The sequence below is a fragment of the Cornus florida genome, unplaced genomic scaffold (genome assembly GCF_030987335.1).
Source record: "Cornus florida cultivar Cherokee Brave unplaced genomic scaffold, ASM3098733v1 CherokeeBrave_3.0.0_Hap2_Chr10, whole genome shotgun sequence".
In the NCBI taxonomy this organism is placed as follows: domain Eukaryota; kingdom Viridiplantae; phylum Streptophyta; class Magnoliopsida; order Cornales; family Cornaceae; genus Cornus; species Cornus florida.
Genome location: NW_026775580.1, coordinates 24,423,093 through 24,495,181, shown reverse-complemented (window position 1 = coordinate 24,495,181; position 72,089 = coordinate 24,423,093). Strand labels below are relative to the sequence as shown.

Below are 72,089 nucleotides of genomic sequence, written 5' to 3'. Positions count from 1 at the left end.
GAGAGGAGAGAGAGAGTGAAATTTGATTTTTCACTTAAAGACCTCATATTTATAGAAAAACTCAAAAAGTGCCCCGAACGGGCCCCGCCGGGTCTGAAAAAGTGAAATTCAAATAGACGTACTCAAACGGCAAAACTCCATGAACAAAAAAGATTTCAAATGAGAAAATATGAACAACGGAAGAAACAGCGTCAAAAACCGAGTCCCGAGCAGAAAGTTATGCCCAAAACAAGTTTAGCGCAAATTGGGGCCAGAAACCCTGAAATTGGAAAACATCGTCCAGGAGGAAATTCTAAGAGTCCACGACTCGACGAAATGTGAAAATGAATCCTGTACGAGGATCCAGGCTCAAAACAAGGCATTGAGTACTAACTTTCATTAATTGCACAATGGCCCCTCCAAAAAGTGAAAACTGCAAAACTGCCCCAGAATGAAAATATCTTCCAAAAGATATTTTCTTAGATACCCCTGAAATAAAATATCTTCAAAAGATATTTATGAAAAACACCCTAAGAAAAGAAAAAGTTTCCAAAGAACTTTGCACTTATGCCCCTATGGACACCGGGAGCAACCAAAGTACATTCTCACGAAGGTAAAGATACGTATCTCATAGAAATCATTGAGAATGAAGATACGTGAAGTCAGAAACCAACTCCGAACTCAAGAAGTGTGGTTACGCAAACAAAGTGCCAAACGGGAAAAAGACAAAATAGAGAAAAGGACAAAAAGTGAATAGTGTCGAAAAACGAAAAATGTGGAAATGACTCGGTTCTCAAAGGAAGTTGTCAATCCACAGAAAAGAGTCTCGGATATCACTCCAGAGCACTCAAGACGACACTAATCGACAAGATACCAAACTCAGAAGGGAAAAGACAACGAAAAAAATTTATCCAAAAAATTCGGGTCATTATAGGTATTTTGTTTGTTTGGGAAAAGCTAGACCTCGATGGTCTATTCATGAAGTTTTTCTATTCCAAGATCGACTACTTACAATGTACAATCTACAGAAGAGGAAAGTGCAACTGGCACCTAGATGTTCTAATTGCCTATAGCAAATTGATACTACAGATCATGTTTTTGTTCAATGCTCTTTTGCTATAAATTTCTGGAGCTGGTTGAAGGATACACTTGGTTGGACTGTGGACTTTGGTTCTATCTTTACAGTTGAAGATTTGTTGTTTTAGTTCTCATCACAGACTAATAAAATGATTAAAACATTATTGGTTGCTGGTTTTTGTAACATTTGGCAAGAGAGAAATCGAAGGCTTCATGGTCATAGTCCTAGTTCCACCTCTGAAGTGGCTTGGATTATTTTGTTTGAGGTTTTTGATGTTTATAATGTCTCACTTAGAGACATTATATAGCCATCATTCTTTGTTTTTCTTTTAATTTACTGGGAATGGTTCTTCTGTAAGATGATGTTCTTTTCAGTAAAATTCTGAGGGTATGCCCTCTGTGCGCCTGTACATATTCCTTTTTCTTTTTTTTTATACAAAAACCAATTATGAAAAAAAAAAAAAAAAGTATTTCAAATAAACACATAATCAATTAATTCATATAAACAATTAAACAAATAGCCAAGAAATCAAATAAAAATTAAAAACACAATTAAAAATAATTAATAAAATACCGAGACTTATCCTTTTAAAATTAGGGGTATTACATTCTTCCCCCCTAACAAAAGGAATTCCATCCTCGGAATTCCTTTTACCTTCATCCATTATGTTTGGAAAGGTTGAGCGAATGACGTCCTCCCATTCCCAAGTAGATTCAGCCTCATTGTGATGACTCCACTGGACAAGTACGAAAGGGATGACCTTATTACGAAGAATCTGATCCCTATGGTCAACAATACGACACGATGGTTCTACATTGGTTGCATCCGGCTGCAACTCAATCTCACCAACATCAATATGCTGATAACGATCTTCATCGCGAAGAAATTTCCTCAACATGGAAATATGGAACACATTGTGGACATGATCTAAATTGTCCTGAAGCGCTAAGCGATATGCCGCCGTTCTAATTTAATCCGTAATCATAAAAGGACCGACAAAAGGTGGTGACAACTTTCCTTTTTTCCCAAAGCGCTTTACTCCTTTCATAGGAGACACTTTGAGCAAAATCTGATCTCCCACCTGAAATTCCAATGCACGAGTACGACGATCTGTAAAACTCTTCTGCATACTCTGGGCAATGCGTATACGATCCTTAATAAGAGCAATCTTTTTAGAGGTATCCTTAATGAACTCAGGACCCAAAAATCTGCTATCACCAACCTCCATCCAACAAACAGAAGACCTACAAGGTCGGCCATATAAAGCCTCAAATAGTGCCATACCAATAGTCTTTTAAAAGCTATTATTATTTTCAAACTCCACAAATGGCAAATAGTCCTCCCAATGACCCTTAAAGTCGAGGACACAAGAATGAAGCATATCATCCATGACCTGATTAACCCTCTCGATCTGTTCATCAATCTGAGGATGGTAAGTAGTGCTAAGATGCAATTCGGTACCCAAAGCCTACTGAAAACTCTTCCAGAATCCCGATACAAAGCTCGAATCCCTATCCGATATAATAGATAATGGTATGCCATGCAACTTCACAATCTCTGTCATCACATCCTTCCTCAACTCATCAGCATAAGGTACTACCAACTGCTCCTTGTACCTCAAGCCTCCATCAGTCCCAACGTAATAGAATGGAACATTCCCATAACCTATCTCTGCAACCTTATCATTGCACTGTTGATCCGTGAGTTGTGCCTTCAATACCTTATGAATAATTGAAGGTGTAACTACCATGCACACTATAAAAGCATCGGATAACTCCTCAATGGCCTTCAAAGCATTCCATTCAGTAACGAATAATGCAGAAAGGCTTGCAAAAGGTTGGCGACCGAGTGCATCTGCCACCACATTCACTTTCCCTCGATGGTGTTGTATAGAGAAATGATAGTCTTTCATAAATTCTAACCATCGGCGTTGTCTCATATTCAGCTCCCATTGAGTGAACAAATACTGTAAAATCTTGTGATCATTAAATAATCGGAAAGATTCTCCCAATAGATAATGCCTCCAAATACGTAAGGCAAAGACAACAGCTGCCAACTCTAAATCGTGTGTTGGATAATTAAGCTCATGAGGCTTAAGCTTACAAGATCTATACGAAATTGGTCCCTCCTCCTGCATTAAAACACACCCAAGACCTTGTAAAGAAGCATCTGCGTAGACAAGATACTCTATCCCGCTCTGTGGAGTAGACAGAACTGGTGCAGAAATTAACTTATTCTTTAGCTCATCAAAAGCTTTCTGACAGTGTTCATCCCATACGAACCGTACACCCTTCTTAGTCAAATGAGTGAGTAGTCCTACTATTTTTGAGAACCCCAAAATGAATCTACGATAGTATCCTGCCAATCCCAGAAAACTCCGAATCTTTGTAGGTGAAGTAGGCTGTCCCCACTCTACCACTGCTGAAACCTTGCCCGGATCCACCGCTATCCCCTTCTCTGACACTATATGACCCAGAAACTTAACTTCTCACTACCAAAATTCACACTTCTCAAATTTGGAATATAACTAGTGTTCACGAAGCATTTGCAACACTGTACGAAGATGTCTAGCATGATCATCCTCTGTCTTAGAGTAGACCAAAATATCATTAATGAACACGATGACAAACTGATCTAAGTAAGCCCTGAAGACTCTGTTCATTAAATCCATGAAGACTGCTGGTGCGTTAATTAATCCGAAAGGCATGACACGAAACTCACAAGAACCATATCTAGTGAGAAACGTTGTCCTAGATACATCCTGCTCCCTAACCTAAAGTTGGTGATACCCAGAACGCAAATTAATCTTAGAGAAATAAGTAGCTCCCTTCAATTGATTAAAAAGATCATCGATCCTGGGTAAAGGATACTTGTTACGAATAGTAACCTTATTCAACTCCCTGTAATCTATACACAGGCGAAGTGAATCATCCTTCTTCTTCACAAACAAAACTGGCGCTTCCCAAGGTGAAGTACTCCTACGAATAAAACCCTGACTGAGCAATTACTGAATCTGCTTTCTCAGCTCACGCATCTCCAATGGTGCCATCCTATATAGTGCCCTAGCAATAGGCGTAGTGCCTGGAGCTAAATCAATAACAAAGTCTATCTCTCGACTAGGTGGTAACCCTGGAATCTCTTGAAAAACATCTGAAAATTCCTGTACAATTGGTATGCTATCCAATGACACAGTAATCTCCTCATCAGTCTCCTCCTTCATATAAAACAAATAAGTGCTAGAAACCCCGTTAGAACGTGACATAGTAACGACAAACATATCCTAACCAGGTATAGTGAAAATAATAGACCTATCATAATAATTAACTTAGGCATGGTAATGAGATAACCAATCCATCCTGAGTATCACATCATAAGTGTGCATGTCTAGGACCAATAGATTAGCTAGAAATCAAAGTCTACCAATATCTAGTGTCACAGGCCCATCACTCTCATGTAAAATAGTTGTATCGCCCATAGGTGTAAAATTACCATGAGGTCTAACACATACTCGCGTCGTCATCCCAGATAATGCAACAAAAGTACTAGATATAAATGAATGTGTAGCACATGTATCAAATAAAACATAACCAGATCTACCATAAATAGGAAACATACCCTCAACAGCCTGAGGCGCCTGAACATCCTGTGGCATGGGGTTATACACCCTGCTGTAATGCAACTGCTACAGTGCCTATCCCTGAGGCTGTGGCAGTGCTGGTAAAGCCTGAAAGATCGGTCCCTGAATCCGTGGAATCTGTAGAGCGGGTAAAGGTAATGGTGCCCTCTGTCCCTGCTGCACATGCTGTCCCTGTCCCTGTCCCTATCCTACCTTAGGACACTACTTGGAAGTATGACCAAACTCTCTACAAGTATAACAACTCCCCTGGAAAGTGCCAAATTTCATCCTCTGTTGGTTAGCCTGTGGCTGACCCTATCCTGCCTGTGGTCCCCTATTCTGTTGCCTCTGAATAGGTGCCACATCTTTGTGAGCATCCGAACCACCCTTGTGCTTCTTCCAAGTCTGTTGTCCCTGAAATTTGCCTTTATCATTGTGTTGGTGTCCATTGCCATTCCCTTTCTCAATTAGCTGATTAACAGAGTCTCTGTCACCCCGCTTCTCACCCCTAGCCTGTCTGAAGTCCACAGTCAACTAATACTGTTGTAGAGCAGTATCTACCACCTGAGCATAAATAGTGTAGGTTGGACTACCTATAATAGATCTCTTAATAGACCACATAAGCCCCTTAACGAAGCTATTACGTTTCTTCTCCTCAGTATCCACCTCCTCTGGAGCAAATAGAGATAAGCGTGTGAACTGCTGCTCATACTCTACCACTGTCATGTTCCCCTGTTCTAGATTAAGGAACTCTGGCTCCATAGCTATCCTGACTACATATAAAAATTACTTCTCATTGAAGCAAGCACTGAACTGATCATAGGTCAATGAAGTCCTCTCCTCTGCGGTGATAACTGACTCCCACCACTAAAGTGCATCTCCGACAAGCTTGAAAGCAGCAAACATCTACTTCTGAACCTCTGTACACTTAACCATGCAAAGATGTCCCTCAATATCCTTTTTCCATTGATGAGCTACTTTCGCATCGATGGAGCCTGAGAACTACGGTGGGCTTCCCTTTGTAAAAGAACTCCTAACCTTCTCCCAAGGATCAGTTTGAACTACTGGTACTGGGATAAGTGCCTGGTGAACTTGTAGCTGATTGCGAAGTACAGCTATTATACCTACTTCTATAGCCTGAGCAATGAGGTCATTTATATGGGGAGGAAACTCTGGATCCCTTTACAACTGACCATCTTCCTCCTAAAATAGAAGCAGTTGTTGCTCTTCCTCTATTTGTTGACTCCATAGGAAATCCTGCTGCCTACATGCCGCTCCTCTTCGCTGCCTATTTCTCTGATTGTCCTGTCTTCTTCTAGCGTTAACCATTCTGTTAACATAGAAAGACCGACATCAGTACGATTTAAGCGGACCGTAAAGGAATACAATGAATCCTAAACTTAGGCGCTAAATAAAAGAATACGTTACGCGGAAGTCTTAAAATGATAGATCCCTAGAGACACTTGAACCTGGAGTGCTCTGATACCAACTGTGATACCCCTCGGTTCTAGAGTCACGAGTGATCAAGTCCGAGCACAGATCCAAGGGATACCAAACAATTAAGTATATAAACAAGCATTTGATTACAAAAGAAATAACTAAGAATAAATAAAATAGCAGAAAAGAAAACTAAATAATAAATCCTCCAAATGAAATATCCAAAACCTTTAATATCATTACAACTCGGAAATCCAACTAGTGGACCCCTAATGATAACCCAACTGAAACAACTAAAAGAAAATATAATCCCAAAACTAAAACATAAAGAGAATCCTACGTAGAATCGGAAGATTGATGGACTGTCTCTGCTCAACATGAACAAGCTCTATATTTGAAACTGACGAACACCTGAAAAATAATAATAATAGATCAGACCCACGAACAAGTTCTTTCTACGATAACCCAAACAGAGACCGGAAAAACTATATATCTATAACTAACCCATGCAATAACTAAATAGTCCTTAATACATATGCACATTAAAGGAACCTCACTAGACTATAGATTGCCTCAACCTGAATATTAGGCAACATGCAAAACGCACATATAGTGGGCATGAGTACCTAGACCTACCAGGGCACACAACCACACCATAACTAGCTACACATCCCTGGCAATATACGCACCATATCCACTGATCCTGAGACTCAAGCTCATATCATGCCATATGTCTATATATATATATATATATATATTGTCCAATCTAAAGTAATCTATTATGTATCATCCAACTTATTCAGTTGACCTGACACAAAAATAAGTAGGACTTAACATTTTAGTTAATCTATTCCTTATAAAATAGGTAGGACTTAACTGATAAGTTAATCCATCCCTAGAGTGCCACTATCCCATACTGGTGCACTACATCCACACAATTCAATAATTGATGTAACAATTGAAGAAGTACATCAAATAATCCAGAAATAAATATAATAGCATAATATCATGCTATTACGGAATAGGAATGACTTATAATTTATATTCCTACACCATATAGCCTACACATACTGAATCTTAAACATAATGATATTTTATTATCTAGTCAAGTAAGCATTCTCCAAATACAATTTATGCTACACATTTAATCTTAATTGTTAAAACAAAATAAAAATTAAATCCATTCATTCCTCAAAGAATCAAATAGCATGTATTGTTATATTTTAAGTTTATTTAGAATTTATTTAAACTCATATTTAGTCCTTATTTGATGTTTAAGACCCCTCAAATTCAATTAAAATTAATTCAATGTTGTTTACGAAACTTCCCCAAGTAAGGCTCGAGCTTTTGTCCTAATTGCTCGAGCTTCCTATTTCAAGCTCGAGCGTCCTGCTTCAGGCTGGAGCTTTTCTTTTCAGGCTCGAACTTTGCCTCCAAGGCTCGAGCACTGTGTCAACATATCAAAACTGTTTAAGCGATTCAACCCAGAATTCTACTGTGAACCCAATCATTATTATTTAAGGATTCTAAGGTATGTTTCTAGGTTTCATCAATACTCAGATATGAAAATACATCATTTAAAACATGTATAAACTCATAAAGAAATCATATCAAATCCATAAATTTATCAATTCATACAATAAGAACAACCATGAAAAATATAATTTATAAAACTTATGTTTTAGATCAATTAAATAATAAATTCCAGTTTTAATTGTTCTTTAAATAATCCTAAGATTATACTAGAGATATAAATTCCACAGATCAAAGGAGAAGTGTAGAACAAGAACTTGCCTTTAGGGATTTGATAAAAACCCTAGCCTCCTTCTTCCTATTGTTCTTCCTTCCTCTTCCTTCTCTCTCTCTCTCTCTCTTTTTAAAATATATTACGTGATATATTTCTAGTCCTCTTTTCAACCCTATAGTTATATATTTATATGCTAAATAATAACCCTACTCCTTTTCCCAATCCACATCAAATTAATAAAAAAATAATAATAAAATTAAAATACTAAAAAGGTAACTAAAAATATATGTTGCGTATAATCTATATATATTCTTTTATATAAATAAAATAAACACATCAGATTATCACTAAAGGACTTTCTTTATATATATATATATATATATATCTATATATATATACATATACACTATCTATGGGTAATTATCCGTACCCATTAAACCCCTTATCCAAGTAGTCCATGAAACCTAATTGGTTGGCCCATGACTATTATCCATAACCATTAGAATAAAATAAAATAAAATCAAACAACCATTTAAAACATTTAATTATTAACCATTAATTACAAGAAAACACCTAACATTTAAGTAAACAAATACACACCATCTAACACATAATTCAACTAAACAAATATTTCAAATAAATACATAATCAATTAATTCATATAATCAATTAAACAAAAAGCCAAGAAATCAAATAAAAATTAAAAACACAATTAAAAATAATTAATAAAATACTGAGACTATCCTTTTAAAATTAGGGGTATTACATTAAGTTAAGCAAACTTATCACACTTTATTTATTTTGAAACCATTTTATATCATCACTTTATCAATTTTCGCATGCCATTGTTTTGGTGCTTGCTTTGATCCATACAAGGGCTTTAAAAGTTTGCACACTTTGCGTTCTTGTCCTGAAACAATAAATCCTTCAGGTTGTTCCATATAAATTTTCTCTTTTAACTCACTATTTAAGTGTACAGTCTTAACATCAATTTGATGTATCACATGATTATATAACGTTGCTACATTAATTAGCATTCTAATGGATGTAATTCTTGTCACTGGTGTATAGGTGTCAAAGTATTATAATGCTTCCTTTTACTTGTAGCCTTTGGAAACAAGTTTGGCTATATACTTTTCTATTGATCCAATAGGCTTCCTCTTCTTCTTGAAAATCCACTTATAACCTAATGGTTTATAACCTAGAGGAAGATCCAATAACTCCCATGTGTAGTTTTGCAATTGGATTCAATCTCATTATTAATGGCATCCTTCTAGAGTGGAGCGTGTGCAGTTGACATAGATTCCTTAAAGCTCTTAGGCTCATCTTCCACTAAGTAAGTTAGAAAATCTGAACCAAAAGTCTTAGACAATTTAATTCTCTATGTCTAAATTCATCCTCAATTTCTTTTTCTATAGAATCTTGTTCTATAATCTTAGAAAATTAGACCACAAACATGTTGTAGAGGTTCATTACTGTAGCAAAATATAAAGAAATGGAGATATCACAACACAATGTGAGGGACCTAGAGATATGATCTGGATAAAGGAGGATAAATAAACTACCTAATGGGAATAATAGTGAAGGCAGTGATGTTTATCTTAGTAACAAATTCTAATTATTATGTGTGTTAAAATCCCTTTCTTTTGCCTTTAATGCTAATATTTATAGTCCTAAGTACCTCCCGGTATTACCCAAGAGTCATGAACTTGCTTGGTCCTTGCACCATACCTAAGGTTATAGGTATGATACTCATAGATGCGGAGTCACATCTCTTTACTGAACCATGCCTCTGTGTGGCGTGGCGTCGTGAAATTTTAACTCGGGCATTAAATGCATCAGAATTTGTGAGAACGGTGGTAGTTGGAGCATTAATGACTTTTATCAAAGCATTAATGGTAATGTTGAGGCTCTCTACTACAACACTTGTTCACCATCCCATTAGTTAGGCCCATTACTTGTGTTACGCATCTTTTATCTTTTCATCCACTAAGCTAAGATCCTTCAAAGTATCCTAGATGCCAATTACAGGGATGCGAGAAGGACCTACCTATATCTCACTTTTCATTTGACAACTTTGGTTGAGGTTTAGGTAGCCTCAAGGTTTGATGACATAGTGTGATATCGAAGTTTCCTTGAGACTCAAGGGTTGTGCTCTCGAGGCTTGATGATATGGTGTGATGACAAGGTTTCATTTGAGGCTCGAAGGTTATGCTCTCGAGGTTTGATGACTTGGTGTGATACCAGGGTTTTTTTTAGACTTAAGGGTTATGCTCCCGAGGTTTGATGAACTAGAGATTTTTTTGAGACTCGAGGGTTATCCTTTCGAGGTTTGATGAACTGTTGTAATGTTAGGGTTTCGTTGACACTTGAGGGTTATACTCTTGAGATTTTTTTATTTTTTATTTTTGATAAATAATTGTACTCTTGAGATTTGATAACCCGATATGTGTTTAGCTATTTTTTTTAAAGGCGTACTAGGGTCTATTTCAACCCAAAGTGTTAAATGGATAACCAAACTATCATTGAATGCGATTGAATCAGCAAATTGGCCTCTAGATGGAATCAGGCGATTGTTGGAAGACAAGGATGACCCCTTCCTTCAGGTTCTTCAGTGCCTCAATTAAGAGGACTTTCAACAAAACAAAATAAAATAAGGGCTAAAATTAAATGAAGGGAGCAACACTAATTGCACAAGTGTTCATCAATCCCAAAGAAACTTATAAAATAACAATAGAGGGAATACTTAAGTACTAGTGTCCATCTTATTTCATAAGTAAAATTCTTACACAAGTGATATAAATACAAGAATTGGATTCTAATAGCACTACTCCTAAGGAAAAAGAAGTACAATGCAAGAAAAAAACTAAATGTAAATGCTACACTGTAAGAAAAATAATGCAGAATTTGTGTTGGTCGGGGACCTTTGCACAGGCCTTCTTCCATGTTATTTATAATTGCATCCTATATCAGTTAATGGTAATTACCTAACTAACCAACTGACACTTTGATTTGAATTCAAACTCTAGTGTTTGAATTTGATTTCAACAAACTTATCCATGCTTATCCTCTTATTATTTCCTTTATCAACATGTATACTATAAGCCATTGCCACATGTCAAAAATTAATGTGTAGTGTGAACACATGTTTGAATTTCACTGCTTTTGTAGTTTTCTTAAGTTACAAATTACCACATTATATTTTAATTGCACCAAACATCTTCCAACAATTATGATTTTGGGGCAAACAATCAGCACATCCCATGTGGCTGATTCTAAATTCTAATTTATGATGCAAACATTTGATGTCAAGGTTTCTCATACACAGTCGATGCATGTTTGACTTTTTAATATGCCACGTAGGTGAATATATTTATATAAACCTACACATGTTAATAATTTACTCATCCTCTTAACTAGAAAATGTGCTTACACAAATTAGACCTCTCAAGTCTTTCTAGCTACTTATAAGTTTAAATAATTGTTCCTAATTCAAAAACAAAAAAACACAACTATCAAAACAAAAAAAGATTTGAATTACTAAATAACAACCCTATTCTGTTTTTCGCTTTCATATTCCTTGGAAATGGTAGATATTCAGCTCAAGTGTTTTAAAGGGACTGACACACATAGATAATGGCCCATAAGATGATAAAAGTAATATTAAAATGGAGGAATGCCAATTACCAAAAGTGCAACAATATGTCGACTTACGTTTAGGTTGTCATTCCCAATTCTTAGAAATCCTATTCATCGCCCCACAACACGGGCGAGTTAAACATGTTATAGGTATAGCTTGACCCAATTCGACATATGAAATATTCAATCAGATTTCAATTTTAACATTACTTTCAATCCCAACTACTTAACCCGAGTATAACCCACCTTTTTATTTTTAAACTCGGGTTTTTAATTCCGGCTTAGATTTCGGATTAAAATCTCAATTTTAACATTACCTTCAATCCCAACTACTCAACCCGAGTATAATCCACCCTTTTACTTTTAAACTCGGATTTTCAATTCCGGCTTAGATTTCAGATTAAAAAGTCGGGTTAATTTGGATTACCCTTATAACCAAAATTAATGTGATCTTGAATTAGTTTCCGATTAAATTACTCTAAAATAAAAATAAAAAAAAAAATTTAAAAACTTACTGCAAATTTTTAATAGATTACAATTAAATTCTTAAAAAATTAATTTTCTTAAATATTAACATATAATAAATTAAAATTTAACAAAGAACGAAAGTCGAAAAGAAAAAAAGTGATCATAATTTGTTGTCATATTCGATTTGACAAACATTTCAATCAACGTATAATATTCTATTTATGTTAAAAAATCACCTTAAAAGTAAGAAATTTTAGTTTGTGGACACATTTAGGAAGATACTGATTTTAGGACACGCGTACTAAATGAAGCACGAAGTGCCACCAAATTTGTTTCCTTGGTATTAACAAATCACGTGAACAGCTCACTTTATCAAACGGTATGTACTGTTTATTACGTCAACCAACGAATTTATTTCTTGCACTTTTTGCCAATTAATAACTTTCAACCAACATTTATTAATACCGGACTCTTAAAATAATTTGTTTTATTTCAACAAGATATTGAAAGTTGGAACTTAGTTCACTCCAAAACAAAGATTCTCTTTTGGACTGGCTAGTAAGTATGCCATCACCATAATTGCTTTTCAACCTGACTCCGTTTCAAATTAATTTAAAATATTTTTGTCATGAAATAATATACACACACACATGTATAAAGCCATGCATGTATTCTCTTAATTACTTTAATTTTTTTCTTTAATCTAAAATTCTAAAAACAATTTTCAAAATATTGTTTTTCAAACTATTAAGGTAATCATATACTTTTTTAAAGTGTTTGATAAAACAAATTATTTTAAGAGTCGGACGTTAAAATCTCAAACACTAAATGTAAATTAAAAAGAAAAAAAAAATTGTATATTAGATTAAATTGTAAGTGGTATTCAATGATAATATTATATCATATCATCGATCATCTATTTTAGAAAGTGAGAAATTATTTTAAGAGTCCGATATTAAAATCTCAAACACTAATTGTAAATTAAAAAGAAAAAATTTGTATATTAGATTAAATTTTTAAGTGTTTCTTTTTCTCTTGGGTTTTTGACTTTGTTAAATCTCTCTGCTCTGTTACTAATTTTTTGTTGATACTGTTAATGTATATTTTAATGATAGGAGTAACAAGTTACTTAAAAATTTCAATTATTTTAACTTTGGACCCGCGATAATTTTAAATTATTTGAATTTCAATTCTATAAGAACAATTTATGCAAACAAGATAACAGAATTTTTTTTGCTGAGGCAACACATGTTGCAGATAGATTAGCTTGAGGTATGGGCATTTAGGGCAGTTGGTCACCCACAAATTGCCCTTCGGAGCTTGAGGACTTTAAGGCGCTGTCATTGGCCACTTCCCTTCCACTTGTTCTATATATATATATATATATATATATATATATCAACTTTCATGGTTTTGCAAATACACTTGGATAATGCTCCTTCGGGCCTTCAACTATTTGGAAGTTGCCACTTACCCACACACTACATATAATTTACCATTTTACCTCTTAAGAAAAAGAAAATAAAAATAATATTAATTGTAAAATGACAATTGAACCCTTAGGACCAGTTTGGTAAAGCTGTGATTTTGCAAATTTTTTTTTATTTTTTATTGTACTTTCAATTTTGTGAAAATTACAAGTTTTGAAAAGTTGTGTTATCAAAATCAAAACATGTTTGGTAACATGTTGAATTTTTCAAAAGAGAAATTACTTTTGGTATTTTTTTAAAAAATAAAAAATTCACTCTTTTATTTACTATTTGAGTATAATTGAAAAATAATAAAATAATATTTTATTTACTATTAGTATAATTGAAAAATAATAAATAATAAAATAAATCTTTTAATTTTATCATTCGAGTATGATAAAATAAATTTTTTTTTTTTTTTAATTTTATTTACTATTCAAGTATAATTAAAAATAATAATAAAATAACATTTCTCTAATTGTAAAAAATAATAAAATAACATTTCTCTATTTCTCATTTTGAAAATTAATAAAATAATAGTATTTGAAAACCAAAAGAAAAAAACCCAAAGCTTCATTTTGAAGTTGTGAGAATTGCGAAGGAAATGACAATTAGTTTTCAAAAGTTTTGAAATAGGAAAAGTCAAAATAGAATTACCAAACCGTTTTTGTTGCCTTTCTAAATAAAATGAAAACCACACACAAAAAAAAAAAAAAAAACAAAAAAAAAATCAAAATGTTAACAAACAGATGTCAAAAAAATTTAAGAAAATACATGCACGTGTGAGATACGAAATATTAATAGCCCAATTACATACGGTTCGATTCATGGATCTGAAAACAATCCAAGGTCATTTTGTCCAATAGAGAAGGTATTATAGAGATTTCAGGTCAAAAACTGTCGACTTCTCGTCACTATAGTGACGATTTGTAAACAACAGGGTGTATCTGCAAATTTTAGGTATAGTATAAGGGGGTTTTGTTAAAAATTAGAAGTTCGGTGGAATTTTCTACGAAATCGTGAAAGTTGAGGGGGTTTCTGTCATTTACCCTAAATAAAATAAGCAACATTGGGAACAGAGAAGCTCACCTAGAAAACTATAAGAAGGAAAAATAAAGCAAAACATTCCTTTGTCTCTAATATATGAACATATATGCATATGTTGATGGGGAACATAAGAAATTCTGCAAACAAGTTTCAGCTAAAAGCATAAATGGAGATCAGAAACCGAAATTCTGCACGAATGCTAAACGCAAAATGAAAAGCCCGATAAAAGCTAATACAAGACTTAAAAAACTTCGGCTACCTTGCTTGCCAGAATACGGTCTCGTCTTTCTACATACACGAACGGGAACCAACCTGATCTCCCCTTGCACTCGCCTTCGGCCCAACCATTGTTTGTCACCTGCCAAAAACACAGAAGAAACGAACCTTTGATAACGAATAATAGCGACGCCAAAAGTAACTGGAAGACAATGCAGCTGATGCAACATAAAGCAGAAACGGTATTGACAAAAGAAAAGGTATTCATATTTAGTTCGGAAATATTAAGATAAAGCACATAGGGTATTCGTATTCAGTTTATCAATATATTAGATACAACAAAAGAATCGTTCTTCAAAGCACGCTAACATGGAATACAGTTTGGAAATATCAACTTGAAGACAGAACAATACAGATATTCACATTACACGTTAAAAAGAAAAGCTATTAGAGAGTATTGCACTGCTAAATGTCACTCAGTAAGCACTTTGAAGCCTGGGTTGCTCGAGAGCATTTTGGTGACCTATGTTTACTTGAGAAGTTCATCAAAGGGTTCATTGTTGCCCGTGTTTTGTTTTATTACATATATGGAAATATCAACTTTAAGACAGAACAATACAGATATTCACATTACAAGATAAAAAGAAAAGCTATTAGAGAATAGTGCACTGCTAAATGTCACTCAGTAAGCACTTCGAAGCCTGGGTCGCTCGAGAGCATTTTGGTGAACTACCTATGTTTACTTGAGAAGTTCATCAAAGGGTTCATTGTTGCCCCTTTTTTGTTTTATTATATATATGGATGTCTCGAGAATTTTCTGCATCAGTGGATGAAGAATCACGAATATAATACACACACAACCATCCCTCCAAAAAGAACAGGGAAAAAAAACGAAATGAAAGAAAAAATTAAAAAAGCACATTTTGGTTTTTCTGTGGTGAAATATTGGCAGGACCTCTCCGGCCATACCATGATTATGTTGCTCAGTAACAAGGTAGTATTCCATGTTTGGAAAGATGTTGAGGGGCGAAACAATGTTAAGCTTATAACTTCTTTTCATTTAAGTTTGATACAATACACAAGTTCTGACACTTCTGCAAAGTAGATGTAGATAAACAACATCATTAGAGTTCCAATGCCAAGCATATGAATAGGGGTGACAAGTCATGTTTTAGTGTCATACTCGTGTTGTGTCATGACATGGGAATCTTACTACATGGATCAAAATGAACTTGACATAAACACAACATAATAAGTAAACAAGTAACACGACTGACGACAACCCACACAACCTGTTTAATAAATGGGTTAAGACCTGAAACAACACAACACGGACAAAGACACATTTAATAAAAATTTCATACTAATAGGGACATTCTAAACACAAACATAACACGTTTACCCGACATGTTTTCTTAAACAAGTTTGATCGGGGGGTTATAAACGAGTTGAGTCAAACACAAACATGACACATTTAATTATCGTGTCAATTTGGGTCAACATAATTACGAACCAAACACGATTAAGCCAAACTAAAACCAACTTATTCTATGTCATGTTTGAGTTGTGTTAGCATGCCGTGTCAAGTATTGTCACCCAACTCATCGCTACATATGAATAAATAGAATATAGAATTAAAAAACTATGCCAGAATAACTTAACGATATTGGAAGTGACTTAATAAAACAAGTGATATCCCATTCTGTAATCTTCATAAGATTGTTGTGGGTATCTGGTATTCACCTATCTCCACAACAGAACAACATAAAAATTTAGTTACTATGTTGAATTATGAACTTCACGTCATCGCTCTTCATACAAACATTTTCAATCTCCATGGCACTCCAGCCTTCTACATGCACTCACTAGTTTGAGCTCTCCCCCAAATAAACCTAAGGAAAAAATAAAAATAAAAAACTGATGGGGTTTTCTCCACGGATAAACCTCAAAGTTTGAGGAGCTCAACTTATCAAAAAAAAAGTTAAGAGGAGCTCTTCTCACAGATAAACTCCAAAAAGAAAACCCTCAAGGAGTTTTTCCCAAAAAATAAACCTCAAGGGAAGATTGAAGATTTGAAGAACTGAGTTGGTAGCAAGATCCAGGAGTTTTTAGATCCTACTTGGTGTGGGCTCAATTCCCCGGTTTGTTGAAGTAAAACTACTCAAGGTACACCTCAACCTGACTTAAAAGAGAGAAACAGAGTACTTTGACCCCAAGTGAGAGACCAAGCTCTTGTTGCATAACTATAATTACATTAATATAAATTAAGTGGCTACTTACCAAGCCCATATGTAGGAGAGGTCCAAGTACCCCTTTATTACTACTCTCTCCTTCTTCTACCTCTCTCTCTCTCTCATGCTCCGTTTGGTTGGAGGGATGGTAAAACGGATGAAAGGGAGAGGGGGATGGATGGATGAGGCATCCCTAGGGAAGGGAAGGTGTCTCCCTCACTTTTTGTTTGGTTGAATGAAATGGATAGTATAAAGGATGAATGGGGTGAAATATATATATTTTTTTGGTTGGTTGGAAGAAAGAGAAAGAGAGTTTGTACGTTACTTTTACCAATATAACCTCATTATATAAAATTATAACACAGTAAGGTTTAACAACAATTTTTTGGAAAGGTTAAAAATAGAAATTACATATTTGTTGGTAGTTAGCCTGTTTTCTCTCTCCACTTCCCCCCAATTTTGGGTGGATAGAAAAAGATAAAGGAACGAGGTATGCTTCATCCCTCCTTTCTTCCTCTCTATCTTCTCTTTCCTCTAACCAAACATGAAAAGCTTTTTTTTTTATCCCCCTTCTCATCCATCCCTCCTCAATTCTTCCCTCCAACCAAACATACCATCAGACTTGTTCCCAAGCCTTTGAACATATGATATTCTCCATGTTCAGATTAGTCTTAGGTGAAATCTTGGCCTCGCGGAGTCAGTGTCACTCACTTCACTTCCACCTTATCTCCTTCTAACAAGTCAGCCCTAGTTTACACCTAAGCTAGTCCACATGAGATCTCTACTGCGTAAAGTAACGCTTCCATCGTATACAACAAGAAGAACCCACAATTGGTAAAGTATAAAACATCTGAAGCTTAAGTAACAAACATCAATTGGCAAAGGACATGTGTAGACTCTGATGGAGAAGAGAGCAGTATGAGATGTTGGGTAAAAGAAGGTCCAGAACATATACATGCACCATAATAACAGATCAGCAGTATGGATACAAAATTTTTTTTTTTCTTTTTTAATCTATATTGAGAAGCGGAAGTGGTAAACACGAGAACACATTGGAGAAAAGTGAGACAACCTTTCGGACAACAACATAGTCACCAACTGACAAAGTCAACTCCGCATCAGAATCAGCCTGATATGAATGAATGACCTACAGTAAGAGGAAAATAAATGATACAGAATTTCAATTTATAACTACAAAAAGTGGAATACTCCATCCATCATAATTAGAAAATGAAATGTATGTTAATGTTACCTCTCCCAAGAAGTAACCCATGCTATCTGTTGATCCATCATATGTTTGAGAAGCAAATGTACAACTGACTTCATCATAGGATGGGGGAGGAGGCATCGTGTTATCCACAGCTGGACTAGGAGAAGTGTCAATCTGTTGACGCTCTGACAACATCTATTGATGACAAGTCAAGTCAATCACAACCATTTAAAGTCACATAGCAGTTCTATAAGGATATAAATCCCACTGAATGAGAAGAAAGACCATGCTCCTTGACTACACTGAATAATTCATACCTCCCCTTCAAGCTGACCAAGTAACTGTACAATTCTCTGATGATAATTGCGTTCTGCCTCGATCTTCAATGAGAGCCAATTATGGAAATGACAATTTTTCAAATCTGATTACTGAATTATTTATTTTGGAACAAGAACAGAGTAAGGCTCACATCAAAAGCAGGCAGAAAAAATTACCATGACTATAAGTTGCTGGAGAGTCAACCTCTGTTGCTGGCCCTCCACAGCAGTCATTGTGGCAGCAGCTTCTTTACCCAATATTGTCATGTTCGACTTTAGCTCCCGAAGCTTTGCTTCAGCAGCTTCCAGCTTCAAAACATTATCGGGATTACCACTAGATTCCCTCACTTTAGCTTGGCGTCTGGAAACTTCAATAGCCTGTCTGGGTCCAAAGTAAATGTGAAGACAAGACTGTCTGGGTCCTCAGTTCGTTTATTTATGCATTGCAAGTTTTCACATTCTTCTTAAAACACTATCCAGAAAATGGGATCGTAGAAGAAATATAAGTTTGCAAGCAAGAGTGTTTTATTATGAATTAACCATAGCGGAAATATTCAAAATTGATCAAACAAGCACACCACAAACAGTGAATATCAGCCAAGTAAAATTCTGGTAAATAAGTGTATCTGTCATATCCAATGTTACCTGGGCATCTCCTTCCTGTCTTACTCTATCATATCGTTGAGCAAGATGTCGAGCATCCTCCAATGGAGCTCCCGTTACCATTGCCCTTAGTGGCTCGGCAACCTGGAAATAAAGAATTAATCAACGTGAATTGTATGACTAAATCTATATAATTGGAATTTAAACATATATGAAGAGGAGAGTCTTGAGTGGTAATCAAACATGTTTTAGAGCAAGTTTACTTCTCAAATTTCATGAATCCAAAACAAAATATAAAAATAAATTAAAGACTTCCAATGTATATCAACTTGATCGATGGCCCAAATTAATCAAACTAATTTAGTGGAAGTCTAAAATTAGATGGTCCCATGGTCATGGAAGGGCCATGTACAAACATTAGCAAGTCTTGAATTAACTCCTTGGACAAAAAGTGTGTCAGTATTTTTCTTGGGTAATGGGTGGGTTGGAGAGAAGGGGAAGGGGAGAGAATAACTGAATACGCCAAGCACAAAATCAGCTAAGAATCATTACATTGGTATTCGAACACCGTTACAAGTAGTTCAATGATTAAGGGCTTAAAACGAGGGTGATTATTAAACCTAGGAAAGTAGAATATGACACAGAGAAATCATCAACTAGTAGCAAGAGCACCTAAGTTCTTGCTTTCTATGTGTAGTAACGAGATAAACAACAAAAAGGTAAAGCAACTTTTGTAGAGCTAACTAATAAAAGTATCAGAACTACAAGTTGCATGAGCAGCCAAAATGAGAACATTCTTTAATCAACTAAAACCAGCAACAGAGTTTTTAGTTCTGTTGCTTTATGGAGCAATAATACACATGGACTGCCTAACTAATTGAAATACTATAACTTTCATTACAAAAGGAGGAAAAAAAAATCAACACAAACAATATGGCATAGAATTTAAAAATTCACTAGTCAATAAAGAGAGACCAAAACAATCAAGAGTTTAAAAGGAGAAACTCAATTTCCACCAAAGCCTTGACTTGAGTGGAATGTCCTCCACCTCCCTGAAAAGGAAGTTGCCCACCCCCGGTTGGGGCATGTGTGTTAGTAAATTTACATATCAAAAAATAAAATTAAATAAATAAATAAATAAAATATTGGAAGAGAGGTTTTAGTCAAAAACTTCAAATTGTGAAATATAATATATATATATATATAAAAAAATTTAATTTAACTTGCTTACTTGCGTCCCTGGCTTTTAATAACATTTACAGGCAAAAACTGCCAATAGACAATTCCTTTAACTTAATTTTCTAGCTAGTGCCTATTGTTGACTTTAAGATATACTCAAATCAAAAGTAAGTGATAAAGAATAAGAAAGAGAGATGAGGAAAGAGAAAGAATGAAAGAATACTTTCATCCTTCCACCACATTCTATTTATAATAATAAGTTTCAGAAATTACACATAAGCCCCAACATTATATAAGTAATAACAAATAAGCCCCTGACAACACCCCTCCTCAAGCTGGTGCAAAGATATCTATCATGCCCAGCTTGACTAACATATTTTGCAAGCAAGTCTTGCTCACACGCTTAGTCAAAACATAGCAACCTGATCATGTGTATTGATGAAGCTTTTCCTTAATGAAGTGTTGATCGACTTCAATGTACTTTGTCCTGTCATGTTGAGCTGGATTGTAGGCAATGTTAATAACAACCTTGTTGTCACAATACAACTTCATTGACTCGCGAACAGGATAACCTAACTCACCCAACATCGTATGTAGCCATAATAACTCACAAACTCCATGTGCCATGGATCTGAACTCAACCTCTGCACTAGATCTAGCTACTACAGACTATTTCTTGCTTCGCCATGAAACAAGATTACCTCCAACAAATGTGCAATATCTTGAAGTATATCGTCGATCTATCACAGACCCTGCCTAATCAGCATCAGTATAGGCTTCAACACGCAAGTGGCCATGACTGCCAAACAATATCCTCTTATCAGGTGAACCCTTGAGGTAACGAAGAACATCATGAGCTGCCTCAAGGTGAGGTGTACGTGGAGCATGCATAAACTGACTAATCACACTAACAGCGTAGGCAATATCCGAGCGCGTGAGAGATAAGTAAATCAGTCTCCCAACCAATCGCTGAAATCTTCCCACATCATCTAATGGGTCTCCATCTACATCATTAAGCCTATGGTTATGCTCAATGGGAATATCAACAGGTCTAGCTCCAAGCCTGCCTGTTTCAGCCAACAAATCTAACACATACTTCCATTGAGAAACGAACACCCATTTCTTCGATCTGCACACCTCAATTGCAAGAAAGTATCTCAATGATCCAAGGTCTTTAACCTCGAACCCTATCCCTAAGAATGACTTCATTCGACGAATCTCTTGTGGATCAGTTCCAGTGATAACAATATCATCAACATATACAATAAGGGCAGTGATGTAGCCCTGGTGCTTCTTGATGAAGAGAGTATGATTTGTCTGACCCTGTGTGTACCCTACTCTTTTCACAACAGTGTTGAACCTCTCAAACCAAGCACGTGGTGACTGCTTTAACCGATACAAGGCTTTATTTCGTTTGCACCCTAAATTCTGAGCATTGGCAAGCTTAAACCCTGGTGGCATAGTCATATACACCTCTTCCTCCAAGTCACCATGAAGGAAAGCATTCTTTACATCCAGCTGATGTAAGGGGAAATCAAATTAGCTGCCAAAGAAAGAAGAACACGTATAGAGTTCATCTTGGCAACTAGAGCAAATGTTTCCAGATAATCAATTCCATAGGTCTGAGTGAAGCCCTTTGCAACTAATCAAGCTTTATATCTCTCAATTGATCCGTTTGCATGATACTTTATTGTGTAGACCCATTTGCAGCCTACTGGTTTCTTACCCCTAGGTAATAGAACAATATCCCAAGTACTATTCTTCTCACGGGCCCTCATTTCTTCAAGCATAGCTTTCTTCCATGGAGTTTGACTAAGAGCATCTGAAACACTAGAAGGAACAGATATAGAGGAGATACACGAAGTGAAAGCACGATATGTTTGAGATAAGGCATCATAGGATACAAACTGAGATATGGAATATTTTGTACAACTACGAACACCCTTACGATAGGCAATAAGGACATCAAGATCAACATGAATGCTATTGGGAAAAGAATCAGGAGTATCAATGTCAACTAAGGAATTACCTAGATTGAGGGAGACTTCTTGGTCCTAGGGTGAGTCAATAACTTGTTTTGCCCTCCTAGTGTAGACAATTGGTTGTTTTCCAGCTGCAAATCATTAGTGTTAGGACAAGACAAAGGCACCTCAGTAAGAAGCTCCTCCTAAATGGGAACAGGCAAAGGAAAAGGGCATTCCCTCTGAATGGACAATGGATTCTCTACCTGTATAGTAGTCTCCCCCAGTAGAGAATCCCGAGCAGTGGAAAAAAAAGGAACAGACTCAAAGAATGTAACATCCATGGAGACAAAGCGACGACAAGTGGTAGGGTTATAACACCGATACCCTTTTTAAGTGGCGGAGTATCCAAGAAAGACACATCGGATTGCCTTAGGGTCCATTTTGTCCTTGCGATGATGAATGTGAACATAACAAACACAACCAAACACTTTAGGAGGGACAGTAAACAAGGCAGTGTCGTGGTGTAAGACAGAGAAGGGGGAGTGATAGCCAAGAACCTTAGAAGGCATGCGATTGATAAGGTAATATAACGGTGTTTTCTTTCAGCTACACCATTCTATTGTGGTATATCGACACAAAAGGTTTGATGGGCAATCCCGTCATCAACAAAAAAGGAGGCAAGACCACCACACATAAACTCTCCTCCATTATCAGATCAAAGGATTTTGAGGGGATAACCAAACTGAGTACATACCATCCTATGAAAGGTTTTAAAAATGGAATGAACTTCATCTTTGGTTTTCATAAGATAAAGCCAAGTATATCGACTAAAGTCGTCAACAAACACAACAAAGTAACGAAAACCAAGTAACGAAGTAGTAAATTCAGGACCCCACACATCATAATGAACAAACTGCAAATGAGCTGTACTGTTATTAATACTAGTAGGATAAGAAACACGACATTGTTTGGCAAGAACGCATGTTTCACAATTTAATTCAAAAGATTCAAAAGAAGCAAACTGGGGAAGCACATGCTTCAAAACAGGAAGAGGTAAATGACCTAGTCTATTATGCCATCGCATTAATAGATCTTTATTGGCATTACTATTCCTAACACTAGATTGATTTGCAACATAATAAGAAGTTGGCCTCGCGTTCAGCAAATGCAACCCATTGTCCTCACGTCCATTTCCAATCGTCTTCCCCGTGTCCAAGTCATGTAACATATAGTGAGATGGAAAAAAGGTTACACTACAATTCAAGTATTTTGTAATGTGACTTACAGAAAGGAGGTTATTGGTAAACTTTAGGACATGAAGAACAGAGGATAAGATAAGATTAGGAGACGCAAAAACAGTGCCCTTCCCCGTAATGAGGTGAAAGTGCCATCAGCCACCCTAACCTTATCTTTACCAGAACATAAACTATACAAAGAAAAATCAGATGTCATACCAGTCATGTGATCAGTGGCTCCTGAATCAATGATCTAGGGTGGCCCACCAGATAATGTGGAAACCTAATGTGCCGAATGAGAGGTACGCGTTTGAGCGAAGTTAGAGGTGGAAATGAAGGAATGTTGTGCTACTAGATGTCGGAGAGCATCAAGTTCAGCCTCGGACAAAGAACTCGGAGGCCCTGAGGAGGCATGACCAGTAGAAGTCTCATGCTCTGCAGTATATGCCGTAGATAACCCCCTAAATGGACCAGGTCTTGGCCTAGCATTCGCATGAGCAAGAGCTAGAGTAGGGCTACCGTGTAGATACCAGCATTTTTCACTAGTGTGGCGTGTACGCCCACAGTGATCACACCTCAACTTGCTCTTGTCATCCTGTTTCCCTCCTTTTGGAGGATTGGGCTTGTTCCATTATTGTGTGGCAAGAGCAGACCTCTCAGACGATGGTACTTCTGGCTCAAGCTTAGTGGACACAGGTGCAGACATAGCCTTCATTCTACTCTCCTCAACCTGGATATACGAAAGCACATGTCTAACAGAAGTAAGGGCTGGATATCTGCCTAACATTTGTACGCTGGCATACTCGTATCTCGGATGCAGACTACCCAAGAACTCATAAATTCAATTCCTTTCTACCATAGCATGAAATGCTTTAACATCAGCTACACACACAGGTATGCAGTCTTAGTAGGATCTAACTCTTCCCATTTACCACATAGAGTGTGGCAATATGTAGCAAGAGTTTGGTCTTCCTGCTTGAATCTTGAAATCTGTTGTTAGAGTTCATACAGTTTTGCAAAATTACCAACCAAGGAATACGTCTCTTCCACAGCCGTCCATAGCTCTTTAGTTGTTTTCACAAACAGAAACCCTTTGCTGATCTATGGCTGCATTGACCGCTACAATCACGTCATAACTAGTGCATTATTTGCACTCCACTCTTTGAATTCAGGATCGCTCTTAGAGGGATACGTGACAATCCCTTTGATTTGGTTAATCATCCTACGACCAGTGATATGCATACGAGCAGATTGAGCCCACTCAATATAGTTTGTCTCATCCAACCTAACAGTCGTAATACAAAGGCCTGGATGGGAGTCAGACTAGGAGAAGACCCAGCTTCTTTTGAAGTCACCTCTGAGCCAGACATTTTATCAAACAGTTTCTGGGTATACAATCCTTAGAAACAAAAATAGCAACAAAATAGGTAGAGAACCACCTCTCTAACACACAAACTTCAACTAGAAAGATTACCGTCTTCTAAGATGCATTAAAAAAGCAACCACACAGTCAGCACACAAACCCTATAAAGCAACAAAGTAGACCATATCAAAATCGCAAACGACGAAGAAAAAGTCATCGTTGCAGAACCCCATGAACACAAAAAAAAAACACCAATCGAAACTGCAATAGATAAAAAAACAGGTCCAAAATTTTTTGGAATGGCTTGCCATATTAACAGAGATTTGATTATGCTATAGAATATGTTGTGATTTGATTTAGATTTGATTTAATTTCCTTTCTTATAATACGAGCATGTGCTCTTTTTATCTATAAATAGTAAATACTATAGCATGTGCTCTTCTTGCCATATTAACACAATTCTCTCATTTCTCCTCTTTAATCTATATTGTATTTCTACTCATTTATATGTCCATAATTTAAAAATAAGTTTTTGGAACTTCCTAGACACTTGGCTGACACTTCCCAAACAACCCTAACACGAGTATTTATATAACTCAAACACATTTAGATTGGCCATGTTCAACAATTTTGGAAAAAGAATGAACGCATTTCAAAGTGTAACTTTTTGCTTTAAAAAAAAAAAATTGGCAATATATTCATGGTCACAAGTGAAGCATACAATAATACTTTTTCATATAGAACAAAAACATAATTATAATGACAGTAGTGAAACAGTAGCATATATAAATATCATTACAATATTCGCATAAATTCATATTCTAAATTGTGTCGAAGCAACACTTGTCCACACCGTATTCGTATTCTACTTTTTTAAGATTTAACGTGTTCATGCCACATCGTGTAAACGTCTATGCAACTTAGAGGTTAACCAAAACCCACTTACTTCGTGTTAGATTCGAGTCATGTTGACAAATTGTGTCAAGCATTGTCACCTTTAATTGTACTGAATGCTACAAACATTCTCGAGTTTTATAAGATGTCCATTCATTATGATTTCAAAATAATAAATCCAAAATGTTATTCTCCACGGTTTACATTTAAGAAACTAACTATAGTACTAAATAGAGTACAATGACAAGACAAATTTCGGCAGTCGCCCTCAAAATATAAGAAAGAAGGATTTTGTTTGGTTAAGTAGAAATATATAAATAAATAAAAAAGGAGAGAATTATGTAAAGGCTGAAATGAGATTATTTTTACTCATTCACATCTCTAGTATTTATAGGTAAAAAGAGCACATGCTCATTTTACAAGAAAGGAAATGAAATCAAATCTAAATCAAATTGCAGAATATTTTATGGCATATTCTATAACATAATCAAATCTCTGCTAATATGGTAAGTCATTCCATAAATCATGGCTATCATATTTCCTAACACTCCCCCTCAAGTTGGTGTGTGGATATCTGAGACGCCCAACTTGGACAATGCATTTTCAAACACGGTCTTGCTAGCACCATTCTTCAAAATCTACAAGTTACAGAGTGCAAATCTGACTAGCGATGATTTTCTCTCAAATTAAGAGTCAATCAAAGAATCAAAAATGTCTCCTCAGACCATAAACAATTAACAATGTCTCCTCAGACCGTAAACAACCAATTATGTCTTCTCAGACCGTAAACAACCAACAATGTCTCCTCAGACCATTTCCCTTCAAATGTTTAAAACATGAAGATGGAAGAATCAACAATGTCTCCTCAGACCATTCCCCTTCATATGTTTAAAACATGTAGATGGAAGAATCAACAATGTCTTCTCAAACCATTCCACTTCATACATATGTTTAAACAATGTAGAAGAAAGGATTAACAATGTCTCCTCAGACCATAAAAAAGACACAACTATGTCTCCTCAAACCATTTCTGAATAAGTGATGCCAAACTCACAACACCCTCATTGAGGTCGGACCACCCTGCCTACCCAACACCTCTCGGATGGGCGATGTCACCTTAAACCATTCCCAAATGGGTGGTGCCAAACTCGCAATGCCCTCATTGCAGTCGGACCACCCTGGCTCTAAGACTAAGTAGAAATATAAAAAGAAGAGAAAGGAAAGAATTATGTAAAGGCTTAAATGAGATTATTTTTACTCATTCACAGCTCTAGTATTTATAGGTAAAAAGAGCACATGCTCATATTACAAGAAAGGAAATTAAATCAAATCACAGAATATTCTATGGCATATTCTACAGCATTATCAAATCTCTGCTAATACGGTAAGTCATTCCATAAATCGTGACTATCATATTTGCTAACACGTTGCTTACATCTCCTCACATGCTTGCATCTGTACACTCCTGGAATGACAACTGCTAAACTAAATGATTGGTTGAACTACAACGACAAGAAAGCCGAAAACTAAAGCTAGTTTAACTAGCTAGCTAATAATGACTTTGCCAAGTTGCTTCTCAAGTGGTATTCTGATTTATTGACTATTACACCAGCTTATTTTAATGATTCAAATATCAGGACATGAGGTCAAACTATCAATGAAAGCGGCTTTGCTTAATATGTCGGTCCTCATAAAGTAGACGCATGCAACTATTCAAGCCAACTCGTGCAGGCTTAATGCCCACTATTTATGGCAGCTACATATCCTTCTCGCCATTCTGCTCTGTTTATGGCTACATTCTAATTTAAATCATATGCCATCATATCCTTAATGGCCATCTGAATTGAAGTAATTTTCCAAGTTACCTATACTTGTCAAAAAAAATATTTCCAGGTTACTTTAATCCCCCTAATACTTCAACTTAGACAATGTCACTCCTTGTGCACTGCTTTCCTTTCATTGGATTTCACCATTAAGTTATCAAGCATCACGAAAACAGCTATCCATCATTAATTGACTTGTGTCGGTTCAAGGGGCTTTGAGTAGTCTTTTAAAGCCTTCGCCTCGAGACTTCTATCTCGTGGCCTCTGCCTCAACAATGGTCATCTCACAATCTCCATCTCAAGAATAAGTATTAATAGTCGCACTCTCCACCTCATGTCATGGCACCACTAAGAGGGCTTGACTATTTCCACCTCGTGAGGAGGCCTCGATACTTTGCAGGTTTAGTAGCTTTTATGATACTTACTATCTATGGCAAGCTTATGGCCTCAAAGACTGCCATAATTTTTCAATATTAGCTACGTGGATCTAGCTGTGGATAGGCCTCGCTACTTTCTATTGAAGATTTGCTGTTATTAGAGGAATCAATGGAAAAAAATCCTCCTTATTTCCTATTTTCTATCTATTTCCATTCTCATAATTTCTCCTCCTATATAAAGGAGCCTTCACCATTGTATTGTGTATGAGTTGAGAGCGCATTATAAAAGTGATGTAGCCCTTTGGGCTCCTTGTATTGTGGATGTAAGCCCAGTGGCTGAACCACATAATATTTTTGTGTTTTTCTTGTTTAATTTTTCTTTACATATATTTCATACTTTACAACATGGTATCAAAGCAGGTTTATCATACTCTCCTCTATACTCTACTCATCTCAGATCTTCGGATTAACTCGTCTTGGATCTCTGGATCAACTTGTCTCGGATCTTTGGATCAACTAGTCTCGTCTTGAATCTTCGAACCAACTCATCTCGTCTTGGATCTTCGGATCAACTCGTCTCAGACTCTCACAAGTTCATATTTAGTTTCAAGTTGGATAATTGACTTAAAATCTGGGTGTACCAACTTGAGAGGGGGTGTTGGAAAATATTATTATAGGAACCCTTAAGTTACTCCTCGATAGAATATTTGATATGAGAATATCATAGGAGATATTTTAGCCTATCATAGAATATTGATTGGAGTGATTTATAAGATTTATTTTAGGAATATTCCATCAATGTATTTTGTATATTTATCACTTGTATTCTTTCACCTATAAATAGAGGTGATCATTGTATACAAAGATTAACAGAGAATGTAATGAAAGAGATGTAGCCCTCTGGGCCTTGTGTGCCGTAGTGATTAAACCACATATTCTTGTGTTCTTCATGTTTTAGTTTTTCTCTTCAACTTTAATATCTTTCAACATGGTATCAGAGCCTAATTTCTCTTCCTAGGTTCAGACCCTGTTTTGGGGTATTCCCTTAGCATCTGAAATGTTGCTAAGGGTTTCTGGGTGCTATTTGTGACTTGCTTGGACTGCCGGTGTGTTCGATAGCACTGTTCTTCACCTTTGTCGTGTCTCCGGCAGTTTGTATTGACTTGTTTGGGCTTCCGGTTTGTTCGATAGCATTGTCTTCGCCTTTGCCATGTCTCCGGCTTTACTTGTTTGAGTTGCTGGTGTGTTCGGTAGCATTGTTCTTCGCCTTCTCTCAACTCTCTTCATCATTCGCACTTGCTACTACTCGTCACCTCAATGGCAAGTTGGGCATTCATGATCCAACTCGAAGGGGAGTATTAAAGATTTAATGGGGGAATTAGTGGAGGAAAATCCTCGAGTAATTGATGTAGTTTTCTATTATTGAAGATTTGTTGTTATTAGAGGAATCAGTGGAGAAAAATCCTCCTTGTTTCCTATTTTCTATCTCTTTCCATTCTCATAATGCCTTCTCCTATATAGAGGAGCCTCCACTATTGTATTGTGTATGAGTTGAGAGCGTATTATAAAAATGATGTAGTCCTTTGGGCTCTTTGTGCCGCGGATGTAAGCCCTAGTGGCTGAACCACATAATATCTTCGTGTTTTTCACGTTTAATTTTTCTTTACATATATTTCCTACTTTACAACACCTTTTATATATGCATATATAATTTTTTATTTCCCAAGTTTGTTTTTAACTTTTTATTATATATAGGCATGAAATATATTATCTCGAATAGTCATTAACCTTCTCTATAGGCATTTATATAATAAAAGAAAGAACCAGTTCCGTACATACAAGCCTTGTAGTCTTATCAACAGGCACCTCTAAAGAGCATTGCAAAGATTTCTTCTCTATAGAAGTCTTGTTGACTCTTCTACAGGTATCTCTTAAGAATATTACAAGTCTCTCTCCTTTAAATATAAGACTTGCATGAAGATACAAAGAAACCTAATGAATTCTCAAGCACATTGTTGACCTTAAGGATTCCATCCAAGGACAATCTAGAGGTTTTGATGATAACAAACCATTAATGGTGTTTAAGAACTAATGTTTACATTGAGTGTGATATAGATTATTCACATTCCAAGTATTCCATTATTCAAGATCACATCAAGGAAAGAAATGGATACAAAGAACACTTGAAGTTGCAAGGAAAGATAGCTTGGACTACAACGAGGAAGAAAGTAACTCAAAAGAAGGAAGAAAGCAAAAATACCTCAAAGCCTAAAGATCATGGACAAAGCTTGAAGAAAGGGGTAGACAGGATGGACCGGATGGTAAGTGTTTATGATTCAATGTCAAAGTATTTATGAATCCATTTGAAGCTCGTCTCTATAGGACCATGCATATCATATCATCACCCATATGTTCCTATATCCATTAGGAATAAACTATGCACTTCATCACATATATATTTGCACATGAAGTCATTACAAGAGAATGAGTTAGTTCAAGCTTGTTTAAGCTTTGAAAGAACTCATCACTTGTGCTAGAAATCACTTGTGCTAGAAATGCTAAGACCATGCACATCAATCACATGATTCATATTAGTCAACAATTAAGGCATATGAAGCCTCATTACCATGAGTTGGTAACGGACATTAAAACGTCTGAATGCACCCCAAGAAAAACTGTGTTTTTGGCCAAGTGTGAAAAATGGATTTTTAAAGAAAACATTTTTTCAAGATAATTTTTCCCGATAATTACTCCTTACACTTCAAATAGCCTAAACTGATTTTATGAGAATTTAGAACCAAGTTTACATTGGTCTACATACGGATTCATTTTTACCAAAATTGTCAGAAATCCAAATTTGTACTAAAATTAAATTTCTACATTTTGATTTAGTTGGATTTCAATTTTTTTATATTTTTTATTGAATCTAAATGAGGGGTACTTCCTTATTTACATTCGAAACATTTAAGTAAATGTCTTTACAGTAAATGGATATATAAATACTGTAAAGACGTTTACTCAAATATTTAGAATAGAAATAAGGCATGTGCAGATGTCCTGTAGAAAAACTGTGTAATCTGTTAACTTAGATCATTTTTCTGAAGTAACAGTTTCATTTCGGTAGACCGAAATGTATAGGCAAAATGCACCGGACAACTGGTTACTAATTAAATTTGGGCAGTAACCATGCTTGTTCGAAAGTCAAAACCAGCAGACCGGTTTGTCATTTCGGACGACCGAAATGGGGAATTCGACAGACCTTATTTCATTTCAGTCAACCGATGTAAGTCCAATTCAAATGCAAACGGCTATTTTGCATCGAGCCCCGTGCACAATAGCTATATTTTTTAATTAGCTGCATCAGAACTCTATAAATAGAGCAGGGGACTTCGGAATTTAGTGTTGCTACTATAGAGAAACATCATCAAACATCCAAAGAGCTTTTGTTCTTATATTCATACATCCCATATCATTCATAGAGTATTGAGCTTCAATTAATTCATTTATACTCTAGTTGTCAGCTAATTTTTGCATATCAATCTTTAAGAGATATATTTGTATGCAACAAATCTGATCTTCATTTGTAAGGGTTGGTGTGGCCCAAGGAAGAAGAAGCAAGCTAGCTTAAATTTGTAAAGCTTGGTGTGACCCAAAGGAAGACTAAGGAAAGGTTATTCTCTTAGCAAGGTGAAACAAGGAGTTACTTCATGTAAAAGTTTGCTCTCCACCCGTAAGGAGGTGCACTAGTAGATTGGGAAGTCTCAAGAGGAATCTTGAGCAGAGTAGGAGGAGTTTCCGAACCTCGCTAAAATCTCTGTGTGAATGTTTGCAATCTCTCTTCCCTTATCTCCTTTACATTTATGTTATTAATTGCTTATGTCTATATATTGATTATTGCATAATTGTTAGAAGGTCTTTAGTAAAATTTGCAAAACTAAAAATTGGCCATTGTTTGCCATTGACTCTATTAAACCCCCCACCCCTCCCTAGAGTCAATTCTTAGGCAACAATTGGTATCAGAGCCAACAATGGCATAGTCACACACTTAGAAGGACAATGTATTGATAGACCTCCATTTTTTTGATGGAACCAATTATAGCTATTGGAAATATATAATGATGAACTTTCTCCAATCCATAGACTATCAAATTTGGCTTGTTATAGTTAATGGACCATTCAAAGAAGCAGAAAAGACAATGGTTCCTAAAGAAAAGAAAGAATAGCATGCAAATGACCATAAATTAGTTCAATGCATTGCTAAAGCCATAAATAATCTTTATTATGCATTGAACAAAAATGCGTTCAATAGAATTGCTAATTGTAAAACGGCAAAAGAAATTTGGGACGCACTTAAGATATTCCATATTAGTACTAGTAATGTTGAGGAATCAAATTTATGCATGTCTATCAATGAATATGAATCTTATAGCATGAATGACAGTGGTTCAAATAGTGAAATATATTCTTGTTCTACTAACATTACTAATCATTTGAATGCTCATGATGAATCCTCCTATAGTGAGGAAAAAGAAGAAATTCAAAAGAAGAATAAAGCTCTCCAAGCTTCTAACAAAGAAGCAAGTGACGTCAAAGTAATTGTTGAATATCATGAAGATGTTGCTCTTTGTCTCATGGCCGACAAAGATGAGGTAAACTCTAACCATGATTCATTTGATTTAGATATTTCATATGATGAATTAGTTGATGCACATAATGAATTACATGATGCTTTTAAAGATCTATATAAGGTGCTAGAGAAAGAAATTTGAAGAATGTCATTCTTAAAGAGTCAAAAATGAAAATGAGTCTTTCAAAAAGGAAAATAAGCGTGTATTATCTAAAGAGTCACCATCAATTGATCTTGTCCCTAAAAATGAATCGTTAAATAAAATCATTAATGATCAAAATGACACTTTAGCTAAATTCACAAAAGGAAAGGAAAACCTAGGTACTATGCTTGGTAAGCAAAAAGTTGTCTCTTTCAAAAATGAGATAGGATATGCTCCTAATATTAAAGATGCATGTTTAATGAAAAAGAGAAAGTGCTCAAATGACTCCTTTGTCAAAAGTTCTTTTCATTACTCTAAATGCAATTATTGTAGAAAGTTAGGACACAAAATTTACAATGGTCCATTTAGAAAGAAGAAAAGGATCAAGAAGATTTGGGTTCCAAAAAAGAATTTTTGTGCCATTGCCTAACACTTACGGACCCAAGAAAATTTGAGTACCAAACGAAGATTTCCCAAGTTTACCTTGTAGGGTTGCTTGAAGGAATCTTTTTCATCCAAGGAAAAATGGCTTCTTGATAATGGTTGTTCAACATGGGATGTAAAAAATGTTCCAAATTCTTCACTCTCAAAGCAAAGAAGCATTACAATTGGGAACAACTACAAAAGCATGGTAATTGGTATACTTCATACAAACTTTTTATTGCTGGACTCTTTTGGCATGTTAGAATCATTTATGATCAATAAATTGTTGCTAAATGAAAATAAATCCTTAAGCTTTTGGTCATCATATATGAGGAGTTCTTGAATGAATTATGTTAGAAATGAAGACTATAATAATATGTTATTTATTATGGAATTCTTATCTTCATGCTCCAAGTACTCATTGTTTTATGCAAACTGTTTTTAATACATAGTTTATTGATTGAAAATAATTTTATTTGTGCATTACATATTTGAAATTGCATTTGAATTGCTACACTTAGAATAATACATAGTTTATTGATTGAAAATAATTTTATTTATGCATTACATATTTGAAATTGCATTTGAATTGCTACACTTAGAATTTGATAAAATTGCTTTATAAAGTGTAGGTCTCATGAAGCATTACTTTCCAATAAGTTATCATTCTTTGAAATGTAAATTTGATTAGGGAAAGAAATGTATCTTCCTTATAATTGTTGAATCTTTTAAGGATTTCAAATTTGGGTACTTTATTTGACTTTGCCCATTTAGGAAGTATCTCATATATTTTGTCAATTCTAGATTCTATCATGGATAATGCACATGGTACCTTTTACCATAATCCATATATGAAAGTGTACAACTTCACTCAACTCTTATTCATTTCATATTAAGTCATTGAGTTGAACGTAATCACAAGCATGTCTATTCCTTGAATTGACAAATGCACTAGCATGCTAGATCCACTAAAATTGCAAATTTGTTCAAGCATGTTAACTAAAGGAAGTATCACATTTGTGCTTTATTGAATTAAGTTCCAAAATGAACCATATAAATGTGTACTAACTAATGAGGACCCTAAAAGAATTGGGTACCAAAGAATACCACTTGAGTATATTTTGTAGGTTGGATATCTTTCACTCAAGAACTTGTGAATTCTCAAAAATGGATGACTAAAGCACAAAAAGAGAAATCAAGCCATGATTTCCTCTCACAAAAAGATGAGGGATGCACTACAATGAGAACCTTCGCCAAAGCTAATGATATAGATTGCTTTGGTAAATATCCCCTCCTCATCACAAATGTGCCTTTTATTTGATGGGCTAAAATGTGACTTAATTGTGTTATGTGATAAGAATTATATTATTATCCCTATATCTAGTCATGGTATAATTAATGTGGTTAGTGATCTTAACATGAATGCTACTTGTTGCAAAAATGTCGATGTTAAAGTAGTTTATCTTGGATTATGTGACTTAAACATGCTAGCATGCATTTATTATTAATCAAGACTAAATTTGTGAAAGATATTTGGAATTGCATGCCATTAAAGAAAGTCACCCAAAGATGTTAAAAGCTACTTCATTTAGATTTATTCTAAGTAGCTATATCTAGAAAGTCATTCATGTGCCTTTGTGATTTTAAATGTTTCATTTACATTCTTGGCATCACTAGCACATAAAATGAAATCATTTGAACTAAAAGATGATTGGTTCAAATCTGGAAATTCAAGTTTTATTACAATGAGCAAATTTACTAGTTTTCATTCCTGCACAAACCGTCGACCGAAGCTAAAACTGGACGACCGAAATGGTCATTTCGGCAGTCCTAAAATGTACATCAGACAACCAATATAAGCAAACCTAAAATGCTTTAGGGGTGTAAACCGGCCAACCGATGGAGTCATTCCGGTTGACCAATGTGTGCGCAGCACCAGCACTTAAGGGGCTTTAAATGACATCATGATAGGCATTGTGGGTCGTTATTGGTAACTAAGTTAGAGTTTATTCCCAATGGGTTAACCAAGTAAAATGTCTTGAATATATGTCTTTGTACATATGACCTTGAATTAAAGGAATAAGAATGCTACATGCTTTTGCATGAAATGATTTTTATCAAATGCATGACTTATTGACTTCATATCTAAAAAGTCTTTTAAGGAAAAATCACCCGGACTTGAAATGCAAAAATTTTGAACAACATGTTTAAAATTATCAATTGCCTTATGTACTTATAAATAAGCTCTTAGAGCTCATTTTGAAAGGCTTAAGTGATTTTCTCATGAGTGATGGGTTTCGACATAATTGGTATTTATGCATCTCATCATTTTCAAAACCATTGAGGACATAATGTTGATTAGACTTGTATGAATTGTATTATCTTTGAATCAACATTCATGCTTTGTGCCAAGAAGTTTACCTCTAGCATGCAAAATGAATTGAAATTAGCATGATGAGTAAACTTGACTTCTTCTAAGGATTAAAATTCCTTAAGTGTCATGAAAATTAAATTTCATACATTTATTTGACACTTTAGCCTTGGGATTATAAGATTAAAAAAACATTTTTTTTTGTTCTAGCTTATATGACAAATGTGATCTCACGAGTGCTTTACTATTTAATGCAACCATTTTCAGCACTTTAGAACTTCATATGATGTTTCTACATCATTTCTTAAAAAATGTGTATAAAAAAGACATTAAGCTCATCCACATGAAGAATCGGGTAGCCAATCTCTCACCACATCTCTTAAAGAAGATATGCTTTTGCATAATCAGGAGTTCATATGACTAGGAGTAGTGCCACTACTTACATATGATACATGTTTTTCATGTCATATATGTTTTTCAAAGCATTTTGAGCACTCAATCATAAACAAATCAGCATATTTTTATAAAAGGAAGATCTTTTGATATAAAGGCCTTATTTTTAATTATTTTGGCCATACTTGCTTCTATGTGTTATAATTTCATCTCACTCTCTCTAATTTCTCATGGTCCAATCCCTATTTAATTATCTTTCTCACATTTGTTTTCATGAATTGTTACATCTTGTTATTTGTGTTGGAAAGTAAAAGATTTATTCCCTCCATAGGTGGATTCGTTAGGAATGTATTTTATGTGTATCATTGACTTTCCTAGAATCATAGGATAATAAGTTAGAGAATCCCACTAATTTAGACTTTCCTAGAATCATGGGATAATAAGTTAGAGAATCCCACTAATTTAGAAATTCATTCTAATTCATTTTTAGGAAAGTTAGGAAGGTTAGTTTCCTATTTTATCTCCCTGTGATTAGCTTTGTACAGGCTGTAATTTGTGTATATAAGCCGTGTATTGGCTTTCTCAATTAATATACAATTTTAATCTTTTCTCCTAAATTTGTCATGGTATCAGAGCACTAGGCTCTTTTCTGGGAATCACAGTCTCTTCAGCCTTTATTGCCAAAGAGAGATTACTTTTATTTTTTCCTTATCTTTTTCTGGAAACACCTTGGCCTTCATTGCCATTTTTCTCTGAGTTTATTCTTTTCTTAAACCCAATCCAATATGTCTGAGACCAAATCATCTTCTGAGGAAGTCATCTTGCATCAAGCATCCAGTGATCTGCAGAACATTCAGGTGGCATACAAACTGAATGGGAAGAATTTTTTGAAGTGGTCCCAACTTGTTCAAACCTATTTGAAGGGAAAAGGGAAGCTCAGCCATCTCCTAGGGACAAGTCCAAAGAAAGGAGATCCAAAGTTCAATGCGTGGGATGAAGCAGATTCCATGATCATGTCATGGTTGTGGAATTCAATGAATCCAAAAATCAGCGACACCTGCATGTTCTTGTCCACTGCCAAAGAGGTTTGGGATGTTATTCGACAGACTTATTCGAAGACTCGTGATGCAGCACAAGTGTACGAGATTAAGGTCAAGACTGGTGCGATGAAACAAGGTGGAAAGTCAGTCACGGAGTATGCGAATTCACTACAGAATCTGTGGCAGGAACTTGATCATTACCGGTGCATTAAGACTAAATGTCCAGAAGATGCTGCAATCTTGAAGGGCTTTATCGAAAAAGATCGAGTCTATGATTTTCTCGCAGGACTCAATGCTGAGTTTGATCAAGTCAGGGTTCAGATTCTTGGCAAGGAGGAGGTACCATCTTTAAATGAGACCATCTCTCTAATCCGGGCGGAGGAGGGTCGCAGGGGGGTTATGCTTGAACCCCAAGCCCTAGAAGGATCAGCTATGGTGACGAAGACAGAACGGCCATCAATTCAAGAAAGTGGTAAGGCAGATTTGTCACGGTTTCAAGGAAAGGGCAGCAAGAATACTCTTTGGTGTACCTATTGCAAGAAACCAAGACACGCTAGAGAGAAATGTTGGAAGTTGAATGGTAAACCACCAAGCAGAGAGTGGGAATACTGAGGAGGACAACAGAGAAGCCAAGCCAACTTTGTCACAAATCAGTTGAGCCACGAAAAGTCTCAAGAACAGAGCGTGTTCAATGATGAGGAGATCGAGAAGATAAGGGGGCTTCTAGGATCATTGGAGAAACCAAGTGGTGCATGTTCTCTCGCACTCTCAGGTAAGTTTTCTGTTTCTCACGGATTACATGTCTCAGATGAACCTATTAGGAATCTATGGGTTATTGACTCAGGAGCTACAGATCACATGACTCACTCTTCACTAAATTTTAGCACTTATAACCCCTGTCCAAGCAATCGAAAAATAGCTGTTGCAGATGGTTCTCCCACTACCGTAGCAGGTCTAGGGGATATCCATATCAGTCCATCTCTCACACTAAAAAATGTCCTTCATGTCCCTAAATTGTCCACCAACCTGATATCCATACAAAAACTCACTCATGACATGAACTGTAATGTTTTGTTTTATCCTTCTTGCTGTACATTTCAGGACCAGGATTCGGGGAGGAAGATTGGACTTGCTAAGGAGAAAAATGGGCTCTACTATCTTGAAGAAACAGGAAAATCTTATATTGTCAGGAATAAATTATCTCAGTCATTTCTTTCATCATCCAATAAAGACATTATTTGGCTTCATCATTTTAGACTAGGACATCCATCTTTTGGAATTTTGAAAACTATGTTTCCTTCCTTGTTTCAGGGGCTGAAAGTTGAATATTTTCATTGTGATGTGTGCGAATTTGCAAAACACAAGCGGGAATTATCCATGAATCTCCACTTTCCGGTTAGTGATAAAAGAAGTTCAATTCCATTTTCTTTAATTCATAGTGATATATGGGGGCCTTCCACAGTTAAAAATGTGTCTGGTTCACGATGGTTTGTTTCCTTTATCGATGATTGCACTAGAGTCTCCTGGATCTTTCTTCTTAAATCTAAATCGGATGTAAGCAGTGTGCTTCCAAATTTCCATAACATGATTCAAAACCAGTTTGGGGTTAAAATAAAGAGATTTAGATCGGATAACGCAAGGGATTATTTCAATCAAACCTTATCTCCATACTTTCAAAAGGAGGGAATTATCCATGAATCCTCTTGCGTTACTCCACAACAAAACGGAGTGGCAGAGAGGAAGAATGGTCATTTATTAGCTACAACCCGAGCCTTTCTCTTCCATCAAAATGTCCCAAAAACTTTCTGGGGGAAAGCTGTGCTTACAGCTGCATACATAATCAACAGATTACCTTCGAGGGTGCTGGGGTTTCAAACACCAATGGAGACACTTGCCCGTTTTTATCCAGATCTAAGAACAACAAACAACCTCATTCCAAGAATCTTTGGATGCACTACTTTTGTTCATGTCCATAGCCATAATAGAGGGAAGCTAGATCCAAGAGCCACCAAGTGTATTTTTGTGGGTTATTCATCTACTCAAAAAGGTTACAAGTGTTACCATCCACCTACCAAGAAGTTCTTTGTCTCTATTGATGTCACTTTTGAAGAAAAAATACCATATTTCACTCAGCCTTATCTTCAGGGGGAGTCTCTGGCATTCATTGAAGATAAGGACAGAGACTTTCCACCTGTTCCATTGGACTCCAACCCAGTTTTTGTGCCAATTCAATCTATACCTCCTGAACCATCATCACAGCTACCTCCTGAACCATCATCACAGCCCGTTTTTGTGTCAAATACTACTCCTATTCAAAGTCCAATGATAGGGAATAATGAACTTCGTGACTCTATGAGGTTTTCGCAGGTGTATTCAAGACAAAGAGACCGAGGTCCTAATCCTGTGCAAATCCAAGATTCAACGCCTAATCCTGAGAATGAGGTAAATACAGCTCCAGAAACTCCACATAACCATGATATTCCCATTGCCATTAGGAAAGGCCCAAGAGAATGCACTAAACACCGATTGTACCCTTTAGCGAAGTTTGTGTCATTTAAAAAATTCTCACAAGCACATAGGAGCTTCCTAGTCAGCCTAAACACTATTCATATTCCTGATACATTATCTGAGGCATTATCTGATGAGAAATGGAAAGATGCTATGAGAGAAGAGATGCAGGCACTAGAGAAGAATCAAACGTGGGAAATTGTCGACCTACCACCAGGAAAGAAGACTGTAGGATGCAAGTGGGTGTTTACAGTGAAGTACAGGTCAGGTGGATCTTTGGAGAGATACAAAGCTAGGCTCATGGCAAAGGGATACACGCAAACCTATGGTGTTGACTATCAGGAGACATTTGCTCCGGTGGCTAAAATGAGTACGGTAAAAGTCTTGTTATCACTAGCAGCCAACTTCAATTGGTACTTGGAACAATTTGATGTAAAAAATGCTTTTCTTCACGGTAATTTAGAGGAGGAAATATGCATGGATATCCCTTCAGGCTTCAAGGGAAATCTGAGCAGCAACAGAGTTTGCAAACTGAAGAAAGCGTTATATGGCCTGAAACAATCACCAAGGGCCTGGTTTGGAAGATTTGCTAAAGTAATGCTTGCCACTGGATATAAACAGAGTCAAGGGGATCATACTCTCTTTATTAAACACTCGAATGCAGGGGGAGTCACGGCTCTTTTGGTATATGTCGATGACATAATTGTGACAGGAAATGATGAGAAGGAGAAGGAAGCCTTGAGAAAATGCCTAATCAGAGAATTCGAGATAAAAGAACTAGGAAGATTGAAGTACTTCCTAGGAATTGAAGTAGCCCATTCCAGAGAAGGCATTTTCATTTCACAACAGAAATATGTAACTGATCTTCTAAGGGAGACAGGGACGCTAGCATGTAAACCAAGCTCCACACCGATCGATCCAAATCACAAACTCGGGGAAGCAAGTGAAGATCCAGCCGTTGACAAGGAAAGGTACCAGAGATTAGTAGGGAAGCTTATATACCTTGCTCACACAAGGCCACACATTGCATATACCGTGAGCGTGGTTAGCCAATTTATGCACAACCCAAGAGAAGTTCACCTACAGGCAGTCTATAGAGTACTACATTATCTAAAAACTAGTCCTGGCAAGGGAATTTTATTTAAAAGGAACACTAGATTAGTCTTAGAGGCATATATTGATGCAGATTATGCAGGCTCACTTATTGATAGACGTTCCACCACGGGTTATTGTACTTTCCTTGGAGGCAACCTTGTAAGATGGAGAAGTAAGAAGCAGAATGTGGTAGCTAAATCGAGTGCGAAGGCAGAGTTTAGAGCAATGACTCAAGGAGTATGCGAGTTACTATGGCTCAAGATAATTCTGGAAGATTTAAGAATCAAGTGGGAAGGACCAATGAGGTTATTTTGCGACAAGTCTGCCATTAGCATTGCTCACAATCCTGTTCAACATGAAAGAACAAAGCACGTGGAAGTCGATAGACATTTCATAAAGGAGAAGTTGGATAGTGGCTTAATTTGTACTCCATACGTCTCAACCAATGGTCAACTTGCTGATGTGCTTACAAAAGGACTAGGAAGTGCAGCGTTTCAAGAATCAATTTCCAAGCTGGGAATGAAAGATGCATATTCCCCAGCTTGAGGGGGAGTGTTGGAAAGTAAAAGATTTATTCCCTCCATAGGTGGATTCGTTAGGAATGTATTTTATGTGTATCATTGACTTTCCTAGAATCATGGGATAATAAGTTAGAGAATCCCACTAATTTAGACTTTCCTAGAATCATGGGATAATAAATTAGAGAATCCCACTAATTTAGAAATTGATTCTAATTCATTTTTAGGAAAGGTAGGAAGGTTAGTTTCCTATTTTATCTCCCTGTGATTAGCTTTGTACAGGCTGTAATTTGTGTATATAAGCCGTGTATTGGCTTTCTCAATTAATATACAATTTTAATCTTTTCTCCTAAATTTGTCAATTTGCTTTATATACCTTCGGGAAACCCTTAAACTTCAAATGATACACCTTATCATTTTCATTAATGAATTAAGGGTTTTTAAGTATGACTTACTTCATGATATATCTTAAACATACTTTACCTATCATTGCTTCATTGTTTTATTAGTTGCATAATCATTAAATGATATATGATGTAAATGGAAGCATGTTGATAGGGGGAGATTTTTGTTAATCTCTTGTGAAGGAATATTGCAAGCTTTGCTAAGCTTCATCGACTTATCTTGAAATTGGCAAGCATGCTACAAAATGACTTGTTGGTCATAATATTCATACTCATGAGTTTTCATGACTTTGATGATTTTTCCCTCCTCCTTGAAAATATCAAATGGAAAAATTTATATTTGGATTGAAGCACACTTAAGTTCCTAGATTTGCCTCTACAAAGGTTGTTTGCCTTTTGGCTTATTCTAGTCAAAGCTTCATTTTTTTTTTTTTTTTTTTTTTTTATTATGTATACTTTTTGCCTATTTGAGTTTATATTTCATCTGTGGTTATGTCTTATGTATACTTTTGTACATGTCATTAACCTTAATGATCTATTGAACTCATGCTATCAATGAAATTGGCTTCTTATGATATAATTGCTTACATGTCTCATTCCAAAGCATATTATCGTCATTAATACTACTATTGTCATTTCATGATAATCATTGCTTCACCTTGCTAAATGATAAATGCAATGAAGTCGTTTAGGCCTCCCACCTTTTTGAGATGCCAAAGGGGGAGAGATATGTGATGTGTGAATTATCTTAAATGTATGTTTATGTTTAAAATGATTTATGATATAGAAAGCATGTTATTTTATAACATTATGTTCATTGCATGCACTTTGATAGGGTGAGCATTTTTCAAATGTTACTCCACTTGCTTATGAACACATCAATGTTTTGTCATTGTTCTTAATCAAGAGAGAAACAGAGAAAGCAAAATCGTATTCTCTTTGTATATATCAACAACTTACTAAACCTAATAAGCCTATGTAGGCTTATATATGTTACAAGGTTTACATAATAACACAAACAGCCTATTAACTAAACATAATTACATAACGACCCACTATTATATATATATAACTTCTAACACTCCCCCTCAAGCTGGAGAATATATATCAAATAATCCCAGCTTGGAACAGATAGTTCTTAATCGATTATGACCCAATGCTTTGGTAAACATATCAGCTAATTGATCTTCAGACTTCACGAATGGAGTAGAGATGCTCCCACGTAATATTTTTTCTCGAATAAAGTGATAATCAACTTTAATATGTTTGGTCCTCTCATGAAACACAGGATTTGATGCAATGTGAACTGCTGCTTGATTATCACAGAACAATGGAGTAGGAGCTTCAACTGTCAACCCAAGTTCTTTTAGAAAATGTTGTATCCATGTCAACTCACTAGTGGTATGGGCCATTGCCTTATACTCAGCTTCAGCACTAGATCGAGCTACCACCGTTTGCTTTTTCCTTCGCCATGTAACTAGATTTCCTCCTACAAATGTGCAGTAGCCGGTAGTAAATCTCCTATCTGAAGGAGAACCGGCCCAGTCAGCATCTGTAAAACCTTCCACCCTGAGATGACCATTTGGTTTATATAGTAACCCAAAACCTGAACCTTGCTTGAGATATCGGAGAATCCGAAGAACAGCAATCCAGTGTGGCATTCTAGGGGCTCCCATGAACTGACTAACACTAACAGCATATGAAATATCAGGTCGAGTGATAGTGAGATAAATTAATTTCCCAACAAGGCGACGAAATCTGCCCAGGTCACTAAATAGATCACCCACATCAGCTACAAGTTTTGTATTTGAATCCATAGGAGTATCAACCGGACGACCACCTAACATACCTGTTTCATCTAATAAGTCCAACACATACTTTCGTTGGGATAAACTTATACCTGTCTTGGATCTAGCTACTTTAATACCCAAGAAATACCTAAGTATACCCAAGTCTTTAGTGTGGAATCGATTTTGCAGAAACAACTTCAACTTAGCAATGCCTTCAGAATCATTACCTGTGATCACAATATTATCAACATACACCACAAGAATTATGAAACCAGCTTTAGTGCGCTGGTGAAATATCGAATGGTCAGTCTGACACCTCTGAAGACCAAACTTTAATGCCGCATCAGAGAATTTTCCAAACCAAGCCCGTGGAGATTGTTTCAAGCCATATAGAGCCTTTTTAAGGCGACAAACAGTGTGAAGATACTCCCCCTGAGCAACAAACCCAGGTGGTTGCTCCATATAAACCTCTTCTGCTAAGTCACACTGCAAAAAAGCATTTTTAACGTCTAACTGAAACAGAGGCCAATGCCTATTAGCAGCAAGAGAAATCAACACACGAATAGAGGAAATCTTAGCAACAGGTGCAAACATCTCACAATAATCAATACCATAAGTCTGGGTATAACCTTTGGCAACAAGACGTGCTTTTAAACGCTCAACGGACCCATCCGGAAGATACTTCACAGTATATACCCAGCGACAACCAACAGGTTTGACACCTGGAGGTAATGGAACAGGAGTCCACGTGCCATTCGTATGCAAAGCATCCATTTCATCCTGCATTGCTTTCCTCCAACCCGAATCAGACAAAGCATCCTGCACAGTCTTAGGAACAAATGTAGTAGACAACTGAGCGGAAAAACATGAGAATGATGGTGATAAGGAATTATAAGAAACATAATGAGCAATGGGATGTTTAGTAGCACACGAGCGAGGAGCTTTACGAAGTGCAATCGGCAAGGAATCAGACACAGTGGAATTTGTCGGATCCAAAGACTCTGAAGATGATGGAGGAGGCACGACAGCAGATGGCTTTGGTCTTCGTTTGTACACCTGTAACGGGGCAGATGAAGGAACCAGAGATTGAGATTGAAGATAAGGTGAGGGAAGAGGAACGGCAGAAGGAGGCGACTCAAGATTGATATCAAGAAGTGAATCAGTATCTGAAAAATACGGGATGGACTAAGAAAATGTGACATCCGCGCTAATAAAGTACCGTTGAGAAACAGGACTATAGCAGCGATAACCTTTATGAGAGCGAGAGTAGCCAAGAAATACACACTTTGTGGCACGTGGGTCTAGTTTATCAAAACCAGGACCAAGATTGTGGACATAACATACACATCCAAAAACCCTAGGAGGAAGAGAAAACAAAGGAGAATCAGGAAATAAAATAGAATGTGGAGATTTGCCATTTAATACAGATGACGGCATACGGTTAATAAGATGACAAGCTGTAAGAACAGCATCACCCCAAAACCATTTAGGCATACGCATATGAAACAAAAGAGCACGAGTTACTTCTAAGAGATGTCGATTCTTACGTTCTGCAACTCCATTTTGTTGTGGAGTATAAACACATGAATTTTGATGAATAATTCCTTTATCACTAAGATATGTATCAAATGGAGTTGAAGAATATTCCTTAGCATTATCAGAACGTAGAATACGAACCAAATTGAGTTTTGATTTCTTTGCGAAATTTTTGAAAAATTAAAAATAACTCAGAACGATCTTTCATTAGAAACAACCAAGTCAGGCGAGAATAGTCATCCACAAATGTCACAAAATAATGAAATTTATTAATTGAAGAATGTTTTATTGGACCCCATACATCTGAATGAACCAAATGAAAAGGACTAGAAACACGATTATTAACCCTAGACTTGAAAGACACGCGATGGTGCTTACTAAGTTGACAAACTTCACATGACAAGAATTTCAAATATCTAAGACTAGGAACTTGACGCTTCAAAACTTGAAGTGACGCGTGACCAAGGTGACAATGCCACTGGAATGGAGACAGAGAAGACTGAAGAGCCACGGGAGAAGGTTCGAAATCAAAATAATATAAGCCACCGGCTTCATGTCCCGTACCAATCTTCTTCGTCTTGAGATCCTGAAACACACAAGAAGTAGGATCAAATATAACAAAGCACTGGAGAGATTTAGTAAGCTTACTGATAGACATTAAGTTAAAAGGAAACTGCGGAACATGTAAAACAGACGAGAGAGACAATGAATCACTAAGTTGAGTTGTCCCCAAACCTGAAACCTGAATGGATGAACCATTAGCAAAAGTAACACTTTGAGAAGTAGGTACAGAATGAAAATCAGATAGAAGAGAAGAACATCCGATCATATGATCAGATGCTCCAGTGTCTATGATCCAAGGACTGCGAGTGGAAGACAATAGACATGTGTGTGCAGTACCTGACTGGGCAAACGTAGCCGTGGAAGATGAATTAGATGCTTGCTTATAAGACAAAAACTAAGTATACTCATCCCGTGGAACATGAACTGTATCTGATTCAGCTACATTATGCGATCCAGAAGCGACATCATTCGGAGAAGAGGAAACTTGATTTGCATAACTAGATGGTTTCCCATGAAGGTCCCGACAAAAGTTGACAGTATGATTAGAAAGACCACAATGAGTACACTTTCTTAATTCCCTACCACGGCCACGTCCTCCACGTGAATCACGACCACCACGGGCGGAGCGTCCCCCACGACCTCCACGGTAAGTATTATGTTCACCCTTTGAAACTACCAATGCTAAACGCTCACCACTCTGTCCAGTATTCAAATTTGAGGTATCACTTGCTAGTGTAGCACGCTGAAGTTGAGAAAACACCTCAGCAAGAGATGGAAGTGTTGGACTGCTCATAATCTGTGCACGAAAAGGCTCATATGCTGATGATAAACCAGTAAGAAACCGGACAACATTAAAGTCCGCACGCTGTTGTTGCATACTGCGAACATCAACAGTGATGGGTTGATACATATTCAGCTCTTCACAGACTCCCATAACTTTGGAATAATACTCTTCTATACTTTGAGTACCTTGTTCAAGATTGAAGTACTGTTTACATAGCTCATAAACACGGGTGATATTACCTGTCCCAGAATATAACTGCTACAATCTATCCCATATCTCCTTGGCTGTATCCAAATAAAGTAACGTTGAACTAATTTGGGGTTCAATACTGTTTATCATCACAGAGATTATCTGAGCATCTTCTTTTTCCCATGCATCAAAGGAAGTATCAGTTGCTTTGAGTTTCTCTTTAGTCAAATGAGAACCAAGACCTCTGCCTTTGAGAAAAATGGCAACAGATTTGGCCCACAATATGTAATTCTTCCCATTGAGCTTAACTGAAGTCATGGGAGAATTAAGACTGTTCGTGGGTGAAAGCAAATCTGAACTTGAACTTGAACTTGAGGCCATGTTGAATCCAACAAAAACAGAGAAGAAAAAAGGAGAGAAAACAAAATTTCTGTATTCTAGCCGAACCTGGAAGCAGGTCTGTAACGGGTCGGATTCTGGTACGGGTCGGATCTTGGAACCGGACCGGATCTGGACTATCCCTGGTTTAATAAACCGGGATTGGAATAGCACAACCGTGTTGCCAAACACGAGTCTTCTTCTTCACTCTGTCACAAACTCCGGTAAACAATACGGCGGAGGCGATGGCAACCCAACCACGAGCAGCGGCCGAATCAACTTCCGGCCGAAAACCAATCTCACCTCTGCAAATCGAGACGAAGAAGCTTCTACCGGCGACGACGAAGAAGCTTCTGCCGGCGACGACGAAGAAGCCAGAGACGACGACCACCAAAGAGGAGCTGCCGGTGACGATGAAGAAGGCAGAAACGACGAACACACTTCAGATCTGATTACGGTGAACAATAAATTGCCGACAAAGACATCAAAACCACATTCACGATCTGAATCACGATTTGAATCACGATTGGAATCGTGATTCACCACCAACCCACCTACTAACTCTCACACTCATGATCATTGTGCTCTGATACCATGTTCTTAATCAAGAGAGAAACAGAGAGAGCAAAATCGTATTCTCTTTGTATATATAAACAACTTACTAAACCTAATAAGCCTATGTAGGCTTATATATGTTACAAGGTTTATATAATAATACAAACAGCCTATTAACTAAACATAATTACATAACGACCCACTATTATATATATATAACTTCTAACAGTCATCATAAAAAAGGGGGAGATTGTTGACCTTAAGGATTCCCATCCAAGGACAATCTAGAGATTTTGATGATAACAAACCATTAATGGTGTTTAAGGACTAATGTTTACATTGAGTGCTATATAATTCAAAGAATGACCTCAATGAAGCACTAAAGATCATTCCAAGTATTCCATTATTTAATATCACATCAAGGAAAAAAATGAATACAAAGAAGACTTGAAGTTGCAAAGAAATATAGCTTGGATTACAACGAGGAAGAAAGCAACTCAAAGGAAGAAAGCAAGAATACCTCAAAGCCTAGAGATCATGGACAAAGCTTGAAGAAATGGGTAGATAGGATGGTGAGTGTTTAGGATTCAATGTCAAAGTATTTATGAATCCATTTGAAGCTCATCTCTATAGGACCATGCATATCATATCATCACCCATATGTTCCTATATCCATTAGCAATAGATTATGCACTTCATCACATATATATTTGCATATGAAGTCAATGCTAGAGAATGAGTTAGTTTAAGCTTGCTTAAGCTTTGAAAGAACTCATCACTTGTGCTAGAAATGCTAAGACCATGGAAATCAATCACATGATTCATATTGGTCAACGATTAAGGCATATGAAGCCTTCATTACCATGAGTTGGTAACGGACATTAGGACCTCATGAAAAACTGTGTTTTTAGCTAAGTCTGAAAAATGGATTTTTGAAGAAAACATTTTTTCAAGATAATTTTTCCCGATAATTACTCCTTACACTTCAAATAGCCTAAACTAATTTTATGAGAATTTATGACCAATTCTACATTAGTCTACATACGGATTCATTTTTACCAAAACTGTCGGAAATCCAAATTTGTACTAAAACTGAATTTCTACATTTTGATTTAGTTGGATTTCAATTTTCTTAAATTTTTTATTGAATCCAAATGAGGGATACTTCCTTATTTACATTCTAAACATTTAAGTAAATGTCTTTACAGTAAATGGACATATAAATACTAAATACTGTAAAGACATTTACTTAAATGTTTAGAATGAAAATAAGGTATGTGCAGATGTCCTGTAGAAAAACTATGTAATTTGTTAACTTAGATCATTTTTCTGAAGTAGCAGTTTTTCTTAAGTAGCAGTTTCATTTCGGCAAACCGAAATGTATAGGCAAAATGTACCGGACGATCAGTTACTAACTAAATTTGGGCAGTAGCCATGCTAGTTTGAAAGTCACAATCGGCAGACCGGTTTGTCATTTCGGACGACCAAAATGGGGCATTCGGCAAACCTTATTTCATTTCGGTCGACCGATGTAAGTCCAATTCAAATGCAAACGGCTATTTTGCATCGAGCCCCGTGCACAACAGCTATATTTTTTAATTAGCTGCATCAGAACTCTTCGGGGTTTAGTGTTGCTACCATAAAGAAACATCATCTAGAATCCAAAGAGCTTTTGTTCTTGTATTCATACATCTCATATCATTCATAGAGTATTAAGCTTCAATATATTCATTTATACTCTAGTTGTGAGCTAATTTTTGCATATCAATCTTTGAGAGATATATCTGTATGCAACAAATCTGATCTTCATTTGTAAGGGCTGGTGTGGCCCAAGGAAGAAGAAACAAGCTAGCTTCAATTTGTAAGGGTTGGTGTGACCAAAAGGAAGACTAAGGGAAGGTTGTTCTCTTAGCAAGGTGAAGCAAGGAATTACTTCATGTAAAAGTTTGCTCTCCACCCGTAAAGAGGTCCACTAGTGGATTGAGAAGTCTTAAGAGGGGTCTTGAGCCAAGGAGTAGGAGTTCCCGAACCTCGCTAAAATCTCCGTGTGAATGTTTGCAATCTCTCTTCCGTTATCTCCTTTACATTTATGTTATTAATTGCTTATGTCTATATATTGATTATTGCATAATTCTTCGAAGGTCTTTAGTAAAATTTGCAAAACTTCAGCCCCCCCCCCAACACAAGTCAATACTTGGGTAACACACAGGCTGAGAAAGTAGGACTCAGGGAGCTTCTTCACCTCAATATGTAACTACTTCGAGATATCCAAACATTTCATTAGGGCTTTAAATGGAGCGGGTAAAGATCCATCACAGATTTGAGTTGGATATGGATCTAGATAATCCTTAAATGAATCAGGTTTTACCCAACAGTCGACCTAGATCAAGTATATTTTACTCCATTTGGATCTGTTTATAAATTATATGGGTCATATATGGATTCTATCCCAAAAAGTCGATTCAAAACCAGATTATCTATAGATCCTACTGGCAATTTAATATAGATCTGGATCTGAATTCACATGTATTCGTTCCATTTTGAGTCCTACATGTCATAATCCTTCTGAACAATTATTCTCAAGGCCCACTTTGTTGTATTCAAACATGCCATAGGCCTACACAATGCTAATAGTAATTGCCTTGGTGTGTGATATGAACTTCCCTCAAGGTCTGCACACACCTCAAACTGATCTAGAGTAATCACATGACTCTTGAATGATATATAACCTATATGATGTGGTAACACCTATTGGATTAGTGCCATCCTGTCACTGCACTGCCACCTGTATGCACCACATTAACACCTCTGTAGCCATAATGCTGCACAATTGCTGCTTCTATTAAAGTTGCAGTGCCCATGGTGGAGTCCCACAGGGCTGTAGTAGGGACACTAGACACATAACATGACCTTATTAGCAACCTATATTGACATGAGAACCACCTTGCCCTCACCCATTATAAATAGAAGACCTTAGGACCTAAACAATTAGCAACCTTTGAAGAGCCTCAGAAACACTAGATTAGACCTTGATCTCTCTAGGATTGGACTGACCTCAGGCAAAACCCAATTCCCAAGGAATTTGTGGTTGCTTTGGCTCTCTCTCTCTCTCTCTCTCTCATACACACACATTTTTTAAATTGTCAGAAAAGATGATGGGGGAGAAATACATGGTTACTCTGCTTTTTCAGAAAAGGGTTAGGTTTTACTAAATGGAAGTTAAAGACATGACTGAAGGTTACATGAACCACTGTCAATATGTGCCTTGGTCAAAACATGGCACTCAGTTCTGTGTACTACCTACAACTCATTAAAATCTATTTTAGCAAGTGTAATATGAAAACAAATTAGGCTCTTCAAGCAAAATAAGGACCAACTCAAATACCACCTTCTATATGTGCCTTTGTAAAAACATGGCACTCTAGTTCTGTGTCCTACAAATCATTGGAATCTATTTTGTAAAGTATAATACGAAAACAAATTATGCTCTTTCAGTGAAATAAGGGTTAACTCAAATTTTATCATTATAAACACAGATTATGGCAAAATACTCAAAAGTCAGAAAACCCTTTACAGTGAAGAGGAGCACAAAGTTGCATGAATGAGTTTTCCCTATTACTATTCTAGAAGTTCCTAAATTTTCCTTTCTTCAAGTCTTTCCTTCTCTCCAACACAACTTGAATGGAATATGGAGCATGATTTACTGGCTCTCTTTGTAATATACAATATTCTTAATTCTCCTGCAAACCCTTCTTTCCCTCCTTTCTCTTTTCCCACCTAGTTTATACTGACAATGGAGCAGGAAATTGCAGTAATGACTAGTAGAGATGCTCAAAGTAAAAATAAATAAATAATAATAATATAAAAAAATCCAACCTTTCTCTCCATCCAATTTTTTCCTCTTTGCCTCCTAATTGTTCGTTCTCTCATCACAATAACCAGTAAAATCCTTTAATTGGGCATAATATCAGTTCATAAGGAAAAAAAAAAAAAAAAAATGCACCTCTAACAATCAGTTATTTGAATTAACCTGACAATTACGATTTTCTAACCATTAAAGTTACAATGAATACTGAAAATGTATACACAATAAGCAGTGTTGTTTGTTTGCATCTCCTTGGTTTACAGATCATGCCCATGCAACATATGACATAAGAATTTCACTTTATGGTCATAAAACAAAGCTTGGTCAAACCTGTGTGCCAAGTGCTTTCAGTAACTCTCCACGTTCCTTTTCAATTTTAGCACGAGCCATGCTATAACTTAGTGCAGCTTTGGATAATGTACTACCACTGGTGCAAGTAATTTTAGCACCATATTTCCTGCTGTCTTCTGACAGCTTGGTACCTGTGGAAGAAATGACAAGTACAAAAAACTGACTAATGATATTAAATACCATGAAAGAACAACAAAATCTTTAAAATTTACCTATTTCAACTTGCTTAAATCCAGTAACAATATAACCTTCAACACCTCGGGTGACTTCTCTCTGGAAGTGCTGGAAATCAAGAAGACATACATATGAGGAAAGAAACACAAGATAGAGGTATATACAAACAAGAAATGATGGCAACCTTGCCGGCACGGGTAGATATGTAAAGCTTCTCAAGTTTCTGATGCTGCTGCAATTCTACTTCATCGGTTACTACTTTATCTGAACCTCCAAGTTCACTAGCATACTGCTTGAAGACAGCCTAGCAATATTATGCAAAAATAAAAGAATAAAAGAAAGAAAGGAAAGAAAAGAAAAAAGTTTGGTAAGGCCGCAGTAAGATTCGAGACTCAGTTCATGAAACAAAATTCTAATCATAAACAAGCGGCTTGTGAAAATATATTACACAGATACTAAAGCAAACCCATGTAAAAGAAATCAAACAAAACCTACAAAATAAATAAATAAAAGGATCTTCAGATAATCCTTCATGAACTTCAAAACATCACCATAAAGCAATCGGAGATGATCCTCACAATAATCTTAAACTGACAAGTGGTCAACAACAATCCAAATGTTACTATAAAATTATAATTTAATAGAGGAACAAATCCTCTTAATGTCTGCAAAGAAGCCCTTTCTGCACTTCATGTTTTCTTCCTTATCAATATTTGCCTTATTTTCAGGTAAGCAGAAAGAATAATGATGCATTGTGAAACTTATTTCAGATTAAAATTATCAGTATTCTCTATAGATTAAGGTAAGTGAACTATTCAGCTCAGCGACCTAACTGATCATCTGAAATGTCTAAAATACAGATCTAACCTAAGAAGCACGGACACTCCAAAATGGGCGAAGAATCCGTGTCCGACACGTGTCGGACACGGACACGCGTCGGACACGCCCCGACACGTGTCGGACACGCCAAAAAATGTGTTTGGAATTTTTTTATTTTTTTTTATTTTCGGACACGGCTTGGACACGGCTCGGACACGGCTTGGACACGGCACAGACACGGCTCAGACAGCTCGGACACGGCTCGGACACGGCTCAGACACGGCTCGGACACGGCTCGGACACGGCTCGGACACACTTTTCTGGATTTTTTTTTTTTTTTTTTTAATTTTTAATGCTGATATGTTAATTTTTTTTTTTGTACTACCCTAAAGATGGTGATATATATATATACTAACCTAAAGATGCCACAATTCGCCGTGTCCGTGTCCTAAAGATGCTAATATATATATATACTAACATATCAGTGATATATATATATATATTCCAACCTAAACATATCAGTGTTTTTTTTTTTAAATTATTAATGCTGATATATATATATATATATATACATATATACTATTCGCCGTGTCCGTGTCCTAATTTTTTTGGATTTGCCGTGTCGCTGTGTCCGTGTCGTGTCGTATCCGTGTCCCGTATCCGTGTCCATGCTTCTTAGGATCTAACAAACCAGTCTTACTGAAACTAATTGAACTCGATATAAGTGAAAAGTTAGAACTGGAAAATAAATTTAAATGAAATAGAGAAAGGTGACATGGAGGCCTCAGAAATGGACTTTATTATTGTAACATTATCGTAATTTGGCAATAATGGTTGTAAAATGGCATACCTGTTATCCATCTTGAAATTAATTACAGACTAGAGCAATAGAGAGTAGAGACTATAGAAAAATTCTTTTTGGTTCCAATAGTAATATGGTATTCATAGCATTAAATGATGCTGCCACCCGTATATGAAGCACATGCCCAGCAAACCAAGAGACGTGAAGCACAATACACAAATTAAAAATATGGAAAGAAAGATCAGTTCTATAGCCAATAACGTGGTTAGCTTGGTTTTCTCAAGTAATTGAATTTCTTTTTGGTTAGCTAAATACTCACACAAATACCCTCAAGGGCCCACTATGGGGCTCGAACCCCCTCAGCTCCCCTTTAAGGGAGGAGAGGTTATACCAGCCGGGCTAATGGCCCAGTGGTAAAAATAAATGCAAACGCATTCTATGATTTGGCTTCGCATACATGTTGTATATGTGACCATCTTGTAAATTGGTCTAACAAATTTCTTCCAATCAAAATAGACCAGTATCCACAGAATATTATGGGGAACTATCAACTATGTGAAGTTTAGTTAGTGAAGTATAGTCTGGCCACTAAAGTTGCCAAATGGCTGTTAAAATAAATCATGTATGTTACATGACTTAGTAAACCATAATGCATGCATTTTAAGAGTGTTGAAACTTGAAAGATAACAAAAGAAGAGCTTGGCTTAGTACATCACTTAACATTGTATTCAAGTCCACAAGCACAATCCAGCATCTAGAGATATAGGGACCAAAAAAAAAAAACAAGGCGACTGAACTCTGACTTAGGCATGAGTAAGAAGTTGTGCATTTGAGCTCTTTAAACTTTACCACCATCAAACAGGAGAGAGCTCATGGCAGAACCATAAAAAGGGGTTCCAATTGAATGCTATGTGTATAAAAAAATGTTACATGGACTTGCTGAAGACGATATCACGTGGGCATAGGTATGGCCATCCAGGTTATGCATCAGAAATGCCTAATGCTTGAGATAATGAACAGCAGTGACATTCCTAAGTCAGTCAAGTAAGATCTTCCTAATATGTTCCACTATTACATGGATGGTTTAAAACAAATGAAGAAAATATGCCAAACATGTTATTTTACATCGAAGCAAAGAGAAATTTCACACTTATAACTAGAAGATTAAATGAATGAGACACATCAATGCACATGTGCACCAGGAACAAGGAACCAAGTCCATGTAATATGGATTTTTGTTGGTCCCCATGTCAATTCAGAGACAATTGAGAAGCTTGGCTGAACCTCCAATATTTGGCACAAACAATACCCTTCAACTTGTCGTTCCAAAAATTATATATATATATATATATTCCCTAGTTAAGATTCACACACACTGCCTCCACTAAGGTTCGAACCCCTGACCTCCCTTTGGGAAGTAGGAGCCTTGTACCGCTAGGCCACAGGCTTGTTGGTCAAAAAAATAAAAAATAAAAAAAATAATAATAATATTTAGAATCTGCCTATAGACAAAGCAAGGGCAGGGTTGGCCAAAACCCAGTCCACTTTGCATACTTAACAATAGTAGAGCCATGCATGTGAAAGTCACATCAAAGAGCCAAAATTGCACCAGTAACGCAACCCACCTACCCCCAAACCCAAATCCAAAAGTAGGTTCTGACCTTATCTGAATCCATTAATGAGTGACAAAAATGTAAAGTGAAATGCGATCAAGAATTTATGAAAAGTTTTCAACAACAAAAAATTTGATAAGATATAGGACTCTCTCTGCTTAAGGTCCAATCATGGTTTATACACATTTGTCTGCTCAGTCCTTGTTTATGTTTCCAACACTTTTATTCCATGTATAAGAACAATCCAATCTGGTGCTGAGAGCGTTACAATCCATAATCCAAGTCACTCCCATTTCACTAAATTCATAGGGGATCAAACCCCCTTCAGCAAAACTTTAACTTTATCCTAAAATAAAGATAACACAAGTCCAAATTCTATTCATGAAACAAAAATAATAAAGAATAACTGCTCACATATATGCATGAATAAAAAAACTGCCACCACTATGATTTTACTAAACCCCAGACAGAGCAAAGCATCAATAAGAATTATAATAGTATAATTCTTTAAGAAGTTGGAATGTAGAAAATGTAGTCTAATTGGTAACAAAATAAAAAAAATAATAATAACAAAAAGAAAAAAGCTCGAAATTTCAGAGGCATCATGAAAACAAAGAAAGCAATTATTCAAAACAACAGAAAATAATGTATTATACAGATGTGGCGAGTCAAATTAGGGTTTGTTCGTAGAGAGAGAAAGAGAAAGAGAAAGAAGAGAACACCTGTTGTTGCTTAGCGACTTGTTCTCTGAGCTTTGTTGCTTGTTTTCTGATTGTGTCCATTTTATTTACAGGAGTTTAAGGTCGGAGTTCCAGTCTCGGACTGGCTGGTAAAGAGAGAAGAGAGAGTACCTTCAGGTTTCAAGTTCGAAATTTATTGGAAAATATGGGTTTTGAATTTGGTTAAACGTTTTAGTGAATAAAGTTCAACTTTGAAATACAAAGCTCCATTCAACAAAATCTTCTCCTCATTGTCAAAACAAAATCTTTGGGCCCTTTGGGCCTTGTTTGGATGACTTTGGGCCTATATTTTTGTTATTCTTCAGCAAAAGCTTAAACCCAATGTAATTATTACCACTTCAAAGAAAAAAATGCCTTACAAGCACAACACTTCAGGTTAAGTGTTATACCCTTCTAGACCCTTTTTAATGATTAATTGTGACCCGCTCATAACTCAGAAATGGGTAACATGGGCCGAGATCCTAATTTCGCAATTTGTTTGAAATTAACTCAATCAAGTAGGCTAATTTGATGGATTACAATTCAAATTAATATTTTGAATTCTTTTACTCGGTTTAATGAGTGGGTATGAGTTTCCAATGATTATCGGAATCAAAACCAAGGCACCGAAAACCAAAATTGACGTTCCATTCGGAATCAATTCCACGATCAAATGGTGAAAATAATTTAAAATATTCGTGAATGATTAAATTTCACCTTGAATTTTTGAGTCTTTGGGACTCCTTAATGCTAAGTAGAATCGAAATTTGGGTATGGGAAAGCCATAATAGTAGGAAGAAATGACTGATTTGATAACCTCCACCCTACTGGCCATTGAGAGATTTTAAGAATGTTAGAAATAGTGGCTTAGATACACACAATATTATAATATTTAGAAGAAAATAAAATGGAGGAAAATACTTTTATTATACTTGATTGAAAATGGGTAAAATATATGAGATTAAAGGCTTCAAAACATATATATAACAACTACATGAAAATAAAAATTAACAGCCACTAACATAACATTTAGTAGGCATAACTCTCACTAACATGACCATTACTAGTTGTAACTCTTATGTCTCCCACTAACTCCAATAACTCACATAAACATAAAATTAAACACCAAATAAAAAATACTCATGACCTTCAAAGACATTAAAAAATTATAATCAAGTTTAATTTCTAACACCCCCCTTAAACTTGTTTTTTTTTTCAACTCCAAGCAAACTCCTTAACTTGTGAAATTCTGCAAACTTGAGGGGCTTCGTGAAAATATCCGTAACTTGATCTTGTGACTTGATGAACTTAAGCTCCACCTCTTTCTTGGTTATGCATTCTCTAATGAAAGGAAATCTTGTATCAGTATATTTGCTTCGTTCATGAAACACTAGATTCTTGGCCAAAGCAATTGTTGATTTGTTGTCCACAAAAATCTCCATTGACTCTTCTTGTAGCATGTGTAATTCCTTCAACAAATTCCTCAACCAAATTGCTTGACAAACACATGAAGTGGCTACAACATATTCCGCTTCACAAGTTGAGAGGGTGACAATGGGTTGCTTCTTTGAACACCATGTAAAAGCAGTTTTTCCCATGAAAAAACAATAGCTAGAAATACTTTTTTTATCATCCAAATCTCCGGCGAATCGCTATCACAATAACCCACAAGCTTGAAATCATTAGAAAATGAATAGAATAACCCAAAATCAAGTGTACCTTTCAATGTAACGAAGAATCCTCTAAGCCGCCTTGAAATGAGTTATGGTGGGTCTTTCTATAAACTGACTAACAAGCCCAACTGCGAATAATATGCCCTACCTTGTGCATGTTAAGTATCTCAAGCTTCCAACAAGACTTTTGAAAAATGTTGGATCCACCGTCTCTCCGTCTTCATCTCTTAACAATTTAATTCCAACCTCCATGGGCGTGTTCACCAATTTACAATCATGCATCTTGAATTTCTTGAGAATTTCCTTAGTATAGCCTTCTTGGTGAATGAAAATTCCTTCCAATAAGCCATGATGCCAATGTCTGTCATCTCAAACTCTCGAGCCATAACCTTCTTGAAATCTTCAAACATTTTTGGATTGATACCTGTAAAGATTAAATCATCACATACAAGCAAACAAAAAACATATCTCCGTTCTCACTTACTTTGGTATAAAGAGCATGTTTATATGGGCACTTTATAAAATTGTTGTCTTGAAAATATTTGTCAATCTGCTTATTCCACACCCTTGGTGCTTACTTCAAGCCATATAAATTCTTATTCAATTTCAAGACTTTATTTTCTTACCCCTTTACAACATAACCCATGGGTTATTGAACATACACCTCTTCTTTAAGAAACCCATTCAAGAAAGCTGATTTCACATCCATTTGGTGGATTCTCCAATTGTTTTTGGCTGCCAAATAAATTAACAATCTAATTGTTTCCAAATGAGTTACAGGTGCAAATACCTCATCATAGTCAATTTTGGACTTTTGGTTGTACCCCTTGGCGACCAATCTTAATTTATATTTTTCAACTTCACCATTTGCATACACCCGTGTGACATCAATTGCTTGTTGCCCTTTTTGAAGTGTAGTAAGCTCCCATGTATCATTCTTCTCTATAGATTTAATTTCTTCTTCCATAACATTTCTCCATTTTTTGTCTTGCGCCGCTTCTTCAAATCCTACGTGTTCACAATTCACAAAGAGACAAAAAAGTGTTAGATCACCTAACATTTCCATTACCTCTTCTGTTTCGTTATATATGTCACGACGACTCCTCATGCAAGGTGGTGGTGTGTCATTTGAACTTGATGATGATGGAGTTGATTGATCATGAATTGATGGTGGTGGAGGTGATGTTGGTGGAGAAATGGGCTGCTCCACGCCTTCATTTTCTTGCTCCTCATTCGAAATTGGAAAAATTTTATAATCTTCATTTGGAGTGTTCTAATCCCATGTAACTTCCTCTTCGAATTCAACATCTCTACTAATGACAATCTTCCCATTGCTTGGATTATACAACTTGTAACCTTTGGAACTTGCATCATGGCTAATGTACACAATTTTTTCACTTGTATTGTCTAACTTGGTCCTTCTTTCATCCGGCACGTGCACATGGGCAATGCTCCCAAAAACTCGCAAATAAGAGACACTTGACTTTCTTCCACTCCATGTTTCTTATGGTGTTTTGTTTTGCACACTTCTAATAGGACACCGGTTGGATAAGTACACCGCACAATCAATGGCTTCGGCCCAAAATTCTTTAGGCATTGCCTTACTTTTCAATATGCTTCGAGCTATATTAAGAATGGTTTTGTTCTTCCTTTATGCAATTCCATTTTGTTAGGGCAATCTCGAAACCATTAAAGGATGGTGAATTCCATTTTCATCACAAATTTTTTTTTGAAATTATTTGATGTGAATTCACCACCTCTATTGGATCAAAGAGCCTTTACATCATAGCCACTTTGTTTTTCAACAAGTGCCTTAAATTTCTTAAAAATTCCGTACACCTCTGATTTTTGTTTAAGAAAATACAACCATATTTTTAGGCTAAAATCATCAATGAATAATAAAAAATAATTATTGTTACCAAATGATGATAGAGAAATTGGACCACAAACATTCAAGTGGATAAGTTGTAGTGAAGCCATAGCTCTTATGGTAGCTTCTTTAGGAAAAAATTCCTTAATTGCTTTCCAACAAGACATACTTCACATAATTGATTTGGATTGCTAATGAAAGGCAATCCCTTCACCATCTTCTTTTTGGCCAACAACTCTAGTCCTCCAAAATTCAAGTGTCCAAGTCTCAAGTGCTAAAGCCAAGTTAAATCATTAAAATAAGTCTTCAAACATTTAGCCTCGCCAGCTTGAATATTTAACAAAAACATTCGATTCTTTGTCATTGGAACCTTAGCAATCAAATTACCTAATAGGTCTCTTATCGAAAGACTACAATATTTCATGGAAATATTGTAGCCTTTTGCTAAGAGTTGTCCCAAACTCATAATATTGTTTTCATGTTAGGCACATAATAAACATTAGAGATAAATTGATGATGGTCATTCCTCATACGAATCAATATTTTACCTTTCCCTCTTACCAGAATTTGTGATAAGTCTTTAAATGTCACCTTGCCATTTATTCATTCATCAAGATCAACGAACTTCTCTTTGCTACCACACATATGGTTGCTAGCATCGGTGTCAAGATACCACACATCTTTTTCACTTTTTTCACCTTTGTATGCTAACAACAAAGTAGGCTCTACTTCTTCATTAACATAATTAGCCTTTTCTTCAACAACGTTAGCAACATTTCTACATTCCGAAGCATAATGACTATACTTTTGACAATTGTAACATTGAATTTGAGACTTATCATACCTCCTTCCATATGACCTTAAGTAACTTCCTCTACCATGACCTCTTGTTTGTTGTGAGTCATGGCTTTTTTCTTCATTATTGGTTGTGTGTTGACTGCTTCTTTCTCCTCTTCCATGGACTCTTCCTCTTCCTCGGCCACGTGTATTTCCACATCCTTGGCCCCTTTGATTTCCCCCATATTTTTCGTCTCTTTCGTTCAACGAAAACTTTGTTTGTACCACTTGCTTGTTTCTTTACCACTTTTTCTTTATGAGCTTGCAATGAACCCATGACTCCAAATCCTTTAACTCTTCAATGGCTATAACAATGTAGTTGAATTTGGAATCCAACGACTGAAGGATCTTTTCAACGACCCTTATATCACTCATGGTGGTTTCATTATATCTCCTTAGTTGATTTACAATTGCCAGGACCCTAAAAAAATAATCTGAAATTGATTCAGATTTATTCATATGAAATACTTCAAAGTTACCCCATAACGTTTGAAGGTGAACCTTCTTCACTTTATCAACTCCTTGGAAGGAATTTTAAAGAATCTCCTATAGTTGCTTTGCATTTTCTGCACTAACAACTCTTTGTAGCATTCCATCATCCAAACATTGATGGATGGTCATCACCGCCTTTTGGTCATTTTTTCTCATGGATTGTAAAATATCTTTTTCGGTTTGAGACAAAGTTGCCTCATCTTGTGGCTCATCATAACCTTTGGTAACAACTTCTCACACATCTTGTGCTCCCAAAATTGCCTTCATACGGATACACCAATTTTCATTGTTATCTTTGTTGAATCAAGGCATTTGAAATGGAACCGAATTGTTTGCCATTTCTTCTCTCCCTCACAAACTAACTCTGATACCACTTTATTGGAAATAGTGGCCTAGATACACACATAACACTATAATATTTGGAAGAGAATAAAATGAAGGAAAATACTTTTATTGATTGAAAATGGATAAAATACGTGAGATTATATAGGCTTCAAAACATATATGTAACAACTATATGTAAATGAAAATTAACACCCCACTAACATAACATTTAGCAGGTATAACTCCCACTAACATAACCATTACTAGTTGTAAGTCTCATGCCTCTCACTAACTCCGATAACTCACATAAACATAAAATTAAACACCAAATAAAAAAGCACTCATAACAGAGAGTTCCAAGATAAGAATTTAGCATTAACCTTGTCCAATAATGTTGCACAGTGAGATTATTTATTCTGCCAGTCACCAAAGGCAACCCCAGATAAGTGACCGGGAAAACTCCCTCCTTAAACTTCATAATTCTTAAAATGCTACCCGTCTTTCTCACTAATCTGGAAAACAAAGCTGAACTTTTCTTTATGCTCACTTTCAGAACTGAGATATCACTAAACTCTTCTAGGATAGCCATTAAATTTATAGAATTTTTGATTGAGGCCTTTAAGATGAGTGTTTACACCTTTATTTTCTCCCAATGAAGAATTGACACGTGGAAGGAGTCCAAATCAAGGCCAAATTAAAGCACGTGGAAGGAGTCTAGATTAAGGCCAATTTCAAGGAATTTCAATTAGAAGTGGCTAGAGGAAACTTATCCAATTAAGTTGAGACATGTGGCGAATTAAAGATTTGTTATAGTCCAACTCAAAGCTGATTACAAGAATCAACGTAAATAGGGATTGAGAGAATTTGAAAGGTGCTAAGAGTCCAAATCAAAGCCAAATGGAAAGCCACGTATGCATAAGGAATTTGACAAATTCAAAAGAGCATGTTAGCCAAGAGGATGATTTTACGCATACAATTTGGAGTTCCTAAAAACATGCAAAACAGTTTCTTCTCAAAGCCACGATATAATCAGGGGCACAGCCAGGGGTGCAGCCAGGATTTTAATTTTGGGGGGGGGGGGGGGGGCATAGTGTAAAAAAAATAATAATAAAAAATAAAAGAAGAAGAAGAAGAATTTTAGGTAGTAGAAGAAGAAGAAAAAGAAAAGAAAAATGGCATAACTTTATAAACAAAAAGAATTAGAGCCTGAAAAAGAAATTTTTAAATTTTTTTAAGGAATTTAAAGAGAAGAAGCGGAAAATAAGGAAAAATTAAAGGGAATTTTAGAAACTAAAATAATTTTAGGGGGACATTATAAACAAATTTTCATATATATGTAAAAAATTAATGATATAGCTATAATAATATAGTGGGTGCGGACAAGTCAGAGAGGGTATGTGCCCCCTCTAGGCATGAACTGGCTCCGCCTCTGGATACAGCCATCACCAATCACATGTTCTGGGCCACTATTACCACCATCTGAAAATGAAGGAGTAGTGGCTATCACTCAGACAAAATCAGTGCAGTTCATTTGAGAATATGATATCAAAAAGCATGATTACATGGACTTATACACGTGTAAGCTTCAGAAGATTTGAAGACAACGATGGGACACATGGCATAAATCTATCCAATCCACTTGGAGGCTGTTGAAGTTGGCAATGGAACTAGATGGAACTGTTTATGTTAACTACCATTTTATAATTCTATAAATAGGGTGTTCAACACACACAATAATACATCATTTTAATACAATTTATCTTTTCATTGTAATGCAATTTCAATATGTCTAGCTTAAGTCCTGCACTTTATTGCTTTACATTAGAGTATTTTACATTCAAGTCCTTTACTTTCAAAAGTATTTCTTTCCTCCTTAGCCAAATAGCAATCCTGAAGTCTTTTTTCAAAGGCAAAAAGAACTCAGAGGTATTCATTTTAGACCTCTTCACAATCTCCTGGACTTACAATCTTCCATCTGAAATATTGTTTGAATCTTTCTTTGGAACTACAACAGTTCCTGGCACGCCCATCCGATTCCATCGGAACCAACCATTTTTACAGGCCAAACAATGAGGAAGAGATCATCAACAAAGAAACAATGGGATATGTATTCGCCCACTTTCCTAATTGACTTACAAAGCTCTAAGGTGCCATCCAAATCCATCACTGCTTGAATTATTTATTTCATGCTTTATTATTATTATTATTATTTTGTATTCATTAATTTAGTAAAAAAAATATACTTACTAAGTTTTTTTTTTTTTTAATAAGTTCAATGACTAGAATTTATAAATAAATCATTACTTATGTTAAATGGACTTCAAAAATTCAATAAAAATTACTAATATATATATATATATGTATTTTATTGAATTGCATTGTAAAAAGTAATGTCTGGGTATTTTTATTCATTTTTTTATTGGTTTATGAGTGAGTGTACACACAAATTTCGTAGTCTGCAAATAAAGAACGAAAGATAGGGCAAATAATAATTTATTGATTTATGAAAATTGAGTACAATCCTTTGAGATATTCTTTACAAAATAAACAAAATATCCTTTGATTCGATCTCCTTTGTTGGTTGGATTCAAAGGCTGTTAGAGCTTGATCTTGGATCGGGTTGTTGACAATCTTCTTCAAGTATTTGTAGTTAAGGAAGATTGCTGATAATTTCTGATCGAGGGCTGACGAAGCTTGATCTCGAACAGTATTGTTTTATGATTCTTCAAACTTGTTGAATCGAAAGGAAAGAATGGCACGATTTTGATGTGCTTCTTGTTCTTTGTTGAATTTGAGGAAGGATACCACGATTTGATGTGTTTGTTGTTCTTTGTTGAATTTGAGGAAAAATGACACGATTTGATGTATTTGTTGTTCTTTGTTGAATTTAAGAAAGAACAACACGGCTTTGGATGCATTTGTTGTTGTTCTTCTTCAGAGAGAATTTGTTGAATTTGGTGAAGAACGGCACAATTTTGGATGTGCTTGTTGTTCTTCGCCTTCAAAGAGAATTTGTTGAATTTGGTGAAGAATAGCACGACTTTGGATATGCTTGTTGTTGATCACCATGGAATTTTGATGAAGAACGACACGATTTAATGCGCTTGTTGCTTTTCGCCTTTAGGTTTAGGTATTGGGGATGAGTATGGGAGAGTTTCTGTATTTCTCTCTGGCCCTCTAAATTTATGGATTTCTCAATTTTTGGACCCTCTACCTCCTTCCTCCATGCCTCTATTTATAGGCTTCTTAAATTAATAAAATGATGACACGTGTTATCTCATAATAAGGACATAATTATAACTGGGTCGGGCCGGTTCGGTTATATTGTGATAATTATCCATATATTGTGATAATTATCCATAATTATTCCAAATATATTTTATTAGGAATAATTATCTTTTTTTTATTTAATCACCTGGACTGGGCTAATTAAATAATTTAAGTTAACCAAGTTTGGGCCAATTAAATAATTTAATTAAACATGACACCCATATTTGGTGGGTCAACTTGTCAAAACAAAAGTCGATGAAATTTTAGTGTCTAAAAATTGCCCTCATTTCGAGTCCCATGTTTGACTGGACTTGTTTCTTATTTCAAGTGGGACTTGAAGTATCCAACTTGGTATTTGAATTGTAAATTTTTTTTTCTTCGGCTTTCCTATCCAACTTTGGATTATAAGATTTTCTCTTTCGCTTTTCTATCCAACTTTGGATTGTAAGATTTTCCTTTCCAATTTGAATTGAATTATACAAATTTATACAAACCCAGTACACATAGGAGGTATTTTGAAAACACTTTCCAATTTGAATTGAATTATACAATCCCTGTATAAATAGGAGGTATTTTGAAATCCCTATCCAATTTGAATTGAATTATACAAATCCCAATACAAATAGGAAGTATTTTTTTGCCTATATATACCACCAATGTTATAGGGTTTGACATCAATTCCAATAGCCTTGAAGACTTGTTAGATTGCAACCTTGAAGACTTGTCTCTGCCTTGCCCGAGCAAATAATTGGTAAGTTTTTTCCATGATTTATTTATTTATTTTTGCATCACGCTCTTCATTTTTTTTTTTTTTTTTTTAACGTACTTCATTACACACATAGCCACCCCGAAAAGTTTCCTCTTGTTTCGTTTTTTCCTCATTCACATGATAACCTTTGCCAATCACCATGTATTCATATAAGTATGTATGAATATATGTATAATATTAATGGCTTACCTTACACAACACACATGGAATTGCCCAATCTCGCCTTCTTTTCTTTCCTTTTTTTTCACATTTTTATTTTATTTTTTTTCTCTCTCTTTTCTTTTTTCACGCTCTTTTTTTATTTTCTTTTTTTTTTCACGCTCTTTTTTTTCCCTCAAAATTCGAAAGGACCTTTCCTATTAACATCAACGAGAATTTTGTCAATTGAAACATAAAATTGAGTCATTCTCTCAACTATTTTCACATGATTGCCGTGGAGATTTATTCAGAGCATTCCTTGAATGTTAATGCCCACCCATTGATATTCTTCATGGTTCTATCAGCGAGCTGTCTTTATATGATCGCCATGGATATGTCTTCAAAGTATTCCTCGAATGTTGGTACCCAGCCACTAATATTGTTCATGGTTCTATTGGCGAGCTGTGTTCATATGATCGCCATGAAGATGTATTCAAAGTATTCCTCAAATGTTGGTGCCCAGCCACTAATATTCTTCATGGTTTTATTGGCGAGCGGATTTTTTCTTCAATGACACCTCAACAGAAAACCAAATTTCTTTTTCAGCAATATCTCGGTGGCGAGCAAAATTGTTTTCTTCAATGACACCTCAGTGGAAAACAAAATTTCTCTTTCACCAATACCTCGGCGGCGAGCAGAATTTTTTTCTTCAACAACACCTCAACAAAAAGCCAAATTTCTCTTTCAGCAATACCTCGGCGGTGAGCAGAATTTTTTTCTTCAACGACACATCAACGGAAAGCCAAATTTCTTTTTCAACAATACCTCAGCGGCGAGCAGAATTTTTTCTTCAATGATAGCTCAACAAAAAGCCAAAGATCTTTTTCAGCAATACCTCGGTGGCGAGCAGAATTTTTCTTGGAAGCTATAGTAGGGCGACGAACCAATTTATATCTTCGCAGCTACACTTTGGTGGCAGGCCAAATTTCTTCCTTGCAGCTACAATTTGGCGACAGACCAAAATTTTCTTTGCAGCTACACTTTGGTGGCGTGCCAAGTTGACAGGTGCGATGAGCATTTGTGATATCATATGATAAGTGACAACATCTTGATAGCGAGCCAAGTTAAAAATTTATGACGAGTGATAATAATATCTTGACAGTAAGCCAAGTTGATTAATTGCGACTAGTCCTTTTGATATCTCGTGACGAGCACACTTTGCCATTTTGCAACTCTAAGGAGTTTTTTTTTTTAGTGGAATGAACTTGGAATAGGCTTCCAAGATGCCTATGTAACCGAAACAGGGATCAAGTCCTCACGTAGTTCAATTTTTTTCGAAAAAGTTTAAACTCGTGTCAAGGAGGGTTTTTTTTTTTTTTTTTTTTTTTTTTTTTTTTTTTCCAGACAGTTTATACTCGTATCAAAGAGTTTTTGATTTTTTTCTTTTTTCTTTTCAGGTAGACAGTTTAAACTTGTGTCAAGGAGTGTCATCTTTTTTTTTTTTTTTTTTGAGACAGTTTAAACTTATATCAAGGAGTTGTTGATTTTATTTTATTTATTTATTGTTTTATTTTTTTTATTTTATTTTTGTTTTAGGTAGACAGTTTAAACTTGTGTCAAGGAGTGGCATCGATAGTTTAGGCTCGTATCTGGGAGTACTTTAACTTTAATTATTCTTCAACTTTGCAAGAATCAGACGACAATCCAAACTTATGCTGAAGGGCATGAACTATCTTGTTGTCACTTTGAGGATTTTCTTCTTGGTTTCCTTGACTTAATGCCCCCTGTGATTTAGCACTTTCGGTTGAAGTCATTGTTGTAGCATAGTACGTTTCTTGATGCAAGTCTCTCGAGATGATGCTTATAATGACAGATAAAGCTACTTCATCATCTGAGTTAAGAAGTATATTATCTTCTTTTTCGGACTCACTTCCCTTATCTTCTTGAAAGTTGTTGGGTATATCAGGAATATCTTCCCTAACACCATGATTTTCCATGCTAAGCTCTATGTCGTGGGCTCGAGTAATAAGCTCTTCAAATGTGTGAGGCCTAATCCCTTGTAGGATGTAAAGAAGCTCCCATCGCATGCCTTGTATACATGCTTCAACTATAGAAATTTCAAACAAATGATCCTTGCAGTCAAGACTTAGAGCTCGCCAACGGTTGATGTAGTTAACCACGGGTTCACCCTTCATCTGTTTTGTGTTTGTAATCTCCAGCATACTTATAGTATGACGAGTGTTGTAGAAACGGTTGAGAAATTCTCGTTCTATCTGCTCCTAACTATCAATACCACTGGCCATACTCGTCAATTGCTCTTCGTACGAGGTAGTACTCGTCATCATGACTAACATAGTGACGGAGTTAGAAAAAATCTTTAGCCTTGGGTGGACCAACCTTAAACTTGAACTTGTGATTGGAGCAACCTTCGAGGTTGTAGGAACATTCCTCCTTGCCTCCAGTGAAGTGAAGGCAGTATGAGTTTGAGTTGCTACTTTAACAGATTTGGCGGAATCAACTCTCATCGCATCATGCTGTCTTTTGGCAGGAATGGATGCTTTAACCATGCTCTACATCATTGAACTTGCAGAGATGTTTGTACCACTTGACAAAGTTACAACTTTCTTGCCACCTTTTATGGTGGTAAATATGTTGTCCGTCACTACTGCGATGTCCTTGGGGGTATTCTTGCTCTTCGTCTGAATCTTGTTGAAAGTCAAAGAATTTGACGATGAATTTGTTGAGAATTTAATGTAGGAGAAAGAGATGAGAAACAGAGGATGTCCCACTGAGTGTGCCAAAAATTTGTACACACAAATTTCGTAGTCTGCAAATAAAGAATGAAAGATAGGGCAAATAATAATTTATTGATTTATGAAAATTGAGTACAATCCTTTGAGATATTCTTTACAAAATAAATAAAATATCCTCTGATTCAATCTCCTTTGTTGGTTAGACTCAAGGGCTGTTGGAGCTTAATCTTGAATCGGATTGTTGACAATCTTCTTCAAGCATTTGTAGTTGAGGAAGATTGTCGATGATTTTTGATCGAGGGCTGACGAAGCTTGATCTCGAACAGTGTCGTTTGGTGATTCTTCAAAATTGTTGAATCGCAAGGAAAGAACGACATGATTTTAATGTGCTTCTTGTTCTTTGTTGAATTTGAGGAAGAACGACACGATTTGATGTATTTATTGTTCTTTGTTGAATTTGAGGAAGAACGACATGATTTAATGTGTTTGTTATTCTTTGTTAAATTTGAAGAAGAACGATATGGCTTTGGATGTGCTTGTTGTTCTTTATCTTCAGGGAGAATTTGTTGAATTTGGTGAAGAACGGCATGACTTTGGATGTGCTTGTTGTTCTTCACCTTCAGAGAGAATTTGTTGAATTTGGTGAAGAACCGCATGACTTTAAATGTGCTTGTTGTTGATCACCGTGGAATTTTGATGAAGAACGACACGATTTATTGTGCATGTTGCTCTTCGCCTTCAGGTTTGAGTGTTGGAAATGAGTATTGGCAGAGTTTCCGTATTTCTTTCTAGCCCTCTGAATTTTTGGATTTCTTAATTTCTGGACACCTTCCTCTTTCCTCCTTTCTCCATGCCTCTATTTTTAGGCTTCTTGGATTAATAAGATGATGACACTTGTCCTCTCCTGATAAGAACATAATTATAACTGGGCCAGGCCGGTTATATTGTGATAATTATCTATAATTATTACAAAAATATTTTATTAGGAATAATTATCTTTTTTTATTTAATCACCTGTACTGGGCTAATTAAATAATTTAAGTTGACCAAGTTTGGGCCAATTAAATAATTTAATTAAACATGACACCCATATTTGGTGATCAACTTGTTAAAACAAAAGTTGATGAAATTTTAGTATCAACAGTGAGATCGAAACAAAATCACGGCTGTGATAACTGGATTTTGTTATGTTAGGCTTGTACGGACCCAATTCCGTTATACCGTGACCCGACTACGAATCATGATTGTGTTGTGATTATATCCAAGGATCACTGTCAATGGTGTGGATGAAGTCTTGCTCATCGATAAACGAGAGGTCAATTCTGAATATATCTATATTCTATTTATATCTATACTATTATTTAAACTATATTTATACTTATTCAAAGTACAAAGAGTTTCATAGCATTTAAGAGTTTCAATTCATTTCTTTATTTATTTATTTTATTTATAATGTATTTTTAATCATATAAATTGACCATTTCCAATTTTATTCTTTTTCTAACTCTTCCCTAAATAATAATTTACCTTTTTTCTAGTTCTCTTCTCTTTCTAACTTTTTCCTAAATAATATAATTTACTTTTTTTTTTTTTTTTTTTTTTAATTCTATTATCTTTCAAACTCTTTCCTGATTAATAATTTAGGTGTCTTTGAGTTTTCTTTTTAAACACTTTATATTATTTATTTTAATAGTGTCAAATGTGTATCTATTTATTTATGATGATTATTTGTTTAACAAATTTTTTTTTTTCATGTCAATTAAGAAATTGGATTACAAAATCAATTTTGAGCTATAGAAGAAGAAGCAAGAATATCATTCTAGACCAAATCCAACACCCTATTAGGACGCACTCTATCAAACAATTTTTCTACCCTTTGAGCTGAAGCAGGCAACTCATGACTAACCCAATTTCCTGTGAGTCGCACGCAGCGGAATGTATACAGGAAAGTTTTAGGTTTTGTAAACCAGATCTGTGTTGTTACCAACTTTACTTATTTTAGCAATTAAACAGTTAATCACATGCAGATAAAATAAGGCAAAGTATAAAGTTAGAGATAAAACCAGCGAGGAAACCCCAGTTAATAAAATACGTCAACTATTATGGGAAAAACCTCGTGGACTTGTGCAGTCCAAAGTAAACCAATCCACTATGCTTGAAACAAAGTATATCGAACTTTGACTTTGGCTCACACCCTATCGTTCTATACCACACCAACCGATGACGATCCTCTGGCTTTACGACTCCCCTTCCAACAACAACTTGACCTCAGGCTTACACTTGATATTTGTAAAAGAGTAGCAGGTAGATCAGACAGCACTCCGCGAATGCTCCAACCCTTTCAAAGTGTGACTGCATTTACTTTTGTTTTTCAATCGTCTGAATGATATAGAAGAAGATCTGCTTTATCTGGTCGATGTTAATATGACTGTATGATTACGATCAGGATTCGAACTACACGACTCTAACCTAATTAGGTGAATATGTGTATGTTCTAGGAAGACTACAAAAAAATCAACTGTGATTTTCTGAGAGAAATAAACTTCCTAAGGCTTTGAATAATATCTGAATTATAATGTAAAAGCCATAATTAAACCAATGTATATGACATAGTTTATAGAATGGCCTAATCCCTCTGAAAATAAGGTAAAATTCGTGCATAGGATTTGGTACAATTCTAGACCAAATGGGAAACAATTCAGAATAAGGAAACTGAAGTTGTATAGTAAACAAGACATCTTAAACCGGTTCAAGGAAGCTGAATCAGTTCAAGTTTGGCAGTGACTTAAAGTTTAGCATCTTGAATCGGTTCAAGGAAGCTGAACCAGTTCAAGGTTGGCAGACCTGAATATTCGAATTCTTTCAGTCCTAGAAATCGACTTTTTTTTAAAAAAAATGTATCGATTGATTCGAAACTTCCGGTGGTCTTGTGGGTGTATTTTAAGGTTTCACTTTCAATTTAGGCAATTTAAAAACTTCCAGACACCCCATTTCCTTTCCTTTGGCAACAGCTTGAAAAGATTTTGATCTGCTTGACTTGATTTATCTAGGGGGAATTCTGGGCATTTTACAGCACGTTTTTTTTTTTTTTTTTGTCTACGTAGTCGGGTAGAAAACTTTTTTTTTTTTTTTGGGGGGGGGGGGGTGTTTCTTTTTCATGTTTTTGCAAAAAAGACCGTTTCGATGCCCCTTTTTGCTCTCAGTTGTAATAGCAGTGGGCTGACAGCAACAGTAGCTGTCATGGCCTTCGTTGGGCTGCCGCGACGTCGATTTTGTTTTTGACCTTTCTCCCCCGTCGGGACTCTAATTTGAGTGAATTTTTTTTTTAACTTAACTAATTTTTCATTGTCTATCCAACGGTGTACTCAGTTGCACCTAGATATTTATGAACAATTACCATTTTAACCTTTTAGGTTTATTGTTCATTTTTCTTGTTTTGCTGTTTCTTCTTCGTCTGGATTCCGAATCATGCGATTCTTGAGTCCATCTTGATTTGTTTTTTTTTTTTTTTGTCTTTTCATTGGTGTGCCCAGTGGCACCCGAATTTATATTTTTATAAAATTACCATTTTGCCCCTGGGGGCTTATTTGTCATATTTTCGATCTTTTGCTTCTGCATCAGTTCTCATTAAGTTCTATGACCTCATGGAAGGTTACTTGGACTTCTTAGAGTCTTGTTTTCTATTTTTGCTTCCGCATTTGGATCCGTTATCAAGTCAATCTTTGGTTCATCACATGACGCATTGGCTTAAAAAACCAGGGCCGTTACAAATCTCCTCGCTTTTCTAGCATTCTCTCTAGCAGTCTTTGACTTGTTCAAAGCACGAGGATCTAATTCCATCATTATCGGTTTATGATTAGCTCTTAGAGAAATCGGCACATTTTTCTTTTTCAGAATTTCCATGATGATCATTGGAAAGGGAGAAGAGTACTTGCAAGAATTTTTCTTGTAATGAGCAATGATAAACTGCACAATAGAGTGGTCAAGCAAAATATTCTTATTGTTGACAAAAAAATAAAATACTTGTGCTCGCTCCAAAGATAATTCATCATTTTTTCTAAAGTAGCCCAGATTTGCTATAGCAAATAAGTTGAAGAACGCAGTTTCATCTGTCAGAAATCGGGCTGGGATAGTATCTTGATTCATAGAGGAGTTGGGCACACAGATCTTTGGTACAATCCAGGAAAAATTAGGGCCTATAACTGTCAACGGTAGAGTCTGTCCCGATAATTGACGATTTTCTGGAAGTCCAAGGATAGACGCGATATCTTGCTCATCAAGTGTATAATTAACTCCAAATAACGATACAATGAAGTATGAGTCATGAACCTCACGGATATTAGCATAAAAGTAGCTAATCATATCCAGACAATAAACGCCTTTGTCAAGCCTAGTGAAGAAAAGCAAAATT

At 35.9% G+C, this 72,089-nt stretch overlaps 1 protein-coding gene across 2 annotated transcripts; it reads right to left on the bottom strand.

The window, feature by feature from the left end:
• Positions 1–14,546: 14,546 nt before the first annotated feature.
• LOC132276750 (SH3 domain-containing protein 2-like) lies at positions 14,547–55,763 on the bottom strand. 2 transcript variants are annotated; one of them, XM_059778336.1, is made up of 10 exons: positions 55,556–55,763; positions 51,784–51,888; positions 51,638–51,707; positions 51,405–51,556; positions 19,100–19,201; positions 18,632–18,832; positions 18,455–18,517; positions 18,180–18,332; positions 18,000–18,074; positions 14,547–14,838 (listed from the first exon to the last, which is right to left on the bottom strand). In XM_059778336.1, the coding sequence occupies exons 1-10, from the start codon at positions 55,613–55,615 to the stop codon at positions 14,722–14,724; spliced, it is 1,098 nt and encodes a 365-aa protein (XP_059634319.1). In that variant the 5' UTR covers positions 55,616–55,763; the 3' UTR covers positions 14,547–14,721. The 2 variants fall into 2 exon arrangements, with proteins under 2 accessions (XP_059634319.1, XP_059634318.1); XM_059778335.1 differs by having other exon boundaries at positions 51,784–51,903; positions 55,556–55,762.
• Positions 55,764–72,089: the final 16,326 nt, after the last annotated feature.

What these genes read in the sequence shown, in the direction of transcription:
- LOC132276750 (XM_059778335.1), bottom strand. Translation starts at nt 55,615, where the DNA reads ATGGACACAATCAGAAAACAAGCAACAAAGCTCAGAGAACAAGTCGCT. An exon ending in ATTTAAGCAAGTTGAAATAG is followed by an intron (nt 51,557 to 51,637) that starts GTAAATTTTAAA and finishes TTTCTTCCACAG; the next exon opens with GTACCAAGCTGTCAGAAGAC. An exon ending in TGGGTTACTTCTTGGGAGAG is followed by an intron (nt 18,075 to 18,179) that starts GTAACATTAACA and finishes CTCTTACTGTAG; the next exon opens with GTCATTCATTCATATCAGGC.